Source organism: Cavia porcellus, unplaced genomic scaffold, assembly GCF_034190915.1.
Source record: "Cavia porcellus strain 051 isolate PalLab524CR breed Dunkin Hartley unplaced genomic scaffold, mCavPor4.1 scaffold_5, whole genome shotgun sequence".
Classification (NCBI taxonomy): Eukaryota; Metazoa; Chordata; class Mammalia; order Rodentia; family Caviidae; genus Cavia; species Cavia porcellus.
Window position 1 is genome coordinate 2036972 of NW_026947488.1, and position 68479 is coordinate 2105450.

The window sequence follows — 68479 nt, forward strand, 5'->3', positions numbered from 1 at the left end:
CCAAGGCCGGGTGGCCCCACCCCATAACCTTGCTGCCTGCGGCCCACCTGGCCTCTCTCTTAGCCTGGCTCTGCTCACTGCCTGCAGATTCACTGATGGCGTCTCCAACTTGCTAGGGTCCCTGTGGCTCTTTGGCTTCACTGTCACAGCTCCGCACCCTGCCCTCTGACGGGCTCCCGGCAGGCAGTGTGACCCCACTTCCTGAGCCTCATGAAATCCAGTGGAAGCCTCCATGTCTTCGTAACTCTTGCATTCTGCATGCTTGAAAAACTACAACCACACAGACAATGCCAAGGATGGTCTCCAGCTGAGCAGCACCCGGGACCGCTCCCAGGACCGCTGCAGCAGCTCCTGCGGGCCTGAGTGAATATACTTACTAGGTGACTCCAGGTGAGCAGACATCCCAAAGACTCTTCTCAAATGCAAGAGTTACAGCTTTGCACTCCTAGGCTGCAACTGAGTCTTGCTGACTTCTGAGATTCCTGTAAGGCATCTTTCTTCTTGTACAAAGCTCTGTACAAAGCTCTGAGCTTCTTTTAAATGCTAAACTTTTCAGCAATTATTGTCTCTTTTGCTCCCACTTCACAGGCGCTCCTTTTATGATAAAACTGAAACCTTCTCAAAGCATTTGCTCCTTATTCTCACTGTGGATTTAGCTAACAGCAGCCAGCAGTACCACGCCACAGCCTGAGTGTTGAGCTGCTTGGGATTTCCTCCCACAGAGGAGTCCGCCCCTTTCATGTCAGCCTCCTGCAAAGTTTCAGGACGTGGGCAAAATACAGACAAATGTCCTGCAAGAATATAATGGCTGCTGCTCCAGCACCCGAGAGAGTCCTTATTTCCGACTGAAACCTCACGATCCTGGCCCTTACCATCCACATTCTCATCAGGACTCGTCTTCTGAGTTCCCACCAGCATTTCCTGTCCAGCTTGGCTCACAGCCTCCTTCACTTCTCTGGCCGACATTTGCAGACATTTCTGGAGTTCTCCCATAAACCAGTCCCACAGGGTCACACACAGCCCCAGCAGTGACCACGCTTCTGGTGCTGATACTCTATATTAACCGCTTTCCCCACCCCTAGGATGAAATCCCTCACACCCGAAATGTGTAGGAGATGGTTATTTTGGCTGACATCTTCAGTGGGTTCAGTCCACGCTCCACAGGCTCCATGGCCGACACATCAGACCCATCCTGGTTAAAGAGCATGAAAAGAAAAGCTATTCCCATCGTGGGAAGCAGAAAGCAGTGAGAGGAACAGGAGGACTCATCAAGCATTTGCACACCTTCCAAGGCACAGCTCAGTCACTGCCCCTTCTAACGAGGCACTACCTCCAAACATTCAACTGTGGAAGCCATTCTAGATATAAACCATAGCAGATGGGTCTCAGGTCCTCTGTAAGGTACGTCCTAGGACCTGTGTGAGCTGGGTCCCAGGACTTGTATGAGGAATTATGAGAGAACTTGTGTGACATGGGTCCCAAGAAGACTTCATGAGGTGCATCTGGCTTCTGTGATATGGGTCCCAAGTGCTCTGTGAGACAGACCCCAGGATTTGTGTGAGGCATGCCCTAGCTCCTGCGGGAGATGGGCACCAGGCCTGGGTGCAGGAGGAATCTCTAGCTCTGAGCTGAGTGAGGTTTCCAGGACCAGTGAGAGGGACTCCTGGGGCCTGTACGATGGAGTCCCAGCAGTATGTTCTGGGAGGAGGACTTGTGACTGACCCCTGCATGACGGAGCTGGTGCTCAGACAGCCCTGAGAGAAGGGGGCCAGCCCAGGAGCTCTGGCAGCCTCCCTATGCCCACCGGATCCCACAGAAGCTCTGCAGCGCTGGCTCAGGGCTGTGCTGATGCAGGCAAGGAGGCCAGCTTCCCTCCAGGTCAGCGTGTCCCTGCCACACTGCAGTGTGACTCCAGGGCCCCAAGGGGCCCTCCTGGGCTCTGCCGCAAGGAAGAGGTGCCAGGGAAAGGACGCAGATCGGTGCCTTCCCACAGGCCCTCCTGCTGCCCTGCTCAACTTCGAATTCTGGTTTGATTTGGTTTGGGTTTTTTTGTTTTTGGTACCGGGGATCGAACTCATGACCTTGTGCTTACCAAGCAAGCCCTTGAGTCACTGAACTAAATCCCAGCCTTGGTTTGTTTTTTTTGAGACCATGTAGTTTAGACTGGCTCTGAACTCACTATGTAGCCCAGGCTGACCTCAAACTCATAGGCATCCTCCTGTTTCAGCCTCCCAAGTTGCTGGGATTACAACAAACACAGAGATCCCTTCATACCAGAGGACTCAGAGCTCTGGCTGGGTCTGGCTATGGAACAGGTCTGTCCTGCAGCAGTCCAGGTTGGGATGAGGGGAGGGCATGGAATTGGGGAGAAGCTCCCAGGCTTGGGGCTGTCGGCCCCATGTGCCAGGCAGAGATCAGAGGTCACCCAGGAGCCCTGAGACTAGACGCCAACATGACACAGCCTTTGGGAGTAGGAGCGTTGCCCTCAAAGCATGGGAGATGTGGGCCCCACCAGCCCAGCTTGCCATCCCGGGGCTGGCGGTAGTGAGGGGAGGACACATGGGCCCAGATTTGAGAGCCTTGCAATGTCCTCTACCAGTCTGGCAAGGTCCCTCCCTGGCCGTGACAGGATCTGCAGAAATGCAGGGCTCCACAGGCCCTGGCCCGGCCTGGCTGCAGAGGGACTGTGTGGGGGACAACTGGCCCCGCCACGAACCAGGGTTCTGACACCACCTCAGAGCCCAGAGCTTGGAACTGGGGCCCCCACGTCGTTAAGCAGCGGTCACGCGGCGTAGGGAGAACTAGCAGGGTGCTTGGAAGGGTTTACTTTCTGCACTGCCTCCGTGAATGCTCTGAAAATTTTAAACGAAACACAGAAAACCCTAATTCTGAGGTCTCCTTCAGCCAACAGCACTCGCTGAGCACAGCTGTTGTCAACCTGCCCCTTCCTGTGGCCCTGGTGTTGCCTCCTCAGAAACTCCACGAGGACATCCTGGGAAGAGACGGGGCAGCACAGACAGGCCACCAACCTTCTTAGCTAGACCTGAGGTCCCTCGCTTCCTGCCTGCCTCCGCGCCCTCGCCCCGTCCCAAGGCTCGGCTATGATCTGCTGGGAGAGCCTGGAAGGGAGCAGCCACTTAAGAGACAAATCACCCGTGTTTATTTTATGAATGAGACGGGAAGTTACGCTCTCAAAGTCCTCCATCTGCACGCGGCCAGGAGACATCCAGATGGCCCCACTTGTAGAAGACCCGGAGAACACACAGCCAGGACCAAGGGGCACCCATAAGGGAGGTGTGGGTACACAAGACAGACACTCCTAAACCCACGGCTGGGGCCAGGACAGTGGCCAACCGGCCCAGAGGAGGCGACCAGAAGACCTAGGACAGACAGCAGGTAGGGGGCCTCAGGTCCTCGACAGCATGCAGCAGGCTAAGGAGCAGCACAGGCCAGGGCCCCCCAGCTGGCCCACTTGTCCTCGTTCTCTTCAGGCCCTGGGACATCTGCATGAAGACCACACAGGGCTCCGATCCCAGAGAAGGGAGGGGTGAACCTGCAACTATCCTGTCCATGTTTTCACCTGATCGGAGCCTGCTGGGGCCCTGGTTAGGGCAGCTTAGTCCTGGAAAAGGGGAGGTACAGGGATGGGGGTGGCCTAGGGACGGAGCCTCAGGACATCCCAGGCCCTCTCCCTTTGCCTCTTACTTCCCTGCTCCGTGGCTCTCATCTCAGCCCAGCTCTGCCTCCGCAGCTGCTGCCCCTGCAAGGAGAAGAAGGGTCTCTAACGCCTCCTCAGTCCCCGCCTCAGGGCCTCGAAGCAGTGACAGTGGAGCTGGGCCAGTGCGACAAGGGCCTGCCTTCAAGGGACACAAGTGCCCGTTGGCATGTCAGGGCCACTTCAGGACTGCAGAGGGCTGGGTGCCGGGTGCCCTCAAGGTCCGGGACCACTCACTGGTCTCCTTAGCCCCTCCCGAGAGATTAGCAGCACCATCAGACAGACAATGGGCACTAAAAATACCCAGGGGCAGGCAGGATTTGCCAGTAACATCTGTAAGCCCTGTCCTGCGGAAGTTATAAATACTAAATAATGTTAATTCAGAGCCGTTTGTCATCTGGGGACAGCTGTGTCCTTTGTGGAGACAAGGGATGTTTTTCCAGATTTGTAATTTATTGCTTTCTACAGTTAAATGCAGCTATGGGCAAAACAAGAAACATTTGAAAAGAGTTTCCCCTGGAGCCACCAAGGGCCAGCCCTGGGGGTCAGCAGCAGGGCCAGCCGCCTCTCTACTGCTGCCAGGACCACTATGACCCACCAGGACCATGACAGCAAGCCTTGCAGAGCGTTCAGTCACAGCCTGCTGGTGCCATCTCCACTCTGGATCCTTGGGGCCTGAGGTCCCCAACAGCCAAGGGTGCAAACCAGTTCCCAGTCTCTGCCCCACTCTCTGCAGACCTCAGGGTCAGGCCACACTCTGGGTGCCCACGGTAGTGCCTCCCCAGTGCCAGCCCAACATCTGCACAAGTAGCCTTCAACAGAAACTCCAGTGGCCCCCAGGATTCCAGCGAAGCCCACACCCTGGTAGCCATGAACTTGGCTACCTCCTACCCTGCAGGCCCTGGACCCTGGCCTGCCCCACCTCCCCCTCACCTACTGCACCCCTGGGCACCCCTGCCTGGCCCAAGCCTCTCCGTGTTGGGTCTGCATGGTGCCCCATCCCTGAGTTCCTCGGCATCACGGCTGGTTAACTCCAGAGACGGGGATCCCAACCAGCCATGCATGGCTGCATCCTAGAGCCCACACCGTGGGCAGGGGGGGCACCTGGCAATCAGGACCGAGGGACTCAGTCAGCGTCCCCAGTACCTCGCAGGCCCCCGGGGAGGCTGCACACGGGGCTGCGGTAGTGGGCAGTGCAGCTGGGAACCAGGACCAGCAAGGCCCCTGGCCACCCCTGTGCCCAGCTGCTGAGGCCGTGAGAGCACCCAGGAGGTGACCCAGTGGTGCCCCCACTTATCACCAAGAAAGGTGAAAGGGCGCAGCTCTGTCAAGGAGCAATCAAAGCAGTAAAGGGCTCCCGCCTCCCTCAGCCAGGAGACTCCCCGCCACACCCAGATCTTTCAGCCACCCTTGCCCAGAGCCTTACTGCCTGGGCCAGCCCACCCCTCCCCAGCCCAGCCCCTGACACTGAGCCCCGATTGGGGTCGGCCTTGGCCTGGAAGAGGCACCCAAGACCCCAGGGTTCAGTCCCCATGACCTTGGAGTCACCTTGGGATGCAGGCAACGCAGGCCAGAAGGCAGCAGCGCTGACGGGGCCCACAGCATGGACACCTGCCCAGCAGGCAGTCAATGTGGGACAGCAGGTGGCTCCCTGTACTTCTCTGAGGCCATTTCCTCCTTTGAAAAGCGGAGGCCAAAGACAGCTTAGAGGAGATGTGGGCAAGGCTGGAGCCTCCAAGACAGTGTAGGGGCAGGAAACAAACGTGGTCACTCTGAGGCTCGAGACTGGGCAGCTGCCAGACATGGTGGCTCACACCTGTAATCCCAGCACTGGGAAGGCTGAAGCAGGAGGATCGCTGCAGGTTAGAGGCCAGCCTAGGACACATAGTGAGTTTAAGGCCAGCCTGAAATACACAGAGAAACTCTGTCTCAAAAAAGAAAAAAGAGAGAGACAGAGACAGAGAAAAAGTAAGTTTGAGAAGCACCCTGGGACCTGAGAGCGAGGACCAGGAGCTCCCACAGGAGCAGCCTCAGGGCTCCTGTACCGTCCAAACGAGCCCACACCTCTGTCCTGCTTGGGTCACGCAGGCCCTCTCTCTCGCTCTGTTTTCCCACGTCCCTGTGTCTGCCCCTGTCTTCCTCTCCCTCTCTCCCTCTCTCCGTGTCTCTACCCTTGGGTCTGCGTCTCTGTGCTTTCCGAGCAGGTCCAGCACAGCACAGGAAGCGCCATCTTCCTGAATGCTAGCTGGTGCTTTTTCTGCTGCAGGAGGGTGGGGCTGCCCGTTCCTCAGAGGGGCGGTGAAGCCTTCCCAGCAGGGCCCGAGTGTGCCCCACAGCCACTGCAGGCTCCATCACTCAAGGGGGACGTACCCTGATTTCACCAGTGGATCCATTTGGGGATGGGAGGCCAGGACAGTGCCAGCAAGACTGGATTGCTGGACCTCAGCCTCCAGAATGCAGGCTGTGCCCTTCCGGTTCTGGGACAGGAAGAGCCAGGCCTGGGGTCCACGTGGACAGCAAGGGGGGGGTCGGGGACTGAGAAGCCTGGTCCACCACAGTGTCACTCCAGAGTCTTAGGGGCCAAACTTCTCAACACTGAGGAATGTTTTCCACCCTGAGCAGCCAGGACTCTGCCACAGGAGGACAGAGCTGGCTTCATCCTGGTCTCATCAGAGGCACGTCTGATGAGGGGCTGGCTACCCCAGCACATGCCAGCGGTCCGTGTCTCAAGGAGTTCACCGAGGTTACTGAATCAGCCAGTGGGGCTCAGGGGTGAGCTCAGGGGTTGCCAAGGTAGTCTACGCCTTTATTGTCCCCTTGATAGTCATGGGACCCCCCTTCCCAGAGCCAGAGGACCATAGATATTCTGCCTCCAGGATGAGAGCTGATGGGGAGCCTGGTTGGGACAGGGTGACCGTTCAGTGGGCACTGGGCATCAGGTTTCTGCCCCAGATGGTCCTCTGGAACCAGGCCAGCCTATAGAACCACTCTACCCCACCATGAAGGGGCACCAGCCTTCTGGGCATGCTCCCTGGGCCTGGTCAGTGGCATGGGCCAGGGCTGAGGTAGAGGCCTTCTGGGGAGCCCACTCAGATGCTACAGTTCAACAGAGAGAAGTCCACAACCCAGGGCAATGCTCCTCTGATGGTTGATACATTGTGTCAACTTGAGAAGTTTAGAAGCTTAACTAAGTAACTCAGTAATTCTGCATCCTAAAGAGCAGAGGATGTGCCCTAGGCCGCTGGATGTTGTGATTGTGTCAACTTGAGTTTAGGTGACTCAGTGGGGACCAAGTCCTCGCTTGCTTTATAAACATCCTTAGCCTGTGCAAGAGGAGGGTGTGGGTGTAAAGCACCACACTGGGGCAGGTAGCCTGCATACAATACAAGGGAGGAAGAGGTTCTCTTTCTCCATTTTTGCTCTTCTTGCTTGTTCTGTCTTCCAGCACCATGAACTGTCACCCCTCTGCCATGCCATCCCACTTCAGAGCTGATCATAGACTGAAACCTCCACAAACTGTCAGCTAAATAAACCTTTCCTCCCTTAATTTTGGCATTGGGTATTTTGTCTCAGCAACGAGAGAAGTCCCCAGCATCCAGTTAGTAGTGCTTCCCCCAGAGCTCCATTCATGCAGCCACACAGAATTCTTGGCCTTGCTGCTGGCCAGAAAGAGGTGGCCAGGTCTCAGGTCCTGGGCTGAGCTGTCAGGAGTTAATGACTTCAGGGACATCCATCACATCTGGGGCACACAGGGATCCTGGTGCAAAGGTTCCAGAGAAAAGAAAAACAGCCATAAACCAAAGGCCAGCACCTGGGTGACGGAGGTTCAGGCTGCAGTGGCACCCAGCAGAGAAGCTGGTGGTGTGGGGAGCCACCCCGGGCACTGGCTACTGGCAGGAGGGCACTGAGTGGGAACACTGTGTCTGGACACTGGAGCTCTTCCCTGGCCAAGGCCTTCTGTGTGTGGGGCCCTTCACCCACTTAGGCTATCCTTTTTCAAGTTCCTCAGCTAAGCTTCCCAAGTGGTCACCATGTGCCAGGGCAGGCAGTGGATGCCAGGGTCCACAGTGAGCCAGACAGGCCCCAGAGCATGGCTTCTCCAGCACAGCACGGAGCCTCAGGTGTGGAGCCATGTCATGTCCCAAGGCCTCCTATAATACTGAGCCAGGAAAGCTGTTAAAGTGGGCCAACATTCAGCAAGGTGGATTCACAGCCTCCGCGCATCTCGCATCCAGGGTTCATCAGTGCCGCCATGAGCACAGCTGCGTGGGTGACAGGGCACACGGACATGGAGGGCTTCGCCCTGCATAGGGAGCTCCTGTTCCATGAGCCACTGACGGTGCACGTGGAGACATCACCCCCTGCAGCTGGTGCCAGGAGGCCAAGGGCCAGTGATGGGGAAGGGGAAGTCAGGCGGGAACAAGCTTCAGGCATCCAAAGTGGCCTCCTGTGGCCATCAGCCACAGCATCCCAGACTCAAGGGGCGAGCAGCCCCCCGGGAGGAAGGAGCCCTAAGACAGGCTGTTTTAAAGCTCCTGGGGAATGCCAGGAAGGCCTGGATGGCCTGGGGACCCAGTGAGCAAAGATTCGGGCGCCACCACTGTGTGCCAGGCAGGCGTGGGTAAAGTCAGGCTGGGTGCTCAGGGGCCGCCATCCCTTCCCAAGGGAGCAAACCTCCAGCCATCTGCTTGCTCAAGAGACTCCTTGTTCATGCAGCACAAGCCCAGTGAACGGTGTGGAAGAGGTGGACTGGGAGCCAAGCAGAGGTGCAGAGGGCAGATGGTGGTGGGCATTGCCAGGATACCAGACCCTGCGCCTGGCGACCCTCAGTCAGCGGGAGCCAGGACCTCCCACGGGGGCTGTGGGAACTGGGGGCACTAGCCTCCCTGGAAGAGATCCCTTCTGCCCTGGGGGCTCCAATAGCTTCCCAGATTATTCTCCAACAGCTTTTAGAGAAGGTCAGAGCAGGCAGGGCCCAAAGCCAGGCCAGTCACCCTCCACACATCTGGAGCTGTGGCTGAAATGTGTCCCCAAAATACTCGTTGAAGGCCAGACCTCAAGGCCCCAGAATGTGATGATATACGTGGGTCACTGCCAATGTGATTAGCTAAGACCAGGTCACAACAGGATTGGGTGGGTCCCCATCCGGTGTGACAGTGTCCCATGAGGAGGGGAAATTAGGTGCAGGTGCCAGAAGAAGGCCACACAGAGGTGGAGGCAGAGGTTAGGGTAAACATTCAGCAACCAGGGGCACCCAACCTCAGCAGCAGCCGGAGGAGTTGGAGGGGCCGGGAGCAACCTGGTAGCCTCTCGAGCCAGCTTCGCCGCGCCTTGGGTTTCAGACTGGAGCTCACATCTGCAGGGCAGTGGAGCAGCCTTGAAACGCCACCTCCCCCCACCCACTGGAGTTGCCCACCCAGGTAGGAGACTTCACTCAGCCCTGAGACCGCATCCCAAACGCTGCCCGAGCCTGGATCTTCTCACGAGCGACGCAGCTGCCCTGCACCGCTGAATCCGAATCCCTGAGCTCCTTGTCGGCCTCCTCACACAGGCAAGGAGACCGCAGCCCAGGTGCTCAGGGTCAGCAGCAGATGCTGAGTCCAGCTGCTCCGCTGCACCCACATCAGAGAGAAGCTCAGGTGTGCTCAGCACGTGCCCCCAGCGACCCCTGTCGGGTCAGTTACTGTGCTCTGAAATGCCCTTGTCATCTGTGTCCATCGGAAAGTCCAGCAGCACCCAGCAGAAGCAGAACACAAGCCCTGGGGTGATTTCAGATGTGGCTGTGGCCACCATGAGGGAACAAAGGAAAACGATGCCTGTTATTTCCTAAGATGCTGGACCCAGAGCACCCACCTGCTGTGTCAGCAGGCTGACACCTGCCAGGTCCTCCCTGTGCCATGCGGGGTCTGCACTGACCCTGGTGCGGCTGGACCAGCCTGGCTGTAGCAGCTGTGTGAGCCCCTGGCCACTGTGCTGCAGGAGGCCCAGCCCAGGGTGGGGCTCAGCCCATCTCGTCCCCATTTTCCTGCCCTCACTGAGAAGGCAAGGCCCCCACCCTGGTTGATTACCAGGGAGCAGTGGAGGAGGGGGCCAAGGTCTGCATCTGCATGTGGGGGAGGCTGGACCCAGGGTAGGAAGGGGGTGCAGGTGGAGGGAGCTGACCTGACCCCGGACCCCCCTACCCAGCAGGCAGAGAGGGTGACTCGGAAAAGGAGCAGGAGGGAGAGCAGACACACAGGGAGAGGCAAGGCCTTCTCCTCACTCAGGGCCTGGCCGGCACCCCCTGTGCTCAGAGCCCGAGGGCCTGGTCAGCTCGGGGAAGGTGAGGTTCTGGCAGGCAGCCCCCCTCTGTGATGGATGGGGTGGGTTTTCCATGCTGCCTCCCAGCCCGCACCCCAGAGCACCTCAGCCCCAGTGGGGGTGAGGGTCATGCCAGGCTGTGCCACTGGGCTGAGACGCCTGCTGATGCCCCGGGGCAGGTGGGACCCCTCACCCTCTTCTCACCACTGCACCCCTGCCACCGCTGGACTGGGCAGACGGGCCATGCTGGCTGGGAACCAAGTGCCCAAGGAACGGCCAGGAGCCCCACCAGTGAGACAGGAAGGAAGAAACAAGCGGATGGAGGTGTTCCCAGGGGGAACGCCTATGCTGTCCCCACGCCGAGGCAGAGGCGCTGCGCACAGAGACTTCGGGGAGCCCACCAGCCAGAACGGCAAGCCCCAGTCCTGGTCCTCATGGGTCCTCCAATTCCCAGGCATGAGGCCTGGATGGATTCTTGCACCCTCCAGCAGCACCATCCTCAGGGAAGGGCAAGTGGTGTGGCTGGGAGCAGGAGCCCAGGCCAGACCCCACGGCTCTGACCCCAGCTCTGACCCAGCCTGGCTGTGTGGTCTCAGGCAAATCACTGGACCTCTCTGTGTCTCTGCTTGGAGTGGCCATTGGTTGGGTGAGGCAGAGTAGGGGGTGTGGGAGAAGGGAAGGTGAACGTGAGACCCTCTTGGCTCTGCAAAAAAATGCAGCCCCCAGGAGGGTACACCACCCGCCCCCCGGCAGTCTGCACCAACCTGTAGACCAAGCTGCCAGGCAAGCCGGCACCCATGCCCCTCCCGGCACTGATGCACAGACATGTCCTGGAGGCGGGTGCTCCTGGGACCAAGGACCCGTTCCAAGTCCACTCATCTCTAGCAGGAGGCTGTGCTCACCCCACACGGCAGAGGCCAGGGCATTGCAAGCCCAGCCCAGGCACAGGGCTGCCCTCTCCTGCTGGGACACAGATGGGGACAGGAGGCACAGTGCCCTCCCCCTTTGCACATGACCTGCCCCTAGGGGTAGCCTCCAGCTTCGGGTAAAGGGCACTGAGCCCCCAGTCTGGACAGCATGCTCTGGGAGGCCACAAGCACATGTGGGGCACCATGAGAAGAGGGTGGCTCACCCAGAGGCCCAGTGCCTCCTTCCTGGGCCTTCCCAGGGGCTCCCAGACATGCAGCAGGCAGCAGGGCAGGGCTCCATGGCCAGCAATGCGCTCAGGAGCAAGAACCACAGATGGGGTGGGCTCTGCAGAGCTTTCTGACACCACTGAGGCCAGTGGGGCTTACACAGTCCTGAGGAATCATGGGCTCCAGGTAGGGCCCTCAGGGACCCCATCAAAGGACCTGGAAAGCGGCTCCTGCACCCTAGTCTGCCTACCCAGCTTTATTAATGAGCTAGGTCTCGCCAGCAGAGACCAACAAGGTTGCAAAGGATGTGTAGGAGTTCACCAGATGGGGAGAGCTGGACTTCTGAGCTGGACAACCAGAAGCACTGAGGTGTGTAAGGCCCCTACTTGCCCCTGTGTGAGACCTCGGGCCATGGCAACCCCTCTTGAGTGCCCTCATCCCTCCTCCTCTGTTAATGTCCCTCCTGGCCCCTGCCAGCTGCATTTCAATCCGGCAAGCACGGCAAGGTGGGTTAAAGTGGCTGTCCTGCCCACTCCTCCCGCCCTGCCAGAGCCAGGCACAGTGTCCGCTCCTCTCTCTGCCCGGCTGTCCCAGAGCAGCCCTGAGCTTCCCGGCATGACAGGATTCGCCCCGCCTGTGCGGGGGATTGCCTTGGTGGCGGGGGAAACTATTAATTTTAAAACTGTGACAACACGGGTCGGGTCAGAACGGAGATGAGTGCAGCCTCCCTAGGGAGCCCTGGACGGGGCAGAACAGTTTCTTTTCCTCCCTGCCGGATGTGTTTGCTTCCTAGGATTAGAACTCGAAGCAGCCGGCACGCAGTCCTCCCAGCGACGTCCTCCTGTCCTCGCTGCCCTGTGCCCTCTTCCCGCTCGCCCCCCACCTGCAGGAGCCTCCAGGGGAACTGTGGGGGCCAGAGTGCCACCAAGTCCCTCCTGCAGCATGCAGTGGGGTTTGCTAAGAGCAAGGGCAGGTCCTGGCCTCAGTTTCTCAATCTGTGTACAGGAGATAAGACTCAGGCTCTCCTGGGGCTCCCCCAACACTGCACTGAGACCCCTCCCCACCAATTCGGAACAGCCCGGAGCAGAGTCAGGAAGGCTGCTTTAGCCACAACCTGGCAACCAGGGCCCTGGCTGGCTGTCACCAGGACCTGGCCATTGCTCTGCAGGTCTGGACCCATGACCAGCTCTCAGGCCTCCTGGCCACATGTCCCAGAGCAAATGACCTCCTCCCTGTGCCTCAGTGAGCTCACTTGGTAAATGGGTTTGACAAGAATGCTGGCTTAGGGCAGCTGCCAGGATTCAGAGGGACAATGGCAACAGCCTTCGTAGGGGGTAGGACTAAAGAGCCATGTCCACAGACAGGGAGAAAAGGCCAGGCAGGCACCCCAGGAACTCCTCATAGACACGGCTTCCTGCACCCAGCCCCAGGAGGCTCCGGCCTCTGGCTGAGTCTGCCCACTCCCTGCCTTGCTAGGACCAGTCTACTCATCTGTCACGCATCGACACCAAGCTCCTAACCTGAGCCCAGGCAGGGCAAAGAGGGACAGCGCCTCAGGGGAGCCCAAGCAGACAGCAGGGAGGGGAAGGTCCCAGGACAGAAAAGGGGAGAGGGGATGGCTCTGGTTGTGCTCTTGGACAAAGTTGTGCCCAAGGTGGGGACACTGGTAACTAGAGGACAGAGGGCAGAGCCCTGGCACCTCGTGTAGGGAGCAGGCTAGGACCAGACACCCTCTGTGACCCAGGCAGCACCAAACATGTGGTGAGGCCTGGGCTGCTGGGTCCCCAGAAGCCCCAGGGACCTGGACACCCCCCAGGGCTGTTCCACCTCCCACCACCGGATGCAGCCCCATCCAAGTCACACCCCCGCAGGCCACCCCAGGAAGGATGCTGCAGTCACTGCCACAGAGGGAGCCCCACCTCCAGCTTGGCCAGGACCTTTGCCATCGCCATCGGGTGCTCTGGGCCTGCCCCACTTTGGCCAGCTTGGCTCAGAGCAGTGGTGGGGTGGTCAGTCTTCTGGCCCGGTGTGATTGGCAGGGCCCTCGGGCCAGGGACACAGAGCCTGTACCCCTGCCCCGGCCAACCTCAAGCTCTCCCAGCATCTCCCCACTCACCCTCAGCCCCTCCATCCGCCTCTGAGGAGCTGGCTCTCCAGACCCCCAGTTTTTGAAGCATCCCAGTCTGGGCTCCTCTCCACTTCTCACAGCCTCCTTCCCAGAGAGCTGCTTTTATAAAGTCATTGGCCAAGTGCTGGAAAGCAAACTGAATAGCTAAACCTACCTCAAAGTCACTTCCCCTAGGAGTACCACTCGTCTCCTTCTGGGCCCTCAGAGCCCCAAAGAGCTCACTCTCCAATGGTCATCCTCTGCTGTCCCCACAAAGGTGACGGACCTGCCACACACAGGGGAATTCCACACTCTGGAATTTAGGTTTGCAGATGGAGCAGTGTCCTGACCAAAGGGTATCCTATGACTTGGTAGCCTCTGCAGGGTGTGGGCAAGAAAATGCTGTCCTCTGGGCAGGAGCCCAACCCAAGGTGACAGTGACACTCCTCACTCAGGAGCAAGCTGTCATCCTTTATTTTATTTTATTTCCTTCAACACTGGAGGTTGGACCCAAGGCCTTCTTCACTGAGCTGCCTCCTGACCCCTTTTGTATCTCATTTGGAGACAGTCTTGCTAGACAGCTAAGTCGCTCAGACTGAACTCAACTTGCAGTCCTGTCTCTGCCTCCTAGGATTCTGGGGTTACAGGCATAATCCAGCTAGCTCTGCTGTTTTAAAGTAGATCAAATCCCCGACCAGATCTGCACACCCCCGCACACCCCTTTTCCCAGAGCAGAGCTGAAATTTTCCAGAACAAGGCTGCTGTCCAGGAAGGCAGAGACCAGAGCAGTCTCAGCTCCTGCCCACCGTGAACAGGAGAAGCCTGGTGCAGAGTGGTTCCAGCTGCTGCAGGGGCACTGACAGTGGTGCTCACACACACACACACACACACCGTCACAGGACCTCTTGGGTATGCCCACTCAGGCTCTGCATCTACAGACCAGGCACCCTGGGCACATGATACACAGAGGGCAGCGCTGCAGCGGGGCTGGACAGGGATGGGGTCCTCGGAGCCCTGGGCATGAGCCGCACCAGGCTTTCAGGTAGGGGCAAGGACCGGGCACTCCAGCACTCTCGACCATTAGCTTTGTGCAGTGGGGGACAGAATCGCCAGGTCCCTTCCAGGTCAGGCAGCTCTGAACTCCAAGAGCAGTTCCCAACAGAAGGCATAGGTGCGAGCCGTAGTCCCCCACCTTTGGGGTCCCCCTAAGGGCCCAGACTCCGTCTGCCTGGTGCACAGATAGGGGCTGTGGAGGCAGAGTTGTGAGCCTCTGACCTCTTGATGCCCAGCTATGGGTCATGGAGAAGCAGGCGTGTGCTACTAGGGACACAGGTGTGTGTGGCTGCAGGGACATGTGTGGGCCCGCAGGGGCCCAGAGTATGCTTTGGGGACACAAGTGCAGACTACTGGAGACAGGTGTGTGGTTCTCGGGACTTGGCATAGGCTGCTGGGGACACAGGTGTGGGTCACTGCAGGCACAGGTGTGTGTGCTGGGGACACAGGGGTGGCTGTGGGAGCACATGCAGCTACCGGAGAGACAGCTACCACCTGTGAAGGGGGCTTCAGCGCCAGACCCAGGGCCCCACCTGGGTTTTCCCTCCCTCCCCTCCCATCCTTCCTTGCTTCCCCCTCTGCTGGCTGGGCAGGCGAGGCAAGCATGGTGTCCACCACCCAGGGCTCACAGCTGGGACTCTAGTCAGGTCACCTGAGAACAGGTGACATAGGCTTCTGCCCCACTGGCCCTGTACCTGTGGACCTGGATTTTCTGGGCCCACATACTCATCTACCCTGCCCGCCTCTGCCTGCCAGCGACCCTCGGTGGGCGGGGGCCGGGGTCTCCAAAGGCCTGACTCTGGCCATGCTGGCACATGTGAGAAGCTTCTGCCCAACTCAGAAGGGCTCTATGGGGCCCCAAGCAAGCAAGGACCCCAGGCTCACAGCCGCCCACCCAGGTCACAGCACCCTGGGACCTCCATATCTCCTGTGACAGGATGACAACTGTGCCTAGAGCACGAGCCCAGAGGGCGGCCCGGGGGCTGAGCGGGGTCCTGCCAGTAGGCACAGAGCCAGGTGAACACAGGTGCTGACCAGCACACGTGCTGCGGCCGCTGTTACCACTGCCCGAGAGGCCCTGAGAGAGAGGTGACAGGGGCTGAGGAAGGGCTGCCTTGAGGTTCTCAGGCTCAGACTTGCCACTTTTCCCAGGGAACCTGGACCCCACTCCCAGGATGGGGCACCCCCAAGCAGTGCCTCCCCCACAGGAGCCAGAGACCTCCCCACAGGGCCCTGCTACCCGGTGCCAGGGCCCCAGCCCTCCAGGGCTCCCTCCACTGGCTCCATCCTCGAGGGCCTCACCCACTGCCCCTCGGCCCCTGGATGACGCCATGACCCAGGTGTCCCAACGTCCAGGGCATCCTGGGGCCAGCCCCGTACTGGGCTCGAGCACATCTTCCGAAGGACTGAGGATGTCACGCCGCACGCCTGGGCAGTGGCTTGGCCGCCACTTCTGGCGCCAGCTGTGGGCTCTGAGGCCAGGCAGCTGGTGAGGCGCTGGCAGCTCATTGGCACTTGGAGACCAACCAGACCCCCAGTCCGTCACCCCGGCTCAGACAGCACCAACATCACACTGTGAGGCCGGGGAGCATGCCGCCACCTGTCCTCCCAGCAGCTCTGCACCCCACACCCTCCCCTGGACACCACGGGCCCGCCCGGGCCCAGAGCTCCACCCCGAAGGTCTGGCTCCCCGACAGGAAGGTCCCAGTCCTGTCCTCTTTTTTCCCACCAAAGACAAGTTCTCTGCACAAGGCTTTGATCTTCCCTAAAGTGCTTCGGCTTCTGCTCCATGTCGGTCATGGCATTGACAATTGTTTATTAGTTCTAAAATAGCCAAGACTCATGTCAAACATTCCGCATGTTAGAAAAATGTTTATGAAGTGTTATCATCGTTTATGTAACCGTGCGTGTTGGGAAAGAAACATAGAACACAGCAGACCACACAGGCCAAGCTCAGCCCTGCCCGGGGCGGGGGTCCTGGAGCTGGCCACTCAGGGCTGGTGCCAAGGAAACACCCAGGCCACCCAGGCCACCCAGGCCCCAGGCTTCCAGGCCCAAGAGAAAGAGGCACCCATTCACCCCCTACTGGAAGCACAAGGTCCCCCGCCTGTCCCGGGTCAAGACAACGACCTGCCTATAGGCTTGCTGGAGCTTCAAGTGTACATTGGCTGTGCCACTGCCTGAGTAGGACGCCAGCTCCTCTGCCTGCTCTGGATGTGCCAGGACGAACAGGGGTTTCCCATGGCACTCCCCAGGGCCAGCCCAGGTCAGGCCCAGGCAGAACCTCAAGGCCAACATCCACACGGCTCCTTCTTCCATGGGCCTTGAATATCTGCAGGATAGAAGTCTGCTTCCATGCATGTTGTCACTGCAGAGAATTATTCTGCATGAGGAGGGGGCACCTGGGCCAACCACAAAGGGGTTCCAGCTGCCACTCACCAGTGGTGGTACAGCCTGACCCCTGCATCAGGGAAAGCAGCCATGAGAATGGCTAAAATTCAGGGGCCACCAAGCGCAGGCCCAGCAGTGGAGCCACTGAGGTGTCCTGCGTCAAAGAGGAGGCAGAGGACACCACTGCAGAATGACCCGGGCAGTGCACTGTAGAGCTCCACAGACACTGAGCATGGGTGCCGGCTCCCCAGCTTGGAGTTCACCTTAGAAAGGAAACCCCGCGTCCACACAAAACCCTGCACACTGTTGTCTAGCGCAGAACGTGGTCACAGCCACATGGCTGCTGACAGGTAAGCAGACACCTGAGGCCACCCACATGGGGACGCTGCTCGGCCTGGGCCCGAAGAGTCTCCACCAAGCCCTTCCGACCAGAAGCAGCAGCTGCAGAGGGGCGCGGGCTTGGTGGCTCCCCTCACGTGAGCTCAGGCTAACCTGGAGGCAGCAAGAGGGCATTGACTGTGTCTGGGGGAGGGGACACTCACCAGACGGGGTACCCGGCTCGCTCAGCTGAACACAAGTGTCTGGACTCATCCAAGGGAACACCCGAGACCAAGCGTGTTTCTACGTGGATCAGCTAACAAGATGACATCTCCAGGCAAACGCTCAGCAGAGGTTAGGAGCCACAGCTCCTACGACACAGAGAAAATGTCTCAAAATCTGGGTAAAATACCCAAAAGAGTCAGGCACAGTGGTGCACACTTATAACCCAGCACTCTGGGAGGCTGAGGCAGGAGGATCGAAAGTTTAGGCTCAATCTGGGCAACGTAGTAGCTCAGGGAGACCCCGTTTCAAACTTTTTAAAAAGGGGCTGAGGGTGCAGCTCAGCACAAAGACCCTGAATTCAGCCCTCAGTGCACGTATGTGTGTGCAGAGAGGCCTTCGCTGGGTGGAAGGTGGGTGCAGACACAAGGGCCAGGGCCTGGACAGTCACACAGCTGCACCCTAGCAGGTCGGCGCCCTGAAGAGGTGTCACAAGGGAGGGTGGACCTCAAACCACAGTGCTTGGTAAAAGCGCCCAGGTGTAGCCCACCCACAGGAGAGGTGAGTCCACAGAGGCAGGCAGGGCGGCCCTGGGCAGAGGGGCAGAGGCCGAGGCTGCTGGTGGGTACCGGGTCTCCTCTGGAGGTGAAAATGACAGGATGTGGAAGGAGGCAGGGCCGCAGGACATGGCAAGGGTACCAAACACCGCCAGCGTTTGACTTGAAAGTCATTAGTTTTACGTCCAGGAATTTCACCTTAATATTAGATACATTAAAAACACTAGCGTATTTAGGGCAGACCAGCTGTGGCCCTGTCCCTGGGCTCCCAGCACAGGCACACAGCGTGGCTCGCCCACGAGGCCCAGAGAGAGCTGCAGACAGCTTATCCCCCCCCCCCACACACACACACACACAACGCTGGCACAGATTGGAAGAGCACTTTGGAAATAAACCTACCAGCCCGCCGGGCTCCCTGGTGAGGAGACCCCATCCCTAGCCTAAGGGACGGAGCCCACAGGTGATCCCGGGCCTGGGCCACACTGGCCTGCCAGGACCCTGCCCTCACACCTCAGACAGCCAGGGCACCTCCCCACTCTCCTTGGCAGGTCATTCAAGCTGATCCATAAAATTAAAAATTTAAATCTGGCCTCAGAGTCAATGACCAACCACCAGGGCGCCCATGTCAGCCAGAAGCAGCAGCACATCCTTCTGGAAAGCCCTTCGAGAAGCCCTGGCCCCAGGCAACCCTGTCCTTGTCCCAGGCTGGGAAAGGCCAACTTCTCGGGCTCCGGGGCTCCCTGGGGACACCCTGTGTCCCTCTCCCACCAGAGTGCTCTGTTGGGAGCCCCCAGCGCCCCTGTACGGCACCTCTGAAGAAGTCCCTGGCCAAGCCTCAGGTTCACAGAAAGGCAGCGGAGGCCCCGGGTGAGGCCGCTCCCGTCCCACCCCAGGCTGGCCGGACCCTCAAGCATGCGGATTTCACTCCGCCTTCCCTTCAATTTTTTGTAGGCTGTAAAACTCTGACATTTAATATTTTCAACTCTCATTTCTCATAAAACAACAATATTAGTATTTCTCCAAAGTCGCAAAGACCATTAATGTATCTTTATGATGTGCGCAGGATCTGTGGTGCCTGGACGGTGACTCCCTGACACCAGGACCCCGGCCATGCCGCACGGTTACGACATCCGGGCGGACACCAGCTCCGCGGGTGCTGCAGGACAGCTCAGTTTATTATCTGTGACCTGCCGCAGACTGCCCGGCTCAGCCGGGGTCGCTCCCATCACTGACACCTCTGCGTCCCCCATCATGTCGGGATCGTGTCATCCTGACCGGCCAGGATTTACAGTCCCCATTACACACCCATTGGGATCTGCAGCTCCAAGAAGCAGAGCCCGCCGCGCAGACAGGCAGACTCTGGGAGCCCTGCCATTACTGCCGCTTCAAGCCAGGGACAAACGAGCAGAAAAACAAGTCTTGCGCTTCCTGGAGTCAGGCAAGGAGGCCCAGAACTGCCACCACTGTACTTCCCTCAGGCCTTTCCCCTTTGCCTAGAAACCAGCCGACATGGCCTGAAAGGGCAGGAACCACAGCAGCCTCTAAGGCCTCATTACCCTGGGCCCCGAAGGGAAGCTCTCCAACTGATCCTGGGGTCCCCAGGCCGAGAGGAGAGAAAGGGAGGAAAGGCAGGGCTCTCTCGAGGGCTGGGACTAGGGCCGCCAGAAACCCGGTACCCAGGAGAAACAAAACTCTACTTGCGTTGAAGTTTTGTTAAGATAATTACGGATGCACATGGAGTTATAATAGTAGGAGCATTCCAGGGCTGTGCAGGGGGCAGCAGCTGAGACTGCCAGCTTTCCAGCTGAGCTGCGTGATTCACTCCCTGAGGCACACAGCTGCTACCTGACCCATCAGCACCCCTCTGGGGTCCACACACCCACTTTCCACGGATGCTGTTCACCGATTATTCACAGGAGCCATAGGGGGCCAACCTGATGTCCAGCACAAAACCGTGAGCCGCCCAGCAGTGGAATCCCCAGCCCTGAGAAGCAGCGAGGCCTGGACTCGTGTGACTTGGGGACCTCAGACACTTCTACTCGGTGAGACGCAGCCCTGCGTGCGTGGGGTCATACGTCCAGAGCAGGCAGACCCCGGGGAGGGGTGACTGCAGATGAGTGCAGGGCCTCCCTGATGGGGAGGAAATGTCCTGTGCACAGGGACACGGGCAGCGACAGGTGCACAGACAAGCGATTGCCTGAGATGCCACCGAATTGCTACTCTGGAGCGGTCAGGCGGGAAAACCCCACCCCGAGCGGAGGTCCTCCTGGGCAGGGGACGAGAGCACCAATAGGAGACTCTGCCTTCTTCGGGATATTTTAGGGCTGTGCGAGGCGCCCTTGCTGTTCTTATGTTATCAGAAAACAATTTCAAATGCAGGGTGGGCGGTTCTGAGGCCACCAGGAGGCAACACAGGGTACCCCTGCCCCCCAGTTGCCCCTCCTGACCGGGTCACGGGGCCTTGGCAGGGGTGGGGCATGGTCCCTCCTGCAGGGCATATTAATAGGTGACCCATTTATCTAGGAGCCAGCGCTGCAGGGCTGGCCTGGCCTGCGGTGCTGGCCGCCCACCCTACCCCTTATCTGTCCGTCTGGTAACACAAACATCTGGCTGGCCGGGTGGCTTTTAAGGTGCGTTTAGAAGCAGCCGCCTTTGAAGCCTTATCTCTTCACCCTCCCACTCGGGATAAAACCTGGGCACCCGCCTCTCCCCAGGGCCGGGCATCTCGCCCCCAACTGGCCGAGGAATCAGGGCTGGGGGCACAGGACCCCGTCTTTCCATCCAATGAGGTAGCTCCAGCCCACCAGGTGTTCGGACTCGATGCTGGGTCCTGGCACCACCACTGCTGAGACGTGGGCACCAACCATGTGTCCCATTCAGGCTGCCTGAGGGGTCCAGGGAGCAGTCTCCAACTCTGTCGCCTGCAGGTGGGTCTGTCTTGTTGTCTCTCCAAGACTGAATGCTGATGCCTGGCACTCAGCGTTGCCCAGCACCAGCCTGGCACCTGCGGGTAGCGTGAGCCAGGGAGTGGGTACTAAGATGGGACCTCGCTGGGCCTCTCCTGGGCCCAGGACCCAGAGCCAGAACAAAGCCTCAAAAATGATCAAGAAATTGTTCCTAGCCAGACATAGTGTCACACACCTACCATCCCTGCAACTGGGGAAGCTGAAGCAGGAGGATCACAAGTTTGAAGCCAGCCTGGGCAGCTGATCAAGACCCTTGAGTACAGCTCAGATGGAGAGTGCTTGCCCAGTGAGACACTGGGTTAGTCCCCAGTACCAGGGGGAAAAAAAAAAAAGAAATGGTTCCTAGATGATCGGATGATCAAATGGACAGACGGAGCAGTGGCCAGAAGGATGGAACCCCCTCGGCTCTGCTTCTTCCTCTCTCCTGCTCTTGCCCCTGTACCTGCAATGCTGTATGGTGCTGGAGGGGGGCCCAGCTTGGCCCACAGTGGCCCTGCCCAGGCCCCAGCCCAGCTCACCCATGGCTCCCTCACTGGGCCTCCATCACAGCACTGAAGCATGTCAGGGGCGTCTCAGCTCTGCTGGGGCAGTGGGCAGTCTGCGAGCCCACAGGACCCCCTGGCCCAGCTGACCTGGCCTCTGAGCAGAGCCACCATGCAGGTCCTCTGCAACTGCTGGTCAGACAGCCGGGCAAACTGAGCCTTGAGCCAGAGTCAGGCAGCAGATTGGAGCCAGCTAACTCGGCACCAGATTCCCAGCCCAGAAGAGCAGGGTGACAGCTGCAGGGCTGCTCCTCCCCACCACCTCCCTGCTCCTGCTCTGACCTCCTCAGCCCCCCACAGCCACTGCCACCCTCCACCATGTTCACCAGTGCGTCTCTGTCCTCTGCCTGACACCTAAGACTCACAGTCCAGCCCCAAGTTCTTCATACCCCAGGGCTGGCACCTGCTCACATGGCCAGGATGATCAGCTGATTAGGGGCTCCACAGATACGGGGTCTCGTGGGAGCCCCCCAGGCCTGCACATAGCAGGGTGCAGCACAGAGACATCCCTGCCCAGCCATGAATGTGCCATAACAACCACGGGACTCCCGGTGTGAGGGCCTGGGCTGTGGCATGCCCGCTGGCCCCCTCTAGCTGTCCCACCCTAGAGAAGGCTGATCTAAAGCTGGGCCACCCCAGCCTTGGTGCTGCCAGCAAGGCTGAGCATGGGTCCAAGCCTGGGGGTCCACACCTGCAGCTGCAGCCCATTCCTGCTGCCCATCCCTGCTGCCCATCCCATCTGTGCCCGGCCCGGCACGGCCTCTGGGCTTGTCTTCCAGGAAGATGGGAGCCCCCGTCTTCACTGCTCAGCTCTGAGCTCTGCAGGACAGCTCCCCTCCTGGGTGGACCCAGGGTCCCCTCCATGAAATATCTCTAGTGTCCGGCATCTAGCAGGAAATGATGCACGGTGGGGAGCCCAGAAGAGAAGGGGAAGGTGTGCACACTACACGGCACGGCTGATCAGCATTCAGGCCTCCCTCCTCCCTCCCCCCACGGAAGCCCCTCCTGCTCAGGTGGAACAGAGATGATGGGCAGTTGGGGGCTGGGCTGGGTGTGTCCTCGGTCCCTGGGTGGTGGGAGAGGATTGGGCCAGGCCCAGGTGACGGTGGGCATCAGCCCCTCCCTGACCAAGAGGTCCCACTGAGAGCCGAAAGCCCTGCCAACCTTATATGACCATGCTAGGCCGACGGGCCTGCCCATCTAGTCTGGTGGCCAGGCCTGAGCCCAGCTGATGGACACATGGCACTCTGCCTCAGGAGTCTCGGGGCTGTGTGTGTGTTCGCATGTGTGCACACACGAGTGCAAGTGTGCGGTGTCCGTGTAGTACACTCAGCATATACAGTGTGACTGGACTTTGAACTCTGCGAGGAGGAGGCTGTTTCTGTCTTGCACCCAGCACCTGGACTGTCCTGACACATGTAACATGAATGATTGAGTAAACGGGCATTGTATGTCCAGGATCTGCCAGTGTCTCGGGGTGGACAGAGTGAGCCTGGAATCTCCCTGGGAGCCATGCACTGTTTCCTCCAACTGGCAGAGGCCACCCTGGACACACCCAGATGCAGGCTTCTCAGGTCAACCTGCCTGGCCAGACCCTGGCGATTTTAATGGGGGACCAGAAGTGCCTCGTGCCCCGGCCGAGTTTGCCCAGGAGACCCAAGTCAGAGGCTCCTTACATCTTCCCCCTTCCCAAATTCCAGCCCTCCTTCCAAGAATAGCAAGCCGCTGCTCCTCCGCCCTGGGGGCTTCATCACAGGCTTGGACCCGCTGCTCTCTGGGTCACCATCCACCCCAGCCCCACAGTGGCTGCTGTCACCGCCCCCAGGGGGAAGTGGGGAGTGAGACCAGACAGGCTGGGCTCCACACCAGGCCACACTCGAGAGGGCAGGACCCCACCATGGGTTATGGCAGGGACCCGTGTTGGCACCTGAGCAGGGTGACACAGGAGTGACTGAGTACCTGCTTGCGTGAGGGCTGGCACAGAAGGGCCTCTACCATGGAGCTACGTCTGGGAGTAGATGATCCTGGGTCCCAGGACTGCGTGGTCACCCACCCACCAGGCCAGAAGCCCTGGGGCCAGTCCTAAACGTGCAGAGACATGGAAAGAAGCCTGCTTGTGTCTAAGCAGATGAGCAGAGATTGAAGCCACCCCAGCCCCACCCACGTCCAAGACAGCACGTGGAAAAGCGTGGGAACCCACTCACAAGGAGGTGCCCTTGGGCAAGGCACTTACCTCTGGGAGCCCTGTGTGCGGAAGGCACTCGGCAAGGGCATCACCACGGCACCCTCCCTGCCAGGCAGCGGAAACAGAGGCACAGGACCTGGGAGGGGGCAGCTGTGGCTCTGCACTGCCTGGAGCCACACCAGAGCCCCCGGCCGTGGTGCCCTGTGCAAGTGTCCTGCTGCCAGCGAGGGTGAGGCTGGGGCTCATCTGGACAGCTGGGACATCTCTGGACCCGAGGTATCCAGCAGCCCTGGCAGAGGTGGGGGCAGGGCCGACACTGTGGGCAGCAGACGGTCGCCCCCACCCCCCAACCTTGGGAGCTTTTCAGTTTTCTGCGTGTGTGCATGTGTGTGTGCAGCCGGGACTGAATTCAAGGCCTTGGCACTGAACTGTATCCTGGCCCTTTTTTATTTTGAAGGACGTTCTCACTAAGTTGCTAAACGGCCCAAGATGGGCTTGACTATGTGATCCCCCTGCCTCAGCCTCCCAGCGCACCGGGATTACCACCGAGTGCCATGCCATTTCTGCTCTTCGGTCAGCTTTATTCTTATAAACTAAACATGTTTTTGCCTTACAATTCCATGGTCACATTCCTAGGTGCATGGGGGTGGGGGGCAGAATGTCCACAGCAGGCGGGGGCTGGGGGCTGTGCTCTGCAGGGACACAGGGCGAGGTTCGAGTACAGGAAATCTGTGCTTCGCTCTCAATTTTGCTGTGACTCTAACACTACTCCAAAAAAGTTACTAACTTCTTAAAATCCACCTCAGTAGCCAGGCGTGGCCGTGGTGCCTGTGCAGCCCCGCTGCTCAGCAGACCCAGCTGAAGTGCTGTGGTGAGACTCAAGGGCCAGCCTTACTGAGGGTGATTTGCATAAAGCAGAGGTCAGCCTTTGCCGCAGGTGCCCTGCCACCTGCTGTCCACACCCAGAGGCAGCGTCTCTGTCCCCATCCCTGCCCTGGGAGAGCTTTCTCTGTCCGGTGTCCCCCCACCAGGCCCTGGGGCTGGACGCTCCCTTCCTGGCTGTTGTCAGTGAAGCCCACGCCTCTGCCACTCGTCCCCGGCCTCGAATGTTTGACTCCTCGTCCAGGTCAGAATCTGAAGCCCCATGTGTCCCTGCCTGGGGGCCGCTGGCTTAACCCCCTTGTCTGTCTGCTATCTGTCCAAGTGGGGTCCACTGTAAGCCCCAGGCCTGTGTTGGGGACAGCCATGGGCTGCTGGGCAGTACAGAAAACTTTTTTTCGGCTCTGATGTCAGTTCCAAGACCCCGCCCCATCCCAGCCAGCTCCAGCAGGAAGCAGCCCACTGCTGCACACCTTGGGGCAGCCTCAGGGCTCTGAGGAGCTGCCTGGAGGACCCCCTTGCAGAGGAATCTGCCTCGGAGAGGTTGTGTAACTGGTCCAAAGTGACCAGCTCTCAAAGGACAGAGTTCCAGGGTTCAAGGGCCCAGATTGAAGGCTGAGCCAGTCCAGAGTGAGAGCTAGCACTGCTGGGGTGACCTGTCCCTCGGCCTTCCTTTGGGGCCCCCAGGCACCACACATTCCCTCAGCCATGCACACAAGAACACACCCTGATGCCTCGGACGCACATGCTGAGGGCAACAGCTGACCTCGACCTCTTTCAAATGCTGGGTTTATTCCCACGGCTGCAGCGAGAGGCTCATCCTGAGCACGAAGAACAGCAAAAACTTCCCTTTGCCTCCCGGAGGCTGGAAGCCCAAAGCGGGCACAGGCAGATCAGGTGCCTGGGAGCCTGAGTTTCCTGATTCCCAGGCAATCCGGTCCTCAGCCTCCTAAGGGAGAGAGGTCAGGGCCCACCAGGGGGCCCACCAGCTCCCTCACGGCCCCACAACCACGAGTCAGGATTCCGTACGCAGGCACGAATATTCGGATCACAGCAGGCAGATGTGTGTGCGTGTGCACACACCCCTATACAGGTGCATTGAGCATACCCTCTGCTCTGTGGGCCCCGCGCCAGCCCCCCAAGGTCCATGTGAAAACATGCCAAACTATCTGGGAGGAGGGAGCACCAAGCCATCCACAGGCCCCACAGGCTGGTCAGCACCCCAGATGGCTGCTGCTGAGCACAGCTCCTTCCCAGAGCCCAGCTGAGGGGGCCACAGCGGGGCTGGAGATAGCCTAGGCCTTCCCAGAGCCATGCCCAGCTGCTGCAGCCCGCAGGGTCTGTCTTCCAGCCTCCGGCCCATCCACTCCGAGGCCCAGGGACCCTCACCTGTGGCTCCATGGACTCAGCAGGCCCCGCTTCTGAGCAGAGCCGGGAAAGCTGAGGGTGGGATAGTGGATGGGGAGGCCATGTAAGAAGCCACCCTCCTGTGCAGAGTGCGGCCACCATGCTGCCATGCAGAACACCCCAACACCTGAGGCCAAGCTAAGCCCCACTCACCACACAGGGTCACACAGAGGCTCCAAGTGAGTAGAGCTCCACAGACAGGCCAAGCCCTAAGCCCAGCCCCCACTAGGCTCCTCTATGGAGCCCAGTAGCACTCCGGCCTCTAGCAGGGTCACTTCCAGTCGCTGTCTCTGGATGTCCAATCACTGGACTTTGGCAGGGCCAGACCCTAGGCTTTACCCCCAAATCACAAACAAGGAAACTGAGTCCAGACAGGGAATTGTCCCCAACCCAAGGTGGTTGGAGGTGAGCTGGGCAGGGGCCCACCTCGGGGCCAAGGAGCTGTGCCCACCAGTGTCCCCTTCCACAATCCCTGAATACCACTCCTTCTGCCCCCACACGCGCCCCCATTGCCCTCCTGGGCCCCACTGGATGCTCCTTGTCACCAGCTTGGCCACCAGGGCAGCAGCACCAGCCACAGGGAAATTACGGGAAACAATTCCATCTCTATGCTCCCCAGACCCAGCCTGTTCTGCCACTTTCTGCGAGATGGTAGAACCCGTCGGGTGGCTTTGGGCAGTCCCTGCCTCCTTTCTGCTCCCGGCAGGGAGAATGGGAAACCTGTCCTGCAGGTTGGGCCAAAATCCGGTCCTGTTGCCTTTGCAAGTTCACACACTGCCCACTCCTGTCTCAGGGTGGGGAGCGCTCAGCTCGGCACACGGCCCCGGAGGTCGAGGCAGGGCGAGAGGCCATGTGAGTACCCAGTGGCACCAGGCAGGGCAGCTGGAGCAGCCAGGGGCCTGGGGTCACCCAGGCAGCGACACACTGTGGGGGCCGGAGCCCCAGCTCGGGCTCCTTCGGGAGCGGGAAGAGAGGCGGGTGGCCCCCTGGGAGCGTGAGCAACTCAGCCCCCAGGTCTGGGGACCAAGCAAAGAGGTAGGCGCGTGGGCTTCCCGGGACGGGGCGGGGTGAGGAGATACCGGGCCTGGGCTGGCACTGTGACCCCAGGGAGTTCCTCGACCTGTGCAGGGCTCGAGGACACCTCCATCGCAGACCTCCGGCTTCCCAGAGCCCCACAGGGCGGGATCCGGGCAGCCATGAGAGCAAGTGGTTTGCACAGTGCGGTCACCCCCAGCTCTGCACCAGGCCGCCCAGCTCCACAGTGCTTGGCCCCTGCCCCCAGGCCTGGAGGCAGCAAAGGCCGGCCCATCCCTGAGGAGTCGGGTTGCAGGGCCCTTGGTGAGGTTACCTGAGCCGCGACACAGCCTTTTCCTCTGCGCAGGTGTGCACACGTACATGTGGGGCACACACATGGACAACACGTGTGCTCCAGTGCCACACGTGTGCAACTGTCCCTGGGTTGGTGCCGTAGTCCTGTGCATGGCAGAGGGGGTGGCCGAGATTGCACATGGGTGTCCCTTGACATGTGCACATGTGTGGGTTTCTCAGCATGGGGCCACTGCTGCTGCCCCTGGGGATGGTGAGGACAGTGTACATGTGCGGGCTGGTCCCTCATGGGTCTCAGTGTCCATGGGATGTCAGGAACACTTGGCAGGAACACCTCAAAACGGCCCTCCACCCTGGACAGGGCAGCAGGTTACTAGAAGACCCTTTGTGTCCTGGCCAGGTCAATGTGAGCTGGTGACTGTGGACAGGAGATGTCTCTCTGGGCCTCAGTTTCTTCATCTTTCAATGGAAACTACCACCCACTCCTCCAGGTGGCAATGACACTCCTGTGAGGTCCTGACACATGGAGGCTGGTCTACTACACCCTGGCTGGCCCAGCCTAGTTGCTAGTTTGGCATTAGAGTCCCTACCCCCAGCCAGGAACCTTAACAGGATCCTTGCAGCCGCCAGCATCGTGCATCAGGAGTCACCACCTGTTTTATAGATGGGGAAACTGAGGCACAGCCAGGCAAGTGAGTGGATAAAAAGCACCACATAGGCTTTGTCCATCACTGCAGGAACTCACACACACAGTGGGCAGAGATGCAGGAGCCATCCAGACCTTGGTTCAAATCCTGCCTGCCCTGGTCACCTCCTCTGCTTCCGGCCTCAGTGTCTGAACCTGCAGAATGGGATGACAGCCAGCACTTCCTCTAAGGCCAAAGGGGCGCTGAGTACACGCATGTGAACACACACGTGCCCCAAACTGCAGGCACTCTGAAGGCACTCCTGGCCCTGGAGAGATGGGAGTCACTTAGTGACCAGCCCATCCATGTACAGACAGCAGCCCAGGCGCCGGCTCTGAGCTCTGCCTCCCCCACGAAACTTCAGAGGGTTTTAGCACCCCTATAAGCCAGAAAACCTGGTGACGGTGCAGGCCCACAGGCAGTGGCACCTGCTGCTGCCTCTGCTGCCATCAGCATGGCTGCTGTTGGGCGCAGGTGGACAATCAGATGGACAGAAAAGCCCCGCCCCTACAGCAGGGGTAGAGCCCTCTGCCAGGAGCCTGGAAGGAGAAAGGGCAGAGAGGGGGCAGCTGCCTTGGAGCCATGGAGCCAGGTGGCTCCTTGGTTCAGCACCCCAAAAGGAACAGGGGGGTCAATCAAAGCTCCCAGTCACACAGACCTGTCAGCCTGAGGGTCCCTGAGGGACAGCACTGGGAGACAGGGTGCCAGGGCACCTCTGTGGACTTCCTGCTTGGCCAGGTGATGCCTGCCTGCTGTGACTGCAGCTCGGTGGTGCCACCCTCACCTGTGTGGGGGACCAGATGGCACCTCCCCCAGGCATGGCTGCCAAGTCCTGTGGACCCGAAGGACATCACAGAGGCTGACTGCATGCCTTCACCATAGGAATCCCAGGCTCTGCCCTGACTGAGGGAGGGTTTTTCCTGAAAACGTCCTTTCAGCCTCTGGACTTGAACTTGCCACTAGAAGAGGGGCTTCTGCTGGTGGCACTGCTAGCCATCTGGGCTGTGAGGGAGGCAGGAGTGGAGGGCCACAGGGTCCCTTCTGTCCTGATCCTGTTTAACCTGAAGAATGCAATATCTGGTGGGAGCCCTGCAGCAACCTGATATGGGGCAAAGGTGCACATGAAACAGAGGCTCAGAGAGGTAAAGCAGCCGGCCCAAGGCTCCTAGAGGTCAGAGGTAGGATAGGAGCCACGCTCAGAGCCCTTGCCTTCAGCCCACCGCCCAGACTGATGCCCCAGCCAGCCGCTGGGGAGGGGGTGGGGTGCCCTCTCCTCTGGGGCACCGAGACCCAGCCTGCTAAGATTAGTCCAGCACTGGAAAACCCCTGCCTCCTCTCAGGGCCTGCCACAGAGCCCTGGAGGGCCAGTGGGGGCCCTGGGGGGCAGGTGGGAACCCTGAGGGGCAGGAGGGGGTCTGAAGGCCAGGCAGAGGGCCAATGGGGAAGATGGGGGGGTGCTAGGAGACAGGCAGGCCTGCAGCGAGAGCCTTCCTGGGGGGGACAGCAGGGAAAGAGGTCTGGCCAGCCCGTGGGCTCGATGGAGGGCTCCCTTGGAGCAGGTTCCAGTTGGTGAGATGTGTCCTGCTCAGATCTGGTCAAAGCGGCACACCACTATCAGTTTGAAGGAGCAGAACCTGCTGGCACAGTGACCCCCATGTAGCAGCCCCACCCCTCCAATCCAGTCTGTGGTCAAAACTCCACCTTGGGGGGCCCCTCTGTTCTCATCCACAAAGGGGGGCAGCGTGCGGGGCCTGGTGGCCGGGCTAAGAAGGTGGCAGTTGTGACTCCCTTTTGCTACCCCAGTCCCAAATGGCAGGTGGACACAAGCGAGCAACTGCTCTGTCCCCCGCACCTCCCTCGGGGTTCAGCGGCAGCCTGAGCCTCTAGATGGGGTGGCCCACCCTGGGCTAGCCTGTGGACCCTGACACACAGCTCAAGCCTCTGACCCTGTCCACCTTGCCCCAGCAGCCCCTATGCTCCCCATCTTTGCCTGTACATGGCCCCCAGGCAGCAGGCTGGCCCTTTTCCCTGCAAACTCCACTGCCAGCTTCAGGCCCCTGCATCCCAAGTTCCCCCAGGACCCCCTGAGCCCAAACCCCCAGGCCAGGCTTGCAGGACCTCCTGACCTCAGCTCAAAGCAGCTGGGCTTATTTTTATGACAGGGTTCATTCCACCCGTGCCACACGCCTGTGCCCCCAGGAACCAAGGCTTACAGACCACCAGGGCCCCACGCCCACCTCCACCCCACCAGCCATCTCTGACCCCAGTCAGCATCCTGCTCTGCTCATGGGCCCCGGCATGCAGCCCCCACTCAGGACAGTATTTCCTGCCATCCTCGGGGATGCGGAGAGCAACCACCAGGCAAGGCCTGCAGTGGCCAACACAGCGAGGCACCCTTGAATGGAAGGGGACAGGGCCCAGAGGAGAAAACTCAGGTCCTGCCGGGCCAGCTGCAGAACCACGATGACATCAATGGGAACACTGCCCACTTCACGTGGACTGCAGCCCACGCAGGCCGCTCCCGGGCCCACGGGCACCTTGGGTTCCTTTGGGTGGTTCTTTTACAGGCATCAGCTCAGCCCACATGGCAGGTACTGGGGGCCAGGGAAGAGCAGCCCGCTGGGCAAGTCTGGGAGGAATTTCAGGTGCAGCAGCTCACCCCCTTCCATCCTTGCTCAGCCCAGCCTGAGCCACAGAGGCCCCGTCAGCCTTTCCACCTCCCGGGCCCTTAGCAAGCTAAGCCAGCCCAGCCAGGCTACGGAGCCGCAGGGGAAGTGCTCGGGCCCACACGGGGCAAACACACAGGACAGGCAGCTCCATAAGCCAAATTCGAGTCCAGCTCCCTCTGCCCCCTGTGCCAGAGAGGTGGGAAAGTGCCTGCTTCAGCCCTCAGTTTCCCCCCTGGGAGAGAGACTCCTTGCGGTGTGGTCAGGGTTAGGTGGCAAAAGTGGTGGGTCTCCAGCATGGGCCAGAACTACCATTCAGAGTGGCCTGAGCCCTCGTCTCCCCCAGGCCTCTGGAATTCAGCATCGTATCCTTAACCTGCAGAGGCTCCACTCACCACGGGTCACCACGCCACCTGACAGGCTTAGGGCACCCACCTCCTGGGCCCTGCTCTCCACCTGTTCAGCCTGCTCTGCCCACCAGGCTCCCCTGGGCACCACAGCCACTGAGCACAGACTTGTGTTCTGGCACGTGGCCACAGACTAGGGGACCCAGCCAAGAGCCAGGCTCTTCCAGGCACTCCTGCCCCATCCCCAACTCTTGGGGTCCCAGGCTCTGCCTCCTCCAGTCAAAGGCAACCACCACCCCGATTCCCCAAGAGGCTGGAATGGTTGTATCTCTCTGTGCTCAAGGGACTTCGGCTCCCCCATGCCAGGACCATCTTGCAGTGAAATATGGGACCTTGGAGCAAAGCTCTGCTCTGCATGCTGTGGGCCTCCTCAGGGCAGTCCTGCAAACACTGGTGAAACTGTGTCCTCTCTTCTCTGTGGCCTGCGCTGAGGCTTTGGGCACAGCTCACGTCACAGACACCAGCAGAGGTGGAGGTTTGTGAGCACAAGATCTGCCTGGCAGTGGAGGCCAGGGAGGTAAAGAGTCCGAGAGGAGACGGCACTGGAGGGAGAGCGTGCTAAGACCTCAGGACCACGAGTGCTCCCACACATCTGTGTGCACTTGTGTGTGTGTGCAGCTATCTGTGCATGTGCCCACGTGATGTGTGTTCTCGGGTGTCTGTGTGTGCATGTGTGACCTGTGTGTGCAGTGCCGTCCCGTGCGTGTGTGTGCACAAGTAGGGGACGGGATGTGGGGACTACACAACCCTACCAGGCTGCGGTTTTGGAGGGGAAGCAGGTGGGAGGAGTGGAGGGGCCGGGTATTGGATTGGAAGCCTGGCTGATCTCCATCCTCCGTGAGATCCTACTCGCTGCTCCCAGCTGGGCAGGCGCCATCTACTCTGCTCCAGGCAACGCTTGCATCGGGACAGTGCTAGCACTGGCAGGCAGCTTGGAAGGGCTGATACTCACCCCAAGTGCCCCTGCTCTCTGCCGCCCCTCTCCAGGGTGGCTCCAGCTGCACACCACCTGCCTTGGGGGCTGGAGTCTCTGGCCCACCTGCCTAGGACGAGCCCCCACTCCAGGCGCACTCTGCCCAGGTGCAGACACTCACAGGTCCTTTCTATGCCAACTCCTCTCCTCTCCCCTGCAGGTTGGAACCAGGCGGGCAGTAGAGGCCAGACATTCACACACCCTTGGCAGAGCGGCCGGGTGCAGGGCACGATGGAGAACTTCATGGAGTCGCTGAACAAACTGAAGGAGGTCCACGAGAAGGAGGTCTTGGGTGAGCAGCTAGCTGGGTGCAAAGGGGTCCCCAGAGCTCTCACCCAGATGAAGGCCAGGGAGCTATATACGTGTTGATTCCAATTCTCAACAATCTGGGGTGTATTTCTAGGAAGGGGACTGAGCTCCAAGGTGGCTGCATGCCAGACTGGGCCCAGACTCACCTCGAATACTGCCTTCGTTCACACAGGGTGTGTGGAGATCATGGCCCCAGAGTTTGGCCCCTGGGCAGGGGCACATTTGAGGGTGCCAGCACATCATGACCACCCCCAAGCCTAGCCTCCAACTGCATCCATGCCATGTTGTCCCAGAAGTCCAACCAAATGGGGCTGTGTGCAGTGACACCCACCTTAATCCTAGCTACTCAGGAGGCTGAGGCAGGGAAATTCCCCGTTCAAGGCTACCTGGGCAACACAAGGCTACCTGTCTCAAAAGAAAAACCAACAAAAGGGGCCAAGATCTTTGAGAAGCTCTGCCTCAATGGCTCCTCACCCAGAGCTGAGCCTCAGTGCCTCTCACAAGTGAGGGTGTCCACTTCAAAGGACAGAGAGCATGCTTCCTGTCTGTCCCTGTCCCAGCATTCCAGAAGGCAGAGCTGAAACTCTCCCTGTGCCTCCAGGACATGCCTCAGGCCTTGCACTCCTGCCTAGTTCCCCACCAGTGGGGATTCACCTCCTCCCCAGCACCCTGCAATGCCAGGCCCCACCCAAGGCCTTCCAGAGAGTGCCCACAGGGGCCGGTTATTTCAGAGCACCCCAGAGGCATCGCTGCTTGAGTGAGACCCCCCAGCCCACACTGGATGACACAGATGTAATGATGTGGGCATGATGGCACATGCCTGCAGTCCCAACGCTCCAGGAGGCTGAGACAGGAGGACTGCAAGTTTGAGCCCAGTCTGGGCAACTCAGCAAGATCCTGTCTCAGTTTTTAAAATTGGGGGTGGGGGTAGAACTGGAGATGTACCTTGATGCAAAGACTCTTAGTTTAATCTCCAGAACTGCAGAACACAAGAGCAAAGATAGGGCAAAAGGGGCTCACGAAGTCCTCCCCCAGAGCTCTCTAATGTCACATTAGCATCTCCCGAACACAGCCTTCTTGGCTCCTTGTGGGAGGTGGGGGACAGAGCACCCAGCAGGAATCTCACCCGAGGGGCAGTCCGGAGGTCAGGGGTCCAGAAAGGAGGCCACAGCACAGCCAGTGATAGGAGGTGACACTTCAAGGTTCTGCACAAACCCTGCTGGGGGAGGTGCACCGCCTGGGGAGAGGCAGGGCTGGGCCTGACCTGCCCCTCCCCCCACCAGGCCTGCAGAACAAGCTTCTGGAACTGAACTCAGAGAGGTGCCGGTGAGTCAGCCCTGAGGGACCAGAGCAGCAGTCAGCTGCTCCCTGGGGCCGCACAAGTGCTCAGACCTCCCCCTTGCCCCAGGGTGCAGTGCTGTCACCTTGCAGCTTTAGAAGGGAAACTGAGACTCAGTGTGGAGGTGGGGTGCATCCCTTGGCCAAGGCCACACAGCGCAAGGTGGTAGAGGAGAATGGACCCCAGGAGCCGTGGCCTCCAGCAGGCACGGCCAGCCCCTGCGCTCACCTCCGGGCGGAGAGGCAGTGACAGAGCCCAGATCTCTGCCTGCCTGTGGCTCCCGCGCCCATTGGGTTGAGGCTGCAGAGCACCGGAGGGTCCCTGAGCAGGGGCTGGCGGCTCCACCTCAGCCGTCTCCCTGCAGGGACGCACAGCGGGTGGAGGAGCTCTTTGCCAAGAACCACCAGCTGAGGGAGCAGCAGAAGGCGCTGAAGGAGAACCTGCGAGTGCTGGAGAACAGGTGAGTGGCTTCCCCACGGCAGCTGCCCAGAGCCTGTGGGAGGAGCTGCGTGCTTAAGGGGACCAGGACACCAAGCCCACGCATGGGACACAGGTCAGCATCCTGGTATCGAGGGGCCGTGGCCGCCCCTCAGTGAGGTGACTCCTTCCCCTGCCCACAGACTGCGGGCTGGCCTGTGCGACCGCTGCATGGTCACCCAGGAGGTGGCCAGGAAGAGGCAGCTGGAGTTCGAGAGCTCCCACCTGCAGAGCCTGCAGCGCATCTGTGTCCTCAGTAAGCCCCACCTCCTGCCGGCTGACCCGTGACTCCAGCTTTGCTCAGTGTCCTGGGGGGCACCCGGCCCCACACTGGGTGCTCCACACCCCAGTTCTCAGAGGAATGGCACAAAGCCCTGCTGGCTTGGGTCTCCTCGATGGTCACCCTGGGAATGGCCGTGCACCCCTGCTCTGTCAGGGCCCTGTCTTCTTCCCAGTGATGAGGAAGGGTCCACAGAGCCCTGAGGCTCACCGAATGCCCCTGGGACGAGCCGGGGTGGGAGTCTCTACTTCCCCAAACCTCAAGGCTGTCCCTCTTTATCCCACAAAATCGGACCATCTGCCCTGGGCAGAGTAGGGGGACACACATGGGGGGTCCTGGAATGTGAGAGCACCTACCCTGCTCCTGGGCCCCCTCCCCGGCCACTCCACTCAGGGCCGCCTTTTGCAGCCAATGAGATGACCAGGCTAAAGGAGGAGAACAAGATGTTGAAGGAAGAGGTGAAGCAGCTACGCAGCCTGGAGTGAGTGGGAAAGGCACAACCCGGACCCCACCCCCACCCCCACCCACCAACAGCAGACCTCCCGACATCTGGGGCTAGGCTCTGCTGGCAGAAGCTGGCAGGGCAGCGCGGGAGGGCTGGGCCTTCCTGGTCACCTGGGGCCACGTCCCTCAGCCACCTTGGTTTGCCTCCAGGGACCGGCCCATGCCTGTGGCCAGGGAGGGGGCCTCGGACTCCCCCTCGCCTGCACTGCTTCCCTCCCCCAGCAGCTGGAAGGCTGTCCCGGAGAAGCCACAAGGAGGCCGGGAAGAGGCTGGCGAGGACCCTCCGGGAGCAGGTGTGTGGGGCGGGGACAGGCCAGGGCGGAGCCCCACCTCTGGGGCGTCTCCAAGCTCCCTGCATGGCCTTTTCCCCCCACAGATAAGTCGGCCACCTGCAGGACGTCTCCAGTGGCCAAAAGCTCCCAGGGCAGCAACCTGCCCGAGTCCCGGGCTCCAGGCATGGTGAGGCCTTCGTCCACCAGGGGAGGGCTGGGTAGGGGGGCCTGAGCTTATGCAGTGTATGAGGGCAAGGGCGGCAGTGGCCCAGCTAACTGCTCGGCACCCTGCGCAGAGCCCCCAGCGCATCTCCAACCAGCTGCATGCCACCGTGGCTGTGCTGCAGCCCGGGTCTCGGGCCTGCCTAGTAGGCCACAGCCCCAGTGATGGGACATCTCCACCACCCAACGGCAGCAGCCCGTCTAGCCCCGGGTACGAGCACAGCCTCCCTCTGGACAGGTGAGCCCTCCCGTCCTGCCCTGCAGCTGGAGCCCAGCAGCCCCAGAGTCTGTTTCTTGTGCCCCCACAAACCCCACTATTCCCTGGCTTGGTTGTGTTGGGCATCTGCCTGTCAGCGTTCCCACATGGGCACTCAAATGACCAGGCTTGGGGGCGTACAGATGGGAGATGGGTCAGGCCTTGCACAGGGTGCTCAGAAGGCCCATGCCAAGCCTCCCCTGGATGTCCGAGGGAGGGAATGGAGTCACAGAGGTGGCCCAGTAATGCACCTGTGAGCCTGCTCTCCTGCTAGCAGTGGAGTCGGTGTCAAGCCCTGGACCATCCATGGCCAAGCCCACCACCCTCCACGACTATGGCACTGGCTGGGAGCCTGCCCTTCCCCCCTGTGACCCTGAGTGACCTTGGGGTCCTCCTTTACCTCCCTGTGTCTCAGTTTCCTCACCTGTGAAATGGGCCTCCTCACTGAGCTTCTCTTCCCCACAGCCTCCTGAGGGCTTCCGGGGCCTCAGTACCAGCCTATGAGCCCCTGAAGCGCCCCCTGCAGGCCGACCGATTCTGCCTCCTGAACCGACCTCTGTCCCTGCACCTCCAGAGCCCGAACAGCAGGCCCCTAGCCTCTGCCACAGCCCTGCATGGCCCCCAGCCCTGGGCGCTGAAGGCAGGGGAGGTCTGGGAGGAGCCCACAAGCCTGCTGGGCCTGCCCAATGCCCTGGTGGGCATGCAGGACCCGAGGCTGGAGGGGGCGCTACACCTGCTCCTGGCACAGCGGCAGCTGTGTGCACTGGCCCGGGCAGGCGCTGACCCACTGAGGAGCCCACCCCCTCCCAGGGCGACACCACCTTCCCCACCAGTCGACTCAGACTCTGAGAGCCCTGAGCTCGAGGTGGCTGGGGCAGCCCTGGCCACAGCAGCCCTGCCAGGCGGGCAGCACTTACCGCCCACGGGCGGCTCCCCCAGGAAAGAGGCAGTGGCCATTCAGGACTATGCCCCCGACAAGCCGCTGGATCTCTCGGACCCGGGCCGCAGCAAGGTCTCCCCCAACTCTGCCAGCCAATCTGGACCACTCAGCCCCAAACTTACACACCCTGGCAGCCCTGAGCCGCTGACTCTGCCCCGACCCATGAATCACAATACCAAGACACTCAGCAATGGCACCCAGGGGGCCACCGAGTCAGAGCCAGAGCTGGAGGGGCCGCCTACTCCCATGGTAAGGGGCTCAGCACTGGCCACAGGCCCAGAGCTGTCCTTGCCCTCCACGCCCCCACTGCAGTCCGACTCCCCCAGCTGTGGCCAGCCGCTCCTCCACCCCAGGTCAGCTCCAGGGAGACCTGGGCTGCTCAAGTGCACTAGAAAGGAAAGAGCGGACTGGCAACCACAGCCCAGGTGTGGCCTGGAGGCTGCGTCCAGAGCCAAGCCTCCAGCCACCTGCTTACTTCTCCAGGAGCCCTCACAGCCCCTCCTAGGGGTTCACCTCAGCCTGCTCACTGCCACTGGGACAAGATGTGAGCCCAGAAAGAAGCCAAGGCCAGCGCCCGTGCCACAGAGCCCCCAGGCTGCCACACCCCCAGGTACAGTGAGCACGGGGTCAGCAGGGTCCGGCCAGAGTGATGCCACCATGGCGAGGGAGGGCAGTGTTCAGCCCTGGTGGCCCTGGGTCTGGGGTTCAGTTCCTCCCACTTGTGGACAGCAAGGTGCTGAAGGCTAGGCAGCTGTTCCCACCGTGCTCAGCAGTGGGAAAGGCACTGGCCAGAGCTGCTGGTGACCGGACTAGGGGAGAGCATCTCAGCAGGCAGGGCCCTTGCACAGGGCAGTGCAGACCTGGCCTGGGTTCAGACCCCATCGGGAGCCCTGGGCCAAGTCACCTGGCTCTGTGGAACTTCTCCCTGTCCTAGTTAGACAAGCTCGGGCTGAGCCTCCACTGCATCTTTCAGAGCCCAGCAAGGCCGGAGTGCAGAGGCCAGAGTCAGAAGAACTGGATGAATCTGACACCTCCGACAGCGAGGTGGGTCCGCAGCTGCGTGCTAGGGGAGGGCGCTGCAGGATAGCGGGGTGCGCCCTGGCCTAATGTACCCCCTTCTCCCCAGGTGGTCCCACTCTCCGAGACCAGGTCCAAGCTGAGCACACCAGGGGAGGAACACAGGTGCTTCTGCCCCCAGGAGCCCCGGCAGGGTCTGCAGCTAAAGAGGAAGCAGCCGGCTTTGGACCCAGCAAACAAAGGTACCACAGTGAGGGCAGTGGGGGGGGGGGGTCCTTTCCCAGCACCCAGAAAATTGCAGCCCTGGGTAGCAGGGGCTAAAAGGAAAACACTGCACTCTCCAGCACCAGCCCCAAAGAGGAGGGACTTGGGGTCAGCCTCAGGGAGTCACCAGATGTGGCCATCTCACTGTGCCCTCGGCCTCAGTTTCCTTGCCTGTTGTAAGGGGACTAACACCAGGGCTCTGACGTCTCAGTAAATTAAGGGTAGAAGGTCTCAAGCAGAGAGCAGCTGTCACCATCACCCGGGAAACAAGGGGCGTCCTGGTCCACGAGCAGCCTCCTCCCCACCTAGGGCACTGCAGCCTCTAGACCCCCATGTCCACCTTTGGGCAGGAGCAGCGACAGAGACGCCCATCCAGCCCAAGGTGTCTCTCTCCACTAGGGCCAAGGCTGCTCACTTGTTTGCCTAAGGCGCTGCCTCTGGATTCAGCTCCTGCTGATAAGGCTGGCAGCAGCCTCACAACCCCAGGACCGGGATATCAGGCCGCCTTCCACTTCCTGCTCTGGGCACAATGGCTGAGCCTTTGAACACCTAAGCTCACAATCATGTGGCCCGGTGTTTGCCCAGGCAGGGCCTACAGCTCGGCAGGCAGGCAGGCTGGGTCGTGGCCACCACCACAATGTGCCATTGTCACCAGCAGGCAACTGTGGCCTGTATTTGCTCAAGTGGAGGCCAGTATACCTATCTCACTCCAAGTGTTTCCTGCAGTGAGCATGCAGAAGTCGTCCTGGGTGGGAGCCAGCCAGGGGGTGCAGGGGCCTCCAGCTCCTGGTCACCAGGCTCATTCCAGGCTCTCCAGGAGCTCAGACCTTGCTTTCAGGGCGGACACCAGGAGTCGGGAGCTACTCCTCTTCCAAACTCTTGTGGCTCACCCTGCCAAGGAGCCACCCTTGCTCCTGGCATCCTTGCTGTTAGGAATGAGGGTACCAGCCAGCCTTGCCTGGGTTGCCACAAGTTGCCCTCAAGGCCCTCAGCAAAAGCCAGTGTCACCTTGAGGGAGGACCCATGTGGGCCCCAGGAGCCACTGCTGCACCTCTGTCTGACTTCTGTTCACTTCTCACAGCCTCCAAGAAGACATGCCGAGGGAGGAGGAGAGCGAGGGAGCCCACGCTGGCAGCAGAGGAGCCTGACAGCCCAAGGGATGCCAAGGACCGCAGCCCCTCACCTGGCAACAACGGACACGAGGAGACCTAGCTGGTCCAGGCCACATGGCTTCCACCCACCTGCAGGTTGCCACACCACGGCAGGTGGCCCTGGGTCCTACCCTCCGCTGAGAGTGTCCTGGAAGCTCCATCTCAGAAAAGCCCTGCCAGCCCCACCCCCATACCCGGAACAGCACCTGCTCCTCAGGGGAGCAGGCCGGGTGGGAGGCAGGGACTAAAGCCCAGGCCACTGCACCTTGCTGCCTGTCTCCACTGAGGCCCTCCTGGACCTAATGGACCCCTCAGACTGGAGCAGAGCAGGGATAAACACCACACACACAGGCACGCACACACGCACACGCGCGCGCACACAGACACACACACACACACACACACACACACACACACCCAGGGTTTGCAGCCAGTAGCAGCGGTATTGGGCGCCACCTTGTGGCCCCCATGCAAACAGGCATCTAACCACGCTGGTGGACATGACACAGGTGCCTTTCCAAGCAAGGTGGCCTCCCAAACCCGGTCCCCAGAGAACCTGAAGCATAAACACACAGGGAGATGTGTGTGCTGCTGACGGCGCTGAGGTCAGCCGCTGCTACCACCCCAGCAAGTGTCAAGGATCTCAGCTGCCTCAGGCCTGCAGGGCAGAAACCCAGCCCTACTGGGTTTGCCGGGCATGAAGGAAAGCCAGTGGCAAGACCCTGGGGGACAGTGACAGCACACGCACCTGCCCTGGCCGACTGCCCTTCTCACCCACACACTCATGGGCTCTGGCCTGAGTCAGCCAAGGGGGCAGCCCCAAGGTGGCTCACCTGGGATCCTACCAGTGGCACCTAGGGGTGCCCTACTGTTTGAAGATGCATTTCAGGGCCCCCACACTCTGCCAGAGGAGCTTACAGGTCAGAAGCCCAGGCCCCACCCAGATCCACTGAACCAGGACATGCAGGTGTTGAAGCAGCGCCTAGGGGCAACTTCCCTGCACACAAAGTTCACCGAGATGGCCACTGAGACCTTATCTGGGCACCAGAGAGCTTGTGAACAAACAGGAGAAGGGTCAGCGTCCAATGGGAGGGGACGATGAGGAGGGAAACTGTCCCCAGGGAACGGCATGAGCGATCCAAACTTGGGTTTTAAGCTGTAACAGGAGTATGTCAAATAGGTAAAAGCAAATGTGCTCTAGAAAGTTGGCTAAAATCACTCTGGGTCCACGGACAGGGAAAGTGGGGAAGCACAGTGCAGAGGTGCACACCTAGAATCCCAGGGTTCTGGGGCTGGTGTGGGCAGAGCAGCAGTGAGCCGTGCCTGCATGACACAGCAGCTTGGCAAGACCCTGTCTCCAAAAACATGAAAAGGGCTGGGGATGTAGGTCAGTGGGGAGGGTTCAACCCCCGGCACCACAGGCAAAAGGAGGCCATCCGGAGGATCCAGGACACTCTGAGGGAGGCCAGGCAGAGGGGACACCGAGGAAACACCCTGCCCTGCCCTCCCAATGTCCAGAGGACTGCAACTGGGGGTGGGGGCTGAGGCAGGAGGGACCCCAGGGTTGTGTGCCAATGGGATGGCAGGACGTGGGGCACGTTGGGTAATGCCTAGTGGGTACCAGGTCCACTTGCTGACCACAACCTGTCTGCCTACTGGCCTGAGAAGCCAGAGGGCCCCATCCCAAGAGGGAAGTCCTGTGTCTGTATGTGTGTGCTCCAGCTGTTAAAAGTTGTTGATTTTTCCAAAATGAAATAAAACACAAATTGTGTGCTCCATTCAGTTTGATCTCTGTCCAGGCTGGGCCTGCAGTCATCCACCTGTCCCCTGCAGTGGGGCAGGGGGAGCAAAGGACAAACAGCCCCAAGGAGAAAGCTACATTCCTGCCTCAGAGCCCCTCCAGCACCTCAAAGCACAGCTCTGTCAGAGGCGGCCCAGGGCCCCTCCCTCCTGCCCACCCTGTGGGGCTCATGTTTTCCCCAACCGATCCCACAGCAGCCCCTCTCTGGACTCCAGCTTATTGTTCCCTCCCCATCAGGGTCTCCTTGTGACAGCAGCAAGGGCTGAGAGCCCCAGCACCACACCTGGTTCCACATTCACAGCACAGACTCACTACTCCCATCTCGCAGACAGGGGGAGCAGCTCGGGGAAGCTGGGTTACTCAGGCAAGGTCCCCCTATCACCCCAGCAGTGTCCACTAATTGCTGGGGTCTGTGCCTAGGCCCCCCAGCCCCCCAAATGGGTACACAACGAAAGTCCAAAAGAATGAGACAAGTGACATGGTCTTTAGGGCTGCAGGACTAAAGTACTCAGCAGAGCTCTTAACTCTGACAATGAGCAGCCATATTTAATCAGAACGAACAAGGAGTTGAGCAGACAATGGAGGAGACCTGAACCGGAACTTGGGACCCCCTCAGAGCAACAGACATATGAGTTAAGGAAAACTATCCAGAAAGTCTCCAGGTGGCCTCAGCTGTGGCCTATCTTGCCCCCCGAGGTGTCTGCTCATTCTCAGTTCAACCATGCCCAGGCCACACCACAGCCCTGCACGTGTACTCAGCCTCAACTATGGTTTCCAGCAGCTAATGGAACCTGAGACCCAGTCCACTGATGTGGTGCTCCTGAGTCCCCTGACATTAGAGTCCAAAAGGTGTAGTTCTTCCACCGCTGGAAATGCACGCCCTGGGGAACCCACCTCACACTCCAGCCGAGCCCCACACTCTGTCTCACAGAGGCTGTCCACCTTCCCTTCTAGGCCTAGCGAGGCCAGAGGCCAATGTGGAAGTGGCGGGCAGGGATGGAGAGCACTAGTAGCCGAAGGTGCCGAGAGGGGAACGTGCCCCCCCCCCCCGGGTGGCTGCGTGCGGGCACGTGCGGGATTGCTGGCCGCCGCGTGCTCTCCTCGGCCACCTTCATCCTGACCACACTGAGATCCCCCTTTAATGATAAGTGACCCGGGAGCTGAGTGCGAAGCGCAGGATCTGCGGAACGAAGTGCCCGACTCAAACCCTGCGCTTCGGACCTGGCTGGTATGGCGGGCAGCAGCCTTTGCCCCGGACCCTTGGGCTCCCTTCCGCAGGGAAGGGAGTCTGGCGGGACCGTACGGCTCCGCGGGAGCCGACCCTGTGCAAACCCAAGGGAAGCGGGGCGGAAGACAGAGGAAACTCGGCCCCTCCCGACTGAATGGGGAACTGCAGCGGCGCCCGGCCCACGCCCACGCCTATAATGCGCACTCGCCGCGGCCAGACCAGGAAACAGGCAGCCGGCGCCTCACGACCACAGACACCGAAGCAGAGACTCGAACACCGGTACCGCCGGCGCTGGCAGTCGCCGCTCCCCGAGGAAGCGCCTAAAATAGCTCTAGGACCCAGGGGAGCGCCGTGGTACGTAGCCCGCGGCGGCGCCGCGCCAGCCAATGGGCGGTCCCGAGGGCGATATATTTGCATGTGGGCGAGCCGCAGCCAATGGGCCGGCGCGAGAGCGACGTATTTGCATGTGGGCGCGGCGCGGCCAATGGCAGGCAGCGCGGCGGCGCGGCGCGGCGGCGCACTCGAGCATGGCCGCGGCCGCGGCGGGAGGAGCGCCGGGTCCGACTCCCGGCCCCGCCAGGCCGGCGCCCGCCGCCCGCAACCCGCCCGCCGCTTCGCGGAGGCGCGGGGACTCGCGGCGCCGCCAAGCCGCTCTCTTCTTCCTCAATAACATCTCCTTGGATGGCCGACCCCCGAGCCTGGGGCCCGGCGGCGAGAAGCCACTGCCGCCACCGCCGCCGCCGCCCGCCGAGGCCCGCGAGCCGCCCGCCCCGCCGCCGATGCCCCCCGCCGGCCTCCCAGGGCTGTGCGCCCGGCCCGCGCCCCCGGGCCTGCTCAGCCCCACGGCGCCAGCCGGCCTCGTCCTGGACGGCCAGCGCCAGAGGTGAGTGCGGCTGGGGCGGGGTCGGGATCCCGCAGCTCCAGCGGGGACGCAGGTGCGGGGTGACTCGGGCTCCTGCAGCCCCAGACGCAGGGGTCGGGCGGCTGGAGCCCAGCAGCGCGGGGCGCAGGAGCCAACCCAGGACACAGCTGTCAGGGTGACCTCGGGCATACTTAACCTTCGTGACTCAGGGGTTGGGATGGTCGGGACTGTGGTTCCAGAATGCAGGGATCAAAGTTGGGGTGTTCTGTGGCCCACCAGCCTGAGACACATGGGCTGGGGTGTCTGGGGCCAGTAGTGTGAAAAGGGAACAGAAATTGGGATAACCTGTGCTCTTGTCAGCCCCTAGACATGGCAGTCACTGCCCCTTTAATGCTGTCAGCTCGTGAATGTGAGGGTCAGGGTTTTCTTCACCTTGGTAATCCCTGAATTTGGGTTTCAAGGTCCCCTCAGCCCTGTTGGCCTCCAGATCCAGGATCCTGTTGGCTCTGGACACACCCCCTCCCCCACCTGCTCTGTGGGTGCCCTCCAAGGACTCTGACCTCTCTTTCTGCCCCCTGCACATCTGCCTTCCCATGACTCAGCCTGCAAACCCAGCCCTCACACTGCTCATCCATCCTCAGCCCAGCCAGACCTCACTTCCATGGACCTAGAGCTGCCAGGCTCTGCCCCCACCACCTGAGTGCAGCATCCCTGGGCCTGCCTGACCTCAAGTGGGGTCTGCACTACTCCCCTACCCCAGTTGCATTTCTTGGAGACCCCCGCCCAGCTCAGGGCTGCCGTTAGAGGCTGTCCTCCTGGCTCATACCCAGTGTCCTTACAGAGAGTGACCCTGCTTCTAGGTCCCCTCCTGTGCCCTGCTGCCCCTTCCTGAGGAGTGGCTGCAGGCACCAGGCCTGGTTGTATGGAGCCCCCATGCTAGTCTGCCCTTGGCTGTGCTGTGCACAGGGGCGCCAGGGAGGGGCTCAGGTGTCAGCCTTTTCATACCATACTTGGGAGTCCTGGAACCGGCCTACGGGCTACTTGTATTGAAGGGGTTCCTCTAAGGTCTGGCTGGGGACCCCTCCAGCACATTCTAGAGGGTCTGAGGAAGTCGCCATCTCAGCTGGAAGGTGGGAGTATTCCGACTTGTGGCCAGGCTGAGAGGGAGTCTGACTGCCTGAGTTTTCTACAAGATGTTTTCCTCTGACTAGCCCAGCTGCTACTACAGGGAAAGTCAGTGGCCACCTGGGGCCCAGGGATCAGTGTCCCCTGAATGCAGCAGCTAGACACCAAGCACTTGGCATGCCCAGCCGGTTTTTTAAGAGCAGGGACAGGGAGCTGCTGAGCAGCTCTTCAGAGACTGCAGCAAGTGGCCAGCGCGACTCCAGAGGGAGGTGTGAGGACCTGAGACACACCTGCAGCTGGGTGCAGGCTTCCCCCTCACACGGTGTGAGTGCTGGGGACCAGGTTTTAGGCTCCATTTCAGCAAGGAGCTCAGGCCTCCCACAGGAGCCAGGCCCTATGAACAAAGACTATGGCCTGCCCTGCGGCCTCCAGGGTGGGGCGAGTTGAGGGAGTGGACACAGGCGAGCGAGGGAAGTACTGTCACTCCAGAGCTGCCCTGACTGGCAAACTGGTCACCCTGTGTGAGCCCTGCCTGCTGTCCCATGCGTCTCGCCGCCCTGGGCTGTTGGGAAGAGCGGATGTGCCCTGCCCTGGGGGAGGCGTGAGTGGTGCCCTTAGTCTTCATGCTGCAGCCAACCCAGACCCGTGTGTCGTCCATCCCCCCCACCGCTCATCTTGGTCCTCCAGGGGACTGTCTCCTGCCCTCTCCCTCCTGGGCCTGCCCCTTTGTGTTCCCATGCAGCGGTCCTTCCTGCCTCCCCGTGGCTGCAGCTTGTGGAAGTCACCCCTCCTGGGACTATGCTGCCTGGTTCGTGGCACTGCTCTGGTTTCACAGAGTCCCTGCCCCTGCCGCAATGGGCAGCAGGCTCCAAGGATGGGGAGCAGGTGCCCACCAGCCTGAGGCATTGGGAGTCTGGCGCTGATAGTCCATCCTCTCTGTGCTCCCAGGCCGATCACTAAAGCAAGAGAGGGGTTTCCCTGCTAAATGGAGCTTCTGGCTCTTGGCTTTAGCATTCCAGGCCCTAGGAAATAAGGAGCCTCTTAAGTCCTGGGGGGTAGCCCCAAGGCATATGTCCTGGGCGCAGTGGTCCAGCCCAGCTCAGGGAACACTCCTGGTTCAGACCCTGGCTCAGCTGTCCAGTGCCTCTGTGACCTTCAGTAGCCGACAGGCCTCACTCAGCCACAGTCTTCTTCTCTGGGGTGGGTTCACGGGAAGCTCCAAAGCCCTAAGGTCAAGTGATTCCAGGGGCTCAGCAGGGTGCAGGATAGTGACAGAGATGCAAGCCAGGCCACGAGGGAACAGGGAGCAGTCACATCGCAGTCAGGGTGGAGTTTGAATTGACATGTAGGACTTTCAGCAAAGCCAGTGAGAGAATCACTGAATCCTGTTTTCTTCATAGAGCTGTTTGTTTTCATGTAACATTGTGATGAATGCCCAAAAGCAAGCTGGAGCTCTGGGCTCCCCAGGCTGTTTGAAGCAGGAGTTCTGAGGCCGAGCCTGTCAGACAGCGTTTCCCGCTGCATCCTTTGTGCCATTGTCTTGTGCTGGAGTCCCAGGGCCACCGCAACAAAGGACCACAAACCAGGCAGTGCACAGCGGCCAGTTTGCTCTCCTCCAGTTCTCAAGGACAAAAGCCCCCTGTCAGGTGCAGGGAGAACCACCTTCTGGGGCAGGGTCCTTCCCGCCGTTTCCAGGTCTCGGTAGCTCAGGCATCCCTTGGCTTATGGCTGTGCTGCTCCGTTTGCTGCCCATCTGCACGTACCATTCCCTGGTGTCTGTCTCACAGCCTCTTCCTATAGAAGGACTCTGTCATCGCCTTCATCTTAACTTGATTGCATTGGTAGAGCTGTTTCCAGCTGAGGCCCCTCCAGGATTCAGACTTCCATGTCTTGGGTGGAGCCTGGTTCAGCACAGCGGCCCTGCTCAACCATCCAGCACTAATTGAGGGAAGGAGACAGCGCTGCAGGCCAGGGGTTCTCTGCGCTGCACAGCAAATGCAGCCCAGCGCGAAGCTGGTACAGTGTGAGGCAAGGGTGTTGCTGTGCTGGTGGGGAGCAGACCCCCCCAGAGGAGCCCCACGATGGCACTATAGGGACACACTGCCCTCAGCAGATCCTGCTGAGCAGTCAGGGGTTGCCAGGTTCACCCAATTTCAGGCCAGCATCTGCCAGTCTGTTTGCTGCCTGGATTGGGAGTATCCTGCGCTCCAGCTGGGAAACAGCTGGGAATGGTTATCTGAGGCTGGCTCCCAGAGACACATGGCCCTGTAGTGACCCAGAGGCCCAGCTGTGAGCAGGACCTGGCCACCAGGCCCCTTCCAGCCCCAGGATCACCTTGGGTCCTCACACTGTGTGAATCATCCCTGTGGGAGTGAAGGACTGGGGAGACAGGTCCCCAAGACCAGGGTCTCCGGTGTGCCAGGCACAGCACTTAGACCAGGAGATGGAACGGGGAGGCCAGACAGGACCGCTGTCCATGCTCCTGCCAGTGCTTTGAGCATGCTGGCTGCCAGCCAGACACATGTAGTCCTGTGATAGAGGAGCCACCCGCCCCCACCAGTGTCGCAACACCTTCCTGCCGTTGGCCGCTCCCAGCCCAAGTCCAGCTCAAGCCTGCACAGCCCCTTCTTTTTCTGTCTGGGTTCTTAATGGTGACATGGTCTTCAGCCTCGGAGAGGAGCCTGCCTCTGCCTGCTGGTGTCCGTAGTTAGAAGGTGAACAGCCTAGAGAGTTAGCAAACTGAGGCGCACGGTCATGCCCGGCCCGTGAGCACTTGGGTGAGGTGTTAAAGCTCAGCCACTGCTACTAAGGGGTGGTTGGGGAGACGGTCCTAGGTCATGGGGTCTTGTGGCAGCCACCTGTCACCCCAGCCCCAACCGTGACCTCCCAAAACTCAGGTACAAGTAACCTGGGGCCTGCGGCCATGGCGAAGAAAGCTGGAGCCAATCCCTCCTGTGCCCCAACTGTACCATGCACAGGTGTCCTGGACTCAGTAGAATTCACCTCATCAAACACCTATCGGAGAGGGCTGCGCGCTGGCCGCGGTAGCACAAAGGCCAGACTCTTCCTTGGGTTTGCTCGTAGCGATTGTCAGTTGTGGTTTGAGATTCACACCATATGGCAGGGTATGCGGAACGGAGTGTGCAGCCCCACGGGGCAGCCACCACCCCCAGAAGACACCCCAGAAGGCTCCTCCTGCCCTCTGTGGCCCCCTACATCTGCTGCTTCCTGCCCGCCTTGTGTGTGGGAGCACTGACTGTGCGTCCACCTCCCGCTGTCCTCAGTGTGGCCAAGCCACAGACCCTGACCCGCTCCTGGCAGATGTGCGATGGTGGGTGAGTTGCTGAATGGCTTGGCACCCTGTTCCCCATCTACGAACAGAGTGCTGCTGCCTGCCTGCTGGAGCGCGTTTACAAATGAGATGTTTACGAGGAGGGGAGAGAGGGAAAATCACAAAGGAAAAGAGCTGCGAACCAACTGGGAACAGATTTTAAAAGCTGCCAAAAGGAATGAGTCGTTTCTGGAGTAACCAGAAAATAGCAGAAGGAGAAAGCCAGACAGCAGAGGCCAGCGCCTGCCCACAGCTCCTCCTCGGCAGCTAAGGGGCCCAGCTTCCGCTGCCACCACTGAGGGCCCACAAATGAGGTCCCAGGTGTGCCAGAGCCACCTAGGCATCACCAGCGTGATGACCCTGGAGACTGAGCCCTGAGAGCGCCACGGGGCAAAGCCAGAGAATAGCAACAGAACACCAACTCCTCCACCATAAGTCCCCTCTGGAGCGGCTTTGTTCCCTACTGGAAGCCCCTGCATTCAGCCACCTGCCCCCGCCACCTGCTCCTCTTGGCCTGCAGAGTCAGGAGCACTCGGCACCTCCTGGCCCAGTGTCTGCCATAGGCCTCCCCACCTCTGTGCGGGCCAGGACTCCTCCTGCACCCCTAGCTGGGGTGGGTAGGGAGGCACAGCGCCTAACCTGAGAAGTGAGAAGCTCCCTGCTGGGCTGTTATCTTTTAATCTTTTTTTTTTTTTTTTTTTTTTTTTTTGTCTTTTTCCTTTTTTTATCGGTACCAGGGATCGAACTCACGACTGCCTGCTTGCAAGGCAGGTGCCTATGCCGCTGAGCTAAATCCCCAGCCCTGGGCTGTTATCTTTTAAAAGACTGAGTTAGTAAGTAAAGTGGTTGTGGCTCCAGGTGCCAGCTTTGGAGCTGACCAGGACCTGAGCTCACATAGTTGTTGTTCCTGCTGGGTGGCACAGTGATACTGCAGCCTGGGGAGTGTGAGGCCTGCTCCCCAATAAATGCAGGCCTTGGGTAGTGTGTGGTGGGCTGGTCCTGCCCCGCCGGGGAGGCGGCCACATGGAGCTAGGCCCCGTAGACTGGTGGCACGCAGGGCCAGAGGGAGAAGCTGTCCTATCCCTGCCCAGGACCCAGGACCCACTGCACACCCTGTGACAGGGCTCCTGCCCACAGACTGCCCTTGTCTCAGAGCACACAGCAGAAGCTGCACAGGCAGAGTGACCTCCACCTGCTGGGCAGTTGTCAGTGGACGAGTCTCCTGGACCAACTCCACTGTGTATGTACACTTTTCTTTTCTTTGTTTTTTTTCTTTTAGTACAAGAGATTGAACCCAACCAGGGCTTTAGCGCCGAGCTATATCCACAGCCCTTTTTAATTTCTGAGACAAGGTCTTGCTAAGTTACCCAGGCTGGGCTTGAACCTGCCATCCTGCCTCAGCTTCCCAGAGTGCTAGAGTTGTTAGTACCCCGGGCTGTACTGCTTGGTGGGGCCCAGAGCCATTCTGAAACCTGTGCAGACAACAGGCTGGCCCCGCTGGGTCAGGCCGCTGACCTGCAGCCCAGCCTTCCGCGTGGCATTCAGCCACCTGCCCCCGACACCTGCTCTCCACCCTGCGTTCTCCAGCCTGGGCTGCCCTGACAGTGCAGCCACCTGCACAACAGCATCTTCTCAGGCCTCTCCAGCCAGGAATCGAGGGCAGGGCGCAGGCAGCGCGGCTCCTTCAGGGCCCCTCCTGGGTGTGTGGCAGCCCTGCCCTGCATTCCCACAGCATCGTTGTGTCTGTGTCCTGATCTCCTCTTCCACAGGCTCCAGTCATGTCAGCCTGTGGTACCCCTGCAACTGAGCAAGCATCAGGGGGACCTGTTTTCTCCTGGTAGCTGCACAGGTGCCATTACCAAGGGCCGAGGGCCAGAGGCTCTTGCATGGCTGTCCCATCTCAAACCACTTGTCCCTCTGTGAGTGGAGGGCTCACATTGTCCTCAAAGATGGCTCCAGTGGAACCTGCACTTGCTGCCCAGTGGGTGCCGTCAGCCACCTGTGGCCAGTGGGCATGAGTGGCCACCAGCCAGGCACCAGGGACGCTGCTCAGGCTGGCTGGAGGCTCACTGATGGGGGAGCAGCCTGGCTCAGGGTATAGCAAGCGCCTTTGGAAGCAGAAGCAGAAAGATGGGGTTTGCAAGAGCTTCTAGAAGCACGGATGTGGACAGCTACTCACAGGCACAGCTGCAGGGCCTGAGGATGTGACAAGGAGCCCCCAAAGGGAGCGCAGCACTGCCTGTGCCCAACACCAAGACCAGCTGGATCTCTTCCTGTTCCTAGCATCCCTCTGCACACAGGTTGCCACAAGGCCTTGAAGAACAGTGCCCTTTGCCAAGGCCTCTGCCAAGTGCCTCATGCCAAGGACTCTGACACTCCATGACCCACACCAGTGCCACCACCTGTGCAAATCCTCACTGTCTCTGTTATCTGAATGGGGCGATTTTCCCGTTACGACATTGTTGCATGGTTGGTCTTTGACTATATGAGCTGCATTTTTGGAATCCTATGGGGGCCCCAGCATGAGCATCCATGCCTCTGGTACAAGGCACAGAGCAGTGCTTGGCCTGTGCAGCTGTGCAGACCATTTCTGAGCCAGGAAAGGAAACTCCAGTGTGGTCTCGCAGGGCAGCTGGCTGCTGTGCCCACTGGCAGTTACTCCTGTACCCATTCGGCAAAATGTGGCTCAAGTCTGTGCTATGGGAAATGCCCAGAAGACTCCCATGACCCCGGTGGGAGGGCAGTGGCTCGTGCTTATTACAGGGTTCTTCTGGAGAGGTCATAGCCATTCTCCTGGGCTGGACCTGGTTCCACTGGGGTTTAAGTGGCCTTGGCCCACAGTGCCACCCTGAATCTCCCCCAAAGAGCTGTCGGCAAGGGTGCAGGTGAACAGGGGTGTTTGCCTCGAGTTGCAGCACGGCCCAGGCTCCCCCTTGGGATCATGTTTAGAGGGCCGCCAGAGCTCCCACATGAGGATCAGGCTCTGCCTCCACTAGAGCCAGGATGTATTTGACACCGAAAGAAGTGAGGTGCTGGGTGAGGGAATGGGCTGGCACACGACCTGGGTGTGACCCAGTGTGTCAGCAGTGCTGGTGTCCGAGGAAAGATTACGGGTGATTAGACAGTGCTTAAATACTCAGTGTGCTAGCTTCCTAAAAATATGACCTGCTTGTCTAATAATGGAAAAACAAACTAAAAACCAAAGCCCCTGTGAGGCTGGGTGCTGGGCCAAGTGCCCAAGGGCGGTGGCACCTTGAGCCCTTGTGCCTAGCCTGGTGTTGCTTGGTTCAGGACTCTTCTCGTTTCTGTTCTTCCAGATGGGGCAGGAGGCGGAGGCAAGTGTTAACCTCAGAGCTGGCAGCCCCTCTCCTTGCCCACCTGTGGCCTTGACCTTGGTACCTCGGCCTCCAGGGGCTGCCTTTGTAGCTTTGTGAGGACCAGGGAGTCAGTAAATAGTAATGGGCACCATGGTGACCCTGGGACTAATAACCCAGGTTTGTCACCCGACACAAAGATGTTTCCGTGTGAGGTTCTGCATCCTCAGGACTCAGAAGCTTGTCACCAACACACAGCACCGAAGCTGCCTTCCTGGAGCCTCCCTCATGTGACATAAACACCCAGTGTTGAGCACACAGCACCCACCCCACCCCTGCCCTGTGGAGGCCAAAGCTGTAGCAGAGGTGGACAGAAAGGACACCTGCTCCCACTGCTGACAGCACTGGCAGCAGGTCATAGGATGGCAGGCATTAGCAACCACCCCACCCCACTCCCCGAGGAGCAGCAGGTGAATAGAAGCCCCAAGTCCAGAAAGCCAGCCTCAGCGGGGCTGGGAAAGGAAGGTCCAGGCTCCGGAGCCTCCCCGTGAGGGTGCCGAGTGGGAGCCATGGCCTGCTGCGAAGAGGCTGCTGTGCTTGTTCTGGGCTGGCTGTGGGCCCCAGGGGCCTGCCCTGCCACAAGGGCACAGGTGTGTCCACCACAGGCAGGGCCCTGTGGGACAGGCCTGTGAGATCCAGTGTGCAGCAGGTACCCCTCGGGTGTCAGAGAAGGTTGGCACAACTTACTCTTTTTTTTTTTTTTTTTGGTCTTTTTCTTTTTTTATCGGTACCAGGGACCGAACTCACGACTGCCTGCTTGCAAGGCAGGTGCTTATGCCGCTGAGCTAAATCCCCAGCCCCGCACAACTTACTCTTAAGGAGTCCACTCTGCAGGGCCCTCATGCCCAGCACGGGCTGTGGCGGCTGCTGCTCTGAGCCCCGAAGCTGAGCAGTAAGCCCGGCCCTGCACGGTGAGGTGCCGCCTTGGTGGGAGTCCTGACACCATCTGTGCTGAAAGCCATTGCATCTTCCTTGCAGGAGGCGGGTCACGTCGCAGCGCTGCTCCCTCGAGTTCCTAGAAGACACCATGGGCTGTGCCTCGGTGCAGAGGTACGCACCCTGCCCTCCCTGCCCTGGGGCAGCCACTGACCCTAGAGGATTCCTGGAAAGCAACCTGCTTTTCTACCTTGCAGAACCAAACATGCATCTGGGTCACCCAGACACAAAGGCCTGAAGAAGACCCACTTCATCAAGAACATGAGGCAGTATGACACAAGGAACAGCAGGTAACCGTACCCCGGCCCTGGCCCGGTCCTTGAGAGACCTGCCAATTGTCCGGGCTCCTCCCTCTGTGGTATTGAGAGGTGGACACCTGCCTTCCTGTGCTAACAGCCCCAGCAGGTCCCCGACGTGCCCTGCAAGCCCGGTGTTGTGCAGTGCCAGGGAAGGCCACCAGGTGGACACCAGCCAGTGGGAAAGAGTGAAAGGAAACCGAGACACACAGCGATGGGCTTAGCCCCGAGATGTGTCCAGGGGGGAAGAACACATGGCAGGCTAAGCTAAAAGCTGCCATCCAGCTGCACAGCTGCCAGGACACTGCTAGGCTGGCCCTGGGAGCTGCACATGGCCTGTCCCCTGCCTCCACACTGCCAACTACCATGTCACGGGCCCCAGAAAGTTCCTCTTCCCCCCAGAGCTCACCCCACCAGGCCCCCTCCAAGGTTGAGTGTAGGCTTGGACACTCCCTCTCCTGTGCTGTCAGCAGGGCCACCAGGGACCTTGCAGCAAGGGCCAGAGGCAGCCAAGCACTGGACCTGCAGGCCTGGCCAGGCAGAACTGCGTCCAGGGGGCAGGAGCCTCGGCTGTAGCTGCTTGCTCCTGTGGACCACATGCCACACACGGTGTCCCCCTGACTTCATGCTTCAGGCCCCACTTTTCCCAGGGTCACCGAGGCCTGGCTTTGAGCAGACCTCAGCCCCTCAGTCCTGTGCCCTCTGCCTTTGTAAATAGGCCTGGCCTTCCTGGGGCAGGCTCGTCCCAGCGTGAGCCCCCTGGTCAGTGTGTGCAGTGGGACCAGGGACACCCCACCTGTGGAGTACTTGTGCTCGTGCCCAGTGTAGCTCAAGGGCTGTCATCAGACCTGCCCCCAACAGCCGCTCTGGCTTCCTGGGTCCAAGAGTTCCTCGGACTGACGGGGAGATTTCCCAGAGCGCTGGAAACAACGCCACCCTCCCCTGCCCGCCCTCACAGGATCGTGCTCATCTGCGCCAAGCGGTCCTTGTGTGCAGCCTTCTCAGTCCTGCCCTATGGAGAAGGCCTGCGGATCAGGTGAGTGTCCACACCTGAGCAAGGTCCAAGCACTGGCTCTGCTGGGCCCAGCATAAGAGGTGCTGCCCACCCACTGAGGTGACGCGAGGGCCGTGCATCAGCTGCCAGCAGAGCTCAGGAGCTCCACCTCTTCCTGTCCTGCTCTCTGGAGAGCTGTGGTTCGTGCCCAGCCTGTCTCTTGATTGGCTGCCTGGGATGTTCCTGTCGTCTTACAGACGTAGCCAAGCCTCTCTGTGTCCAGGCCAGGCAGGTGTGCCATGAGCATAATTTAGGAAACAAGATGGCTTTGGGGGCAGAACAGCATCGTGCAGGACCCTGGCATGTGCCTGGGGAAGCAGCCAGCTCTCAGGGCCCAAGCTGAGCTGCCAGGGGTGTGCCTGCAAGGGAGGGGTTATACGAACCCAGAAACCAAGCTTGGGCAAGGGAAGGTAAGTGCCAAGTGACCCAGTGCTGCCAGCCCCCAGGTTTGGGCAGGTCATGTCCATGATGGGCTGGAGTGAGAAGGTGGCCTTACAGCAGAAGCCCCGACACACACCTCTGGGTCATGGCTCAAGAGAGGCCGTGCAGGCAGGCGCCTCAGTGCAGAAAGATGGGGACTGTGCTGCTAGAGCTGAGCAAGGCCAGCAGTGGGCAGAAGGGCCAGCCCGTTCTCCTGTGCATTGCAGGGATCTCCGGGTGGACAGTCAGAAGCAGAGGCATCCGTCTGGCGGCGTGTCTGTTTCTTCCGAGATGGTCTTTGAACTGGAAGGCGTTGAATTGGGAGCAGATGGAAAGGTGAGAACCCCACGGCCACCAGGCAGCCAGCATCCTCAGGGCCAGTGCACAGGGACATGGAAGGCACCTTTCACATGAATCTGAAACACAGGCCAGCACATGCCCTTGCTGCCAGCCCTGAGATATCACCGGGGTGGGAGCCACACGGGGCATAGCAGGTGTATGTGCCCCCACCCAGGCTGGTACGCTGCAGCAAAGGATTCCTTGGGCAGAGAAAGACCCAGGTGGAGGGTGGGAAGCTCGTGCTCCAGGATGCTGTGACGTGTAAAACGCCAACCCCAAGGGAGTGGCGTGGTACTCACAGCTCCTCCCAGCTGTGGCTCCCTCTCGGAAGGGCAGGCATACACGCCCACCTGGCCTTCCTGTAGTGTAGCCCAGAGAAGCAGGACTGAGCCCCCGAACGTAATTGCGTCTCCAGGTTGTCTCCTATGCAAAGTTCCTGTACCCTACCAATGCTCTGGTGGCACACAAGAGTGACAGCCACAGCCTGCTGCCCCAACCTCGGCCCAGCATCCCCCGGACTCTGCCAGGGTCAAGACACAAACCTGCCACCGCCAAGGCAACACCAGCTGGCACAGAACTAGGTAGGCACACGCCTTCCCCATGGCATAAACTTGTGTGGCCTGTAGGCCTTTGCCATGGCACAGGGGAGGTAGCAAGACTGGCCAGGCCAGGCCAGCAATGGGGCACCCGCACCAGTAAGCTACATTCACACCCAAAGTCCTGTTGCGTGCCCTGGCTAGGGCGCAGGGTCAGTGGCAGCCTATCGAGAAACAGCTCCAGGTAGCGCACAGCACTGGCCTCTGCAGAGCCAGGCACTTGCCCACTGGGCCCTTGGGCAGGTGGCCACAGCAGTCCCTCTCCCCCAGACTTCAGCAGTTTTGCTGGTTCTGAGGGAAATTCTAATGGGTCAGGAGCCACCTCTTCTTACAGGGAGCGATGGGGGAGACATGCTGGAGTACAACCCCAACCTTCTGGACGACCCACAGTGGCCCTGTGGGAAACACAAGCGCGTCCTCATCTTTGCTTCCTACATGGTAAGGGCCTGCTGCCACAGCATGAGGAACTCCAGGACCACCAGCCACAGGGTCCCTTGCCCCGCTGTAGAACACCAACGGGGGGGAGGGGCGCTAGGCCCACAGACACAGGCAATGTGTGGGGCAGTCCAGAAGCCACCACCTGGCACCATCCTGGGTACCTGGCATCGGGCACCTCCCTGAGACCCGCACGCTCACGTGTGCAAACCCAGGTCCCATGGAACCCATCCTCGAGCTGGGCTCACCCCTCCCTGCTGCTTGTATTATAGACCACAGTGATAGAGTACGTGAAGCCCTCAGACCTGAAGAAGGACATGAATGAGACCTTCAGAGAGAAGTTTCCACACATCAAACTGACGCTGAGCAAAATCAGGAGGTAAGGAAGGGCCAGCGGGTGCCCCAGCCTGACTGCTTCCCTCTGTGCCTTGGCTCTGGGCTGTCCAGTGAAGGCCATGCATAGCCATGGGCAGCGACCACTGAGCTATGGCCACGGCCTCTGCCCCATGGACCCAGCCTCCATCCCACCTCCTACCACAGCCTGAAGCGGGAGATGCGGAACCTGTCCGAGGAGTGCAGCCTAGAGCCCGTGACCGTATCCATGGCCTACGTGTACTTCGAGAAGCTCGTGCTGCAGGGCAAGCTCAACAAACAGAACCGCAAGCTGTGCGCTGGCGCCTGCGTGCTCCTGGCTGCCAAAATCAGCAGCGACCTCCGCAAGAACGAAGTAAAGCAACTCATTGATGTGAGTGTGGGGTCCCCACGTGGCCCAGGCCTTCTCTGTGCCTGCACCCCAAGGAACAAGGCCACGCTGCAGGGAGGGCTGTCATCTGCCTGACTAGGGGCATCCCGTGCCCAAAGCCGCTGCCTTAGGTGGGGAACCCAGACAAGGGCTGAGCCCATTTAACCTCTCTCTCCTCCAATGCAGAAGCTGGAAGAAAGATTCCGATTCAATAGGCGCGATCTCATTGGGTTTGAGTTCACAGTCCTCGTGGCTTTGGAGCTGGCCTTATATCTTCCGGAGAACCAAGTGTTACCTCACTACAGACGCCTCACCCAGCAGTTCTAGGCGGGCCACCAGCTCGCAGGAAAGTGTGTTCCTTGGCCCGGGCACTGAGGCCACCAGCATCCACGCGCCCACCACGCCTTGCCCAAGACCCTTTTGTGTGTCTGAGCTTCGTGGCCAGTACACCTCATTTCCTCACTCTCCATTTCCTTGGAAGGGACATTGCTTTTGCTCCAAAGCCCGCCACACCTCCAAGAATACTTCTGAGTTCTCCTGGAGTTCTACATGAACGCAGTGGGGTTTGATTTTCACGTGCCCAAGACTGGCCTGGCACCAGGGCCTCTGGTGATGAATCCTGCATTCTGGCCGTCATCTTCCCTTCGCCTTACCTTTGCAAACCATCAGCTGCAGCACTAGCACTGCCGAGGTCTGGGTGTGCAGTCCTCGGGAGCCTGCTGAGGTTGCCCGGTCTCACATACTCAAGTGTCCATCTAGAGATTTCGTTTTCTGTATGTGGCAGAGTGGCCCTGGACCAGCAGTGTCTCCCAGCATCAGCGCCTGCTGGCTCTCTCCACTTGAGCAAAGCTTCAGAGCCTCCCACATCACCACTGGCTCTGGAGTCAGTTTAAGCTGCCAAGAACAGGATCCAGGTCTGTTCTTAGACTTGTTTTCAAGCATCATGTCACTGTGAAATCTTGTAATGCAATGTCGTATATACCCTGTAGGGCTCAGCAGAACCAGGCCAGCCTTTGCAAGCCCCATCCTCTGCCTTGACAGAATCCACTTGCCTGTGACCCTGGAACTTTAGGACAGCTGCTGACTCTTGGCTCTTGACTTTCTTAAGCAATACTGTGGCCAAGAAATGTACTCATAACCTGGGATTTGGCCCTGTGGGGTTCCTTTCCAGTGTGCCCAAGGCATGAACCAGGCAAGGTGTAGATCAGAAATTGAGCTGATACTGTAGGGATGGTTTGCCCTGGCTGATGAGGGATCACCACCAACTCACCAGACCAGGGACAGTGGGTCTTAGAGAAACTGGTCCAGCAGGGCCCATGGTGTGACCAGAAATCACACAAAGGCACATGACCAGCGTGCACTCCATGACACCCTCAGTCAGTGCCTTTTCCTCATCCAAAACTCAGCCTTGGGCAATTCAGCCAGCACCAGCCAGTTACCAGGTGACTGTCATTGCCCCTGCTGTGCAGCCTGGCAGCCACAGGCCACCTGGGCCATCGTCAGCATTTCCAAGTTCATCCAATGTTTCTGCAGTGGATCATGTGGCCATCTGCTGTCCCACCATAAGCACTGAGGAACCAAGGGATACTGCTGGTCTCCGAAATGGCCATTCTGCCGTCATCTGCTGGCAGCTATGCTAAGGGGAGAGGCGAAGCTTGCTGCTTGAAGGGCTCAGCTGCCTGCCTTTGGGCCTCTCCCTGCACACACCCTGATCCTCCAGGCCCCAACAGCAGTGAAGGCCAGAGTCCAGGAAGGCAAAGCTGTAGGCCAGGGGGAAACCAGCTGTCATTCTGTCATGGAGCCTCCCTCTCAGCACACCAAGGGTAACCTCCAAACTCGAGTGCACCTGAGACCTCACCCCCTGGTACTGGGCCTAAATGTAGGCAACACTCTGGCTGTGCTGCCACAATGGTGTCTCCGGGGCACTTGTTACAAACGTGGTAACGGACTGGCTGCTACACACTGCTCTGGTTTACAACCTACTCTGGGCCACATCCCCTCAGGACTTGCATGGACATTAGTATCCAAAAATGACTCAGAAACACAATGGTAACTTAACTTTGTGTTATTTATGTAGGGAGATTCAGTCATTTACCATACTGGCCGGTTTTAAGTCCTCGTGTATGTCCTTACATATAAGGCCAAGAGCTGCCACTGTGTGGTATCTGAGAGCTGCTACAAACAAAGCCAACACTTAAACCAAATGACAGACTGGTCCTGTCATCCTCTAGACCACGTCCAGAAGTCTCGAGCTGTGTGCAGGGTGTTCAGCTGGGCTGTGACCAGGCCAAACCAGACCTGGTATTGCTTCCTCAGCACCCAGCAGTTGTGAACATACGTGTGCAAAAATGAGTGTCTGACCTCAGAATGTTCAAGTTCTTTGTTACGGATTGTTTTCAAGTGAACTGAGTATTTGTCTGTTGAAGTAAAACTGTTTTTGCAAAATACCCCATAGTTTGTCTTTCAACAAAGCAGGTACCCTGCCCCTTCCACCAGTCACCCATGTAGGCAAGCGCCAGCCCTGCTCCCCAGCCCTAGGGACAGAATGAACCAATACAGGTGCTTTCTGACTGTTTATTTGTGATAGATTTTCCACATCCACAACTCTCGCCATTTAGAAGTTCCTACATGGAAAGAAAGGCAGCGTTAAATCATATCTCAGGAGGTGACCCAAGACCACATTGCCCAAGTGTAAACCCTCTTACTTTGAGACGATGCCATCAGCTTTGGCCAGTCGTAGAATGGAATCATCTGATTCACCCTGGGAAAGAAAAAAAAGCTAAGAACATTTCCACCATGGCTACTTGGGCTAGCAGGAGGTCAAAACCCTATATGCACCATCAAACTGGTGTTTCCACCCAAGAGAAAGAAATACAAATGGCAGTGAGCAGGCACCAGCAAGCTCCTAGTAACAGGCAAGGCCAATTTTCTGGGCCCCTGAGGACCCCTTTTCTACCACAGGAAAAAGCAGGCAGTTGGTAAACCTACTCCTGCCTACAATTATTCTGGCCTAAAGAATGAATCACCGGTACATGCTCAAATGCTCAGGTACAAAAGCACAGTAACCCCAGGCAGGGAGGGGCCACGCGGTAAACAAAGCACAAGGAAACACTCACCATCCTGCGAATGGCGCCGCAGATCGCGTAGGTTTTAAACTGGCCATTAAACCTGCCTGTGACCTTGTCAACCTATGAAAATACAGACAGCATGGCCATCCCCCTTTAGTCTAATCGGGCGCTTGGGAAATAAGGCACAAAGGCAGTCCGCGCCATTTCTGCGGGAACAGGGTGTCGGCTCACCTCGGCCACGTTCATCTGGATGGACGCGTGGTCCTTGGCGCCAATGATGCGGTTGCTGGCGGAGCTGCAGAGGAAGGGCGCATAGTGAGCGGGGAGGAGCAGCGGCCTGCTGGGCTGGGAAGGGACCGTGGGCCAAAGGACGGAGGGGGGTCACGGAGAAAGAGACAGGAAAGGCCCAGCTGCGGCGCCCTGGGCGAGGACACTCACCATTTCCGCGGCACGTACAAGTCCACGAACTCGCCGGCGTCGTTCTGCATACTGAGGCCCTGCCTAGGGAGTCAACGCACGGCGCCAGGAGTTCAGACCTGCCCTGCGTGCGTGACCCCAGCACGATGCCCCCTGCCCCCGCGCGCACGTTCGGAACCCCGCCTCGACAGATCCCGCACCTCTAGAACCCCGCCCGGGCCGGTCCCCGCCTAAAACCCACCCCGCGCTGCTCACCTACAGCCTCCACGACGCGCACGAGCAGAGAAAGGAAGTGGCTCTTCCCCAGAATGCGGTATCGAGAGCAGAGGCGGGGCCTCCACGAGCGCTTCCGGGTCACGCAGCCGTGGGGAGTCGGCCCAGTGGGCCGGCCAGGCAACTTCCGCTTCCGGGGTGGACAGCCTACGCCCCGCCCAGTCTTGCTGCGCTTGCGCCTGTCTCCTCGGTGCGGACCGCGCGCTATGTCGGATCTCAGCCCGTGACTGTCTCGTCAGACCGGGCACAGACGCCTCGCTGCGGGCCCCGGAGAGAGGCGCCGGCGGCCCTGAGGACAGCGGCGAAGGAAGGCGCCCAGCCGGCCGTGGGCGTTTGGGGGCGCCCTCTGGACAGCCGCGGTGGAGAGATCGCCGGCGGGGACGCGATGAGCGTGGTTCCGGCGACAAGAACAGGGAGAAGACGGCCAGTGGGGCCTCGGTCGGGTCCGCTCTGGGCGGAGCGCCTGGGCGTAGTCGGACGTGGAAGCCGAACCCTGGGGAAACCGAGGCCTGAACAGGGCAGGAGCGGGGCCCCGCCTAGAAGCAGACCCCGCAGCCTTGCCCTGCACGGTCTGCGCCTGTCCCCACCCCACCCGGCCGCGCTGAGAAGTGCTCCTGCAGGTTCCTTCCTGGGGAACACAGAAAATCCCGACTGCTGGTGACGTCCAGAGTTACTACCCCAAACGCGTGGAGCTCAGGCCGTCCCCAGGAGGAAAGCTCGAGATGGCACAAGTCCTTCCTCCCTGGTGCGCAGGCCGAGCCCCAGGAGTCTCAGGAAACCCCGACGCCGTCCTGTTCCTCAGGTTCCAGGCCCTCTCTCTGACCCAAGCTTGCCTCTGACTGAACGGTCAAGAACCCTCCCAAAACCAGGTTTGCCTTTCACTTGCCAAACTGCTTGTCATTAACAGTTGACAGTGAGCTGCGTGCCTGAGGTCATCTCCCCAGGGACGTGAGCTGCCCACTCAGCCACTGCACCCTGCGGGCACGCGAGACACAAACCTAAGTACCCGAGCCTGTGAGAGCTGAGACTCTTCCCACCAGCAGCCAGTGGGCAGTGTGTCTGTGGGCGCTGCCACTAGACCCCGCCCGCGCCAGAGGTGAGGGCGTTGATCTTGGTAATCTACAAACCTCGAGCCCCCAAACTCGAGTTTTAAAATGAGGCAAAAACATTTTTAAAAAGTTGCGCTGATTTATTTTATCCTGGGCCCAGTAACACAGTGCAGTTGGAGATTGCAAAAGCTGTGTGTTTACTTGCTGCCTTTAAGTACATATCACAGTTTACAAAGTAAAGGGGTATGGGCGTGGATCAGGAAATCTAATGAGGAACAGCTTTGTTTTTCTTAGCAGAGGATAGAGTAATCTAGCAGTAATTAAAATCTTTGTTAGCTTATTTTAGCACGACATCTGTTATTTGTAGAGGGGCAACAATGGTTAACATATCAATTAAGCTAGGTTTTTAGGGATTTACAGCTCTTTACAGAGGAGAGCATTGGTTAACATATCAATTAGGTCACCCAGAAGAAAAGAAAAACGCATACGGAGCAGTAGGCCACATGACTGGTATTTTGGTATAATACAAATAAAACGAAGCTCTTTTTGCTATGTACAACAGTTGAGAGGACATCTGCACCTGGCGTGGCCATATCTGTGTGGGACGGCCCAGCAAAGACAGATTAGAAGATTCTCTTAAACTGGAGGCCCAGAGATCTGTAGAGGCCTTCCGTGAACACTCCCTTTCACTACACTGCCCCCAGGCCTTCCAGAGAGTTCCAGAGACAGGACCCAGTGCTCCCACAGGGCTGGAACACTACCCATTCCCATCAGCCAGGTTGGCAAATGAGGTACTCAGATCTTCCCTCAGTAATGGCAAATAATTACCCCCACCCTAAATGCTGCGCTGGTCACACTTGAATCACAGAAGTAATACCTGAAAGGATCAAAGTGATTGTGAGCAATTTGGCTGTCCCAAAAAAAAGCTTACAACGTTTTTTGTAGGGATACAGTCAACCCTAAGCATCCAGCGAGGTCAAGTTCATGTAGTCTGGCATCAACTTAAATACTACCAGGCACACAGTGAACCAGGGAAATGTGACTGCTAATGAGAGGAAAAAGCAATCCATGGGTGGATCCACAAGTGACACAGATGTTAGAAGTAGCACACAAGGACATTATAAGTCTGTTCAAAAGTTCAGTAAAGTGAAAAACAAACCAAAAAGTCCTAATTCAGCTAGTGGATAATAAATTTCCACAGCTGAGGTAAACACTTAAAAGTCACTTAAAAAGAAGTGAAGTCTAGACCAGGTGTGGTAGCACACTCCTACGATCCCAGGACATGGGAGGCTGAAACGGAGGTCTCAAATTTGGCCAGTATGAGCGCCTTAATGAGTTCAAGATCATTCCGGTGTATCTGGCCAGATCCTATCTCCAAAAAAAAGGCTGGGTGGGGTAGCCCCAGGGAGACGAGAGGATCAGCCTGAACTACAACATGAGTTCAAGGTTCAAGGCCAGCCTCAACCTTAGGGTGAAACAGTATCTCAAAAAAAAAAAAAAAAAGGCACATAGGTAGTAGAGATATGATAGCTGAAAAGGTTCCAGATTTGATAAAAACTAAACTCACAGGTACTACCGTAGAGAATTGATAAAATGGGGGGGGGGTTGGCTTTTTGCTTTTTTAAGACCAGATTTCACTATGCGGTTCACTTGCAGTGATCCTCCTTCCTCAGCCTCCCAAGTTCTGGGATTACAGGTGTGCATTACCTTGCCTGACCCAAGAAGTGATAAATTTTTGAGATGGATTGATTTACCCTGATGTAAACATTACACAGTATGTATGTTTATCAAGATATGGTGAGAGATCCCATAAATACATACAATGTATATATCAGTCTTTTTAAAAAAACATTCAAGAAGCTCAACAGACTCCAAGACATGTATGAAATGTACATAATGACATTACTCAAAACAGTGCTGAGGAGAAAGTTACAGGCCGTGACAAATGAGTGCTAAAAGAAAAAGAAGAAAAGGGTCCAGGAAAAAGGGCATTACATACAGAGGAACAAGGAGAAAGGTGGGCTGGGTGGGCCGGTGCGTGCGGCTAACTCCAGCACCCAGGCGGCTGGGATGAGAGCAAATTCAAGCCGGCATAAGAAAACGGGAGATGAATCTGAGTGTGAAGCCCTGCATAATACACTTTCTTATTGGAAACAAAGCAAGTGAGAAGACTGATAAAACATCTGAAAGTACTAAAAGAATCTGTCGACCTGTGATTCTAGACCCAGTAAAAATGTCATTCAGAAATGGTGAGTGATGTCTCAAACTGGCAGAGCAGTCGGCTCCAAACACTTGTGCTTTCATGGAAATATTTTTAGATAAATCATTGGAGCCAGGTGTGGTGACTTTTGGCAGTAATCACAGTCCTTTGGAGGTTGAGGTCGGAGGATCATCATGAGTTCAAGGCCAGTCTGGGGTCCATAGTGACTTCAAGACCAACTGGAACTATATACTAAGACCCTGTCTCAAAGTAATGAGTCAGGTGTGGTGGCAACGTGCCTGTAATCCTAGAACACAGGACTCAGCAGGCTGAGGCAGGAGGTTGTCACAATTTTGAGGCCAGCATGGGCCACATAGTTCCAAGTCTCTCTGAACTACATAGAGTGTCTCAAAAAAATAAAAATATTAATTATACAAACTAATTTCGTCAAAACTGCTAAGCATGGGGCTGGGGATTTAGCTCAGCAGCATAAGCACCTGCCTTGCAAGCAGGTGGTCTTGAGTTTGATCCCTGGTACTGATAAAAAACAAAAAAGACAAAAAAAAACTGCGAAGCATAATTTTATAGCAGTCAATTGAACACTGAAGCAAGAAAAAGTTTACTCGAGAATGACAGGCAGCCAGATATGGTGCTGCCCGCCTGTAATTCCAGCATGCAGGAGGAAGCTGGGGCAGGAAGATTTCAAGAAGTTCTTAAAGCTTCACAGCCACCTGAGGTAGAGAGGAATGGGAGTGTGAGTTAGCGTCTGAAAGCTGGCGGGGACCCAGGTGGAGAGCAGCTTGGGGGTCGCACTTGCACACGGAGCTCATGGGAGGGGAAAAATGCTGGAGCAAAAATGGTTTCATCGCTGGCCTGGAAATGCACGGCCACAACCCCAGCACCCGTGACGCCGAGGGGAGCTCAATGGGTCCCAGGCCAGCCCAGGACCCTGTCTCATAAGAAAAGAGAAGAGAAAACGGTACAATGTTTCCTTAACAAGTGACAGCCGGTGTAGCAACACAGACCTGTAAGCCCAGCTCAAGGGAAGCTGAGGCAGGAGGGTAGCAAGTCCTGGGTGGGCTGCTCAGAGGCTGTGCCGGGCTGGGCGAGCACCCAAGGGCTTGAGCTCCAGTATCACCCCAAAACAATTCCCATGTGACCCATCAGTTTCGCTTCTAGGGAAAGAAATGAAAGCAAAGACGCAGATACTTGTTTTTTTGTTTGTTTTTGTTTTTATTTTCAGACACCTGCTAGCTATAACCTGGAGGACTTTATGTCAAAGAAAATAAGCCAGACACAAAAATACATTTTATGAAAAAAATTTTTAAATACATATTTTATGACTCCCCGTACATGAACTATCTAGGCGAGGTAGTACCTAGAGACACGAGGTAGCTAGAATGCCAGAGGCTGGGGACAGGCCTCTGGAGTCACTGCTTCGTGGTTTCAGACTCTTGAGGGTAATGAAGTCTTCTGGAAACGTATGGTGACAATGCATACGTAGAACTACAGAGGTACCTAGTGCTGCTGAAGCCTGCGCTTACAAATCGTTCAAACGCCAAGTTGTATGTGCACATTTCACAAGGAAAACAGGGCCAAGGATTTAGCTCAGTGGCGTAAGTGCCTGCCTGGCAAGTGCATGGTTAGGAGTTTGATCCCCAGTACCAAAAGAAAAAAACTACAAAAAATGAACTTTGAGCTTTTCACCATGAAAAATCACCCCAAAATGAAGTATGCCCGATGGGGCTGTGTTGGGAGCTCTGCTCACCAAAACTGCAGGTAACGGTGTCAGGTCCGGTGGCCTTTCTGTTTGGAACTCAAACCCAGGGCCTTGCACAACTGGGCACACACTCACCATTGATCTAAAATATGGCTAAATGGCTCACGGGCCAGAGAAGTGGACGTGTGTGACGTGCGTCCAGGAAGTGGTCTATCCCTTGAAGGTAGAAACCAGAAACATGCTACAACCCCAAGACATCATCCCACACAGACACCAACGCTGAACTCCAGACTGAAAACCAGGCCCCTAAGGTAACTGACAGAGCAGAACGGGAAGTTCTGTCTAACAGGCCACAAAAGAGGTGGAGAGGAATTCGGGAGGAAATTCTCAGCCCCGAGGAAGTCATGAAAAGAGGGAGGCAGGAGGGAGAGCTGCTCAGAGGAGCAGGAACACACAGGTCCGCGGTGGTGGGGACACGGTGGGGACCCCCTCGAGGGGAAGCCAGCCCAGGAGCCTGACATCCCACACTGAGAGGGAGCTGAGCTAGCAGCTGGGTGGGGGTGCCAAAGGTGAACTGGTTTCGGTTACTGCAGCGAAATATCTGAGGCAGCGAACTAAGGAGGAAGAAAGGTTTACTTAGCTGCCAGTTTGGGGGTTCAAAGGCTATGAGTGGGCAGTCAGGTGAGCTTGACTTGGGCGAGGGCAGCAGATGGGGGAATATGTTACAAGTGACCAGTCACATCCCAGACCGGTGCTCTCAGAGGCCAGTGTCCACGGCACCCTTCAAAGGCAAAGCCCCAGTGACCTAGGGGCCTCCCCACACTGCCACCCCTGGGCCACGCCTTTGCACAGGGGCCCTTGAGAGGCCTAACATTGAAGCCATAGCACCACCTGTGCCAGGTAACCTGCCCATGCCCAGAACACACAATAAAAGAAACCAGTGTGGGCATCCCAGACCTGGAAGACCTCAGGAAGGATGCGTGGCATTGTCTTCCACCACGACATGGGCCAGTGTTAGACACCCCATTCATTCAAAGGGCACACGGCACAGACTGAGCTGCAGCAAGAAAACCAAGCTGCGTGGCATAGGACAACAAACGACTGCAGAGACCCTCGCTCAGAGTCAGTGTGAGTGCGGGGACTCAGACACCACTGACCAGCGGGGTCCAACAGACATTTCTAGAACACCTGCGTCACACTCTGCAGGGGCCCGCGGGACGTCACCAAGGCGAGTCTCCATGACAGACTCAGTCCCTGACCCAGATGGAACTAACTCATAATTCAGTGACAGGAAGAGTTGAGGCACCGACTGTGACACCGAGCTCCCGCATAGCAGGAGATCAAAGGAGAGAAAGCCGGACGGGCTCCGAGGCAGATGAAGACCCCGCGTGGCGCCCGGGTCTGCGGCCCTGCTAAAGCACTGCTCCTGCTCGGGAGGAAGCTGGGTCCACGCCTGCTGAGGGAGAAGAAAGGCCCCAGATCCTGGCCTCAGTGTCCACTAAGAAACTAGAAAAAAGAATAAAGCCCAAAGTAAGTAAAATAAGGCAAATAATAAACAGAACAGACCAACAGAACTGAAAACAGAAAAAGCCAGGCGCGGTGCACACGCCTGTAACCCTGACACATGCAGGCTGAAAGAGGTCACAGGCTTTTGGGCAGCGCTGAGCCTGAGCACACGTGCAGGGCTGTGGCGGGGCCCAGGCACGGCTGAACTGAGAGCAGGAGACACCTCAGGGGGCAGGAAAGGCCACCCTGAGGCCACTGGGAGACTTTCTGGGTAGTTTGCCTTAATTAGCATCGTCTTTTGCTCTGAGGGGTCCTTGAGTCCCTCCCAAGGTCCTGCTCAGGTTTCCTCCATTGTCCACTCAGCTCCTTGCTTGTCCTGATTAAATAAGGGCTGCCCAGCATCAGTCGGCCACCGGCTAGCAGTTAGGAGCTCTGCCGAGATCTCCCTCCTCCAGCAGCCATAAAGACCGTGCATGTGTATCATTCCTTTGATCCTCTGCCCTGCACCCGTCTGGGGTTTTGGCGGCCTAGGTACAGATCCCAACAACAAACTCAAGCCAAGCCTGGGCAGCCTAGCCAGATCCTGTCTCATACACAGCAACAGCAGCAAAGGCTGAGTGCGTAGCTTAGCAGAGCTGTGGCCCAGAACACACAAGGCTGGATTCAATTCCTGGTACTGCAAGAACATGAAGTCACAAAGGAAAAACTGCACAGTCATTCCACAGGGTACGAAAAGGAATCATTTGGCAAATCCAACATTAGAGGAGAGGGAGAGAAAGGGAACGAGAGGGAGCCGGGCAGCAAACTGGGAGCAGCGGGGCTTCCTCAGCGGGCGGCATGGCACCTTCAACGCTGCCCAGTGGCAGCTCCTGTGAAGGACACTGCCTCAGGTCAGGAGCAGGCGAGGGCGCCGGCCCAGGTCCTGCACTCAGCAGCGTCCTGCTGGAGAAAGATGACAGACAGCCACCTCGGGAAGGAAGAACTGAACTGTTCAATTTTTATTAGTAATGATTACATTTCTTGTGGGGAGTTGGTATATACATGAAATTTTTTTGAGGTACCGGGGCTTAAACAGAAATTCTCCTTCCTTTCCTTCTTCTTCTTTGATTTGTTGAGACAGAGTGTGTAGCCCAGGCTGGCCTTTAACTTGCACTGATGCTCCTGCCTCAGCCTCCCAAGTGCTGGAATTACAGGGGTGCGTGACCACACCCAGCCCAAACCCAAGTTCTTGCACATGCTAGGCAAGTGCGCTCCTGCTAAAATGCCACCTTAGACCTTTCTGTTTCGCTTTTCTTTTCTTTCTTTCTTTTTTTTATTTGTACTGCGGATCAAACTCTGACCTCACACTTCCCAGGCAGGCGCTTGCACTGCTGAGCTAAACCCCAGCCTTGTTTCTTATTTGAAGGTCTACGTTACACAGGCTGGCTTTGAACTTGCAATCCTCTTGCCTCAGCCTCCAAATTAACTGGGGTTAGAGGTGTGCACCAGCACACCTGGCTAAGCATCAAACTTTATTATAAGATGACTTGATTATATGGCAAATCCAGCAGAACCTATGAAATAGCTAGTAGACCTAATAGACAGATTAAGGGGTGTCAGCATACAATAGCAACACACAAAAATTAACATATTTCCACATAGTAGCAATGAAGGACTGAACATTGAAACGGTAAATCAGTAGCATTGCCAGAAGATCTAGGGGTAAACCTGAGGAAAGCTGTGGGGGATCTGTGCACTGCACAGCGCAGGCTCTGCCAGGGAAAACAGGGTCCTGTACAGGAGCGCTGATTCCAGGTGTCTACAAGTTATTTCCTAGCAGCCGTGACACGGTCCTGATCAGATCCCTGCTGGTCCCCAAAGTGTGTGCAGCGCCACAAGGGACGCACAGGAAGCTCTGGAAAAGGACAGACTTGGGGGATCCGTTGTCATCTCCAAGGTGGACGCTAAGTCGTGGACACAAAATTAACTTCAGATGGGTCAGCAAGTCAGTGTAAGGTCACACAGCTTCCAGAGAAAATGGGCCTTTTTATGATGCTTAGCAAGGCAAAACTGTCTTCAGTTCAATACTTACAATGTAACTTTGGGTTTTTTTGTTTTTGTTCTTTTTGTTTTTTTGTTACAATTGAACTCATGACCTCGGGCTTGCCAAGCAGGCACTTGTGCCACTGAGCTAAATCCCCAGCCCTACAGTGTAACTTTTAAAGGATAAATTGAGTTGTATCCAAAAATGTAACTTCTAGCACAAACTATAGGAAGCAGAAAATATTTGCACATCTTGTAATGTAATCATTGTACTGCAAACATGTACTAATAAACATTGGGAAAAATGGATTTGGAGAAACAATATTTATAGAGAGTTCAAACTCAATAATTAAAAGAGAGCTAGGAATAGAGCTCAGCAGTATAAGTGCCTGCCTGGCCAGCCCAAGGTCTGGAGTTTGATTCCAGATACCAATAATAATAATAATAATAAATAAATAAAAGAATAAGCTGGCATGGTGGGGCACACCTGTAATTCCAGCACTTAGGAGGCTGAGACCAAGGATCACTGCAAGTTTCAGACCGGCCTGGGCTACACAGAGAGTTCAGGGCTGGCCTAAACCACAAAGCAAGACCTTGTCTCAAAAACCAAAAATATAAAATAAATGAAATAATAATAATTTTTAAAAATAGCTGATGAAGATGGTGCACACCTGTGATCCCAGCACTCAGGAGGCTGAGGCAGGAGGACTGCCATAAACTTAAGGTCAGCCTGCACTACATAGCCAGACCTTAGCTCAAACAAAATAAAGCAACTCCCAAACCACAAATAACCCAATTTGATCACAAGCAAAAGATCT

General features: G+C 58.4%; 3 protein-coding genes across 3 annotated transcripts; 2 read left to right on the forward strand and 1 right to left on the reverse strand.

The window, feature by feature from the left end:
• Positions 1-26477: 26477 nt before the first annotated feature.
• Rbbp8nl (RBBP8 N-terminal like) lies at positions 26478-40645 on the forward strand. Its single transcript, XM_013144656.2, has 14 exons — positions 26478-26630; positions 31997-32128; positions 33429-33471; positions 33849-33944; positions 34105-34217; positions 34650-34722; positions 34896-35038; positions 35122-35204; positions 35314-35477; positions 35961-36684; positions 36919-37045; positions 37409-37479; positions 37562-37694; positions 38798-40645. Exons 2-14 carry the CDS (start codon positions 32068-32070, stop codon positions 38926-38928), a joined length of 1962 nt encoding a protein of 653 aa, XP_013000110.1. The 5' UTR covers positions 26478-26630; positions 31997-32067; the 3' UTR covers positions 38929-40645.
• A 1748-nt stretch (positions 40646-42393) lies between these two features.
• Positions 42394-57853, forward strand: Cables2 (Cdk5 and Abl enzyme substrate 2). The gene is made up of 10 exons (XM_003462815.5): positions 42394-42779; positions 51567-51638; positions 51722-51814; positions 52779-52856; positions 53522-53630; positions 54049-54214; positions 54564-54667; positions 54937-55043; positions 55205-55409; positions 55593-57853. The coding sequence occupies exons 1-10, from the start codon at positions 42424-42426 to the stop codon at positions 55731-55733; spliced, it is 1431 nt and encodes a 476-aa protein (XP_003462863.1). The 5' UTR covers positions 42394-42423; the 3' UTR covers positions 55734-57853.
• A 113-nt stretch (positions 57854-57966) lies between these two features.
• Positions 57967-59263, reverse strand: Rps21 (ribosomal protein S21). The gene is made up of 6 exons (XM_003462816.5): positions 59147-59263; positions 58913-58975; positions 58706-58769; positions 58523-58594; positions 58112-58167; positions 57967-58030 (listed from the first exon to the last, which is right to left on the reverse strand). Exons 2-6 carry the CDS (start codon positions 58960-58962, stop codon positions 58021-58023), a joined length of 252 nt encoding a protein of 83 aa, XP_003462864.1. The 5' UTR covers positions 58963-58975; positions 59147-59263; the 3' UTR covers positions 57967-58020.
• Between the last annotated feature and the right edge of the window lie 9216 nt (positions 59264-68479).

Excerpts from the sequence above, each read along its gene's own strand:
- Rps21 (XM_003462816.5), bottom strand. The coding sequence starts at position 58,962 with ATGCAGAACGACGCCGGCGAGTTCGTGGACTTGTACGTGCCGCGGAAA. Across the intron at positions 58,770-58,912 it reads TTGTACGTGCCGCGGAAATG|CTCCGCCAGCAACCGCATCA; the intron begins GTGAGTGTCCTC and ends CTTCCTCTGCAG. Across the intron at positions 58,595-58,705 it reads TCCAGATGAACGTGGCCGAG|GTTGACAAGGTCACAGGCAG; the intron begins GTGAGCCGACAC and ends GTATTTTCATAG.
- Rbbp8nl (XM_013144656.2), top strand. The coding sequence starts at position 32,068 with ATGGAGAACTTCATGGAGTCGCTGAACAAACTGAAGGAGGTCCACGAG. Across the intron at positions 33,472-33,848 it reads CTGAACTCAGAGAGGTGCCG|GGACGCACAGCGGGTGGAGG; the intron begins GTGAGTCAGCCC and ends GTCTCCCTGCAG. Across the intron at positions 34,218-34,649 it reads GCAGCGCATCTGTGTCCTCA|CCAATGAGATGACCAGGCTA; the intron begins GTAAGCCCCACC and ends CGCCTTTTGCAG.
- Cables2 (XM_003462815.5), top strand. The coding sequence starts at position 42,424 with ATGGCCGCGGCCGCGGCGGGAGGAGCGCCGGGTCCGACTCCCGGCCCC. Across the intron at positions 51,815-52,778 it reads TATGACACAAGGAACAGCAG|GATCGTGCTCATCTGCGCCA; the intron begins GTAACCGTACCC and ends CCGCCCTCACAG. Across the intron at positions 54,668-54,936 it reads TCATCTTTGCTTCCTACATG|ACCACAGTGATAGAGTACGT; the intron begins GTAAGGGCCTGC and ends CTTGTATTATAG.